General features: G+C 49.0%; 1 protein-coding gene across 1 annotated transcript; it reads right to left on the bottom strand.

Moving 5' to 3' along the window:
* Window positions 1-32993: 32993 nt before the first annotated feature.
* On the bottom strand, window positions 32994-48154 carry PPP2CA (protein phosphatase 2 catalytic subunit alpha). The gene is made up of 7 exons (XM_077266054.1): window positions 47555-48154; window positions 39575-39784; window positions 39242-39415; window positions 36823-36912; window positions 36359-36520; window positions 36123-36241; window positions 32994-33909 (listed from the first exon to the last, which is right to left on the bottom strand). Exons 1-7 carry the CDS (start codon window positions 47654-47656, stop codon window positions 33837-33839), a joined length of 930 nt encoding a protein of 309 aa, XP_077122169.1. The 5' UTR covers window positions 47657-48154; the 3' UTR covers window positions 32994-33836.
* Between the last annotated feature and the right edge of the window lie 23935 nt (window positions 48155-72089).

Genomic DNA, 72089 nt, shown 5'->3' with positions numbered 1-72089 from the left:
TCACGTGTCGCACAACATAGTCCACGGAATCACGTGTCACACAACATAGTACACAGGATCACGTGTCACACAACATAGACCGCGGGATCACGTGTCACACAACATAGTCTGCAGGATCACGTGTCACAGGACATAGCTGAATCACGTGTCACAAAACATATTCCGCTGGATCACATGTCACAGGGCATAGTCCGCGGGATCACGTGTCACAAAACATAGTCCGCGGGATCACGTGTCACAGGACATAGTCTGCAGGATCACGTGTCACAGGACATAGTCAGCTGAATCACTTGTCACACAACATATTCCGCTGGATCACATGTCACAGGGCATAGTCCGCGGGATCACGTGTCACACAACATAGTCCGCGGGGTCACGTGTCACATGACATAGTCTGCAGGATCACGTGTCACAGGACATAGCTGAATCACGTGTCACACAACATATTCTGCTGGAACACATGTCACACGACATAGTCCGCGGGATCACGTGTCACACAACATAGTCCGCGGGATCACATGTCACAGGACATAGTCCGCGGGATCACGTGTCACACGACATAGTCCGCAAGATCACGTGTCACACAACATAGTCCGCAGGATCACGTGTCACACAACATAGTCCGCGGGATCACGTTTAACACGACATAGTCCTCGGAATCACGTGCCACACAACATAGTCCACGGAATCACGTGTCACACGACATAGTCCGCGGGGTCACATGTCACACAACATAGTTCGCGGTATCACGTGTCACAGGACATTGTCCGCGGAATCACGTCACAGGACATAGTCCTCGGAATCACGTGTCACACAACATAGTCCACGGAATCACGTGTCACATGACATAGTCCGCGGAATCACGTGTCACAAGACATAGTCCACGGGATCACGTGTCACATGACATAGTCCGCGGGGTCACATGTCACACAACATAGTCCGCGGTATCACGTGTCACAGGACATAGTCCGCGGAATCACGTTTCACACGACATAGTCCACGGAATCACGTGTCACACGACATAGTCCACGGGATCACGTGTCACAGGACATAGTCCTCGGAATCACGTTTCACACAACATAGTCCACGGAATCACGTGTCACACGACATAGTCCACGGGTCACGTGTCACACGACATAGTCCACGGAATCACGAGTCACACAACATAGTCCACGGAATCATGTGTCACACGACATAGTCCGCGGTATCACGTGTCACAGGACATAGTCCGCGGAATCACGTCACAGGACATAGTCCTCGGAATCACGTGTCACACAACATAGTCCACGGAATCACGTGTCACACGACATAGTCCGCGGAATCACATGTCACACGACATAGCCCGCGGGATCACGTGTCACACGACATAGTCCGCGGGATCACGTGTAACACAACATAGTCCGTTGGATCACGTGTCACACAACATATTCCGCGGGATCACACATCACAGGACATAGTCCGCGGGATCACGTGTCACACGACATAGTCCGCGGGATCACGTGTAACACAACATAGTCCGTTGGATCACGTGTCACACAACATAGTCCGCGAGATCACATGTCACACAACATAGTCCGCGGGGTCACGTGTCACACGACATAGTCCGCGGGGTCACGTGTCACACGACATAGTCGGCAGGATCACGTGTCACAGGACATAGTCCGCAGAATCACGTGTCACACAACATATTCAGCTGGATCACATGTCACAGGACATAGTCCGTGGGATCACGTGTCTCACAACATAGTCCGCGGGATCACGTGTCTCACAACATAGTCCGCGGGATCACGTGTCACAGGACATAGTCCGTGGGATCATGTGTCACAGGACATAGTCCGCAAGATCACGTGTCACACAACATAGTCCGCGGGATCACGTGTCACACAACATAGTCCGCGGGATCACGTGTCACACAACATAGTCCGCGCAGGTCACGTGTCACAGGACATAGTCGGCGAGATCACGTGTCACACAACATAGTCCACAGAATCACGTGTCACACAACATAGTCCGCGGGGGTCACATGTCACACAACATAGTCCGTGGGATTACACGTCACACGACATAGTCCGCGGGATCACGTGTCACACGACATAGTCCACAGGATCACGTGTCACATAAAATAGTCCGCGGGATCACGTGTCACAGGACATAGTCCTCGGAATCACGTGTCACACAACATAGTCCACGGAATCATGTGTCACACGACATAGTCCGCAGTATCACGTGTCACAGGACATAGTCCACGGAATCACGTGTCACACAACATATTCCGCGGGATCACATGTCACAGGACATAGTCTGCGGGATCACGTGTCACACGACATAGTCCACGGGATCACGTGTCACACAACATTGTCCGTGGGATCACGTGTCACAAGACATAGTCCGCGGGATCACGTGTCACACAACATAGTCCGCGAGATCACGTGTCACACAACATAGTCCACGGAATCACGTGTCACACAACATAGTCCGTGGGGTCACGTGTCACAGGACATAGTCCGCAGAATCACGTGTCACACAACATAGTCTGCGGTATCACATGTCACACAACATAGTCCGCAGGATCACATGTCACACAACATAGTCCGTGGGATTCCATGTCACACAACATAGTCCGCGGGATCACACGTCACAGTCCGCGGGATCACGTGTCACACAACATAGTCCGCGGAATCACTTGTCACAGGACATAGTCCTCGGAATCACGTTTCACACAACATAGTCCACGGAATCACATGTCACACGACATAGTCCGTGGGATCACACGTCACAGGACATAGTCCGCGGGATCACGTGTCACACGACATAGTCCGCGGGATCACGTGTCACACAACATAGTCCACGGAATCACGTGTCACACGACATAGTCCACGGAATCACGTGTCACACAACATATTCCGCGGGATCACGTGTCACAGGACATAGTCCGCGGGATCACGTGTCACTTCTAATAGTCCGCGAGATCACGTGTCACACCTAATCAGGGCCTGCTCCAGGTTTTTGAGGGCGCCGGGCGAAAGAGTCTCAGTGCTCCCTTCCCCCTTTAACACATACCTCGATTCATGATGCACAGATACAGCAGAGAAATATAGGTGTAGTACAAAGCCAAAGAATCACATGTCACACAACATAGTCCACGGAATCACGTGTCACACGACATAGTCCGCGGGGTCACATGTCGCACAACATAGTCCGCGGTATCACGTGTCACAGGACATAGTCCGCAGAATCACTTGTCACAGGACATAGTCCTTGGAATCACGTTTCACACAACATAGTCCACGGAATCACATGTCACACGACATAGTCCGCGGAATCACGTGTCACACAACATAGTCCGCAGTATCACGTGTCACAGGACATAGTCCACGGAATCACGTGTCACACGACAGTCCGCGGGATCACACGTCACAGGACATAGTCCGCGGGATCACGTGTCACACGACATAGTCCACGGGATCACGTGTCACGCAACATAGTCCGCGGGATCACGTGTCACGCAACATAGTCCGCGGGATCACATGTCACAGGACATAGTCCACGGAATCACGTGTCACACAACATATTCCGCGGGATCACGTGTCACAGGACATAGTCCGCGGGATCACGTGTCACATGACGTAGTCTGCGGGATCACGTGTCACACTACATAGTCTGCGGGATCACGTTTCACTTCTAATAGTCCGCGAGATCACGTGTCACACCTAATCAGGGCCTGCTCCAGGTTTTTGAGGGCACCGGGCGAAAGAGTCTCAGTGCCCCCTTCCCCCTTTAACACATACCTCGATTCATGATGCACAGATACAGCAGAGAAATATAGGTGTAGTACAAAGCCAAAGATTTCACTTCTTACATGAGTGATAGCTGTTGTAAATTCTACAATACTATACAGCAACGGGGCTTTATATAATTCAACCCCTTATATGCCAATTTGTGTGACCTACTCCCTCTTCTTCAGTTACCTGTAGGCATTTTATTGTTAGCTAAACTTGCTGCAAAGAAAAAACTTCATACATTGAATATGACAATTTTTTAATGGAAAACTTTTTAAAGTAAACAGCACAGCCCATGTATATAGCGCAGTCACGTAACATAACACAGCCCACGTAGTATATAGCACACCAAGTAGTATATAATACAGCCCACGTAGTATATAGCATAGCCACGTAGTATATAGCACAGCCATGTAGTATATAGCACAGCCACGTAGCATATAGAATAGCCACGTAGTATATAGAACAGCCACGTAGTATATAGCACAGCCACGTAGTATATAATACAGCCCACGTAGTATTGTAGTATATAGCATAGCCACCTAGTATATAGCACAGCCATGTAACATATAACACAGCCCATGTAGTATATAGCACAACCACGTAGTATATAACACAGCCCACGTAGTATATAGCATAGCCACATAGTATATAGCACAGCCATGTAGTATATAGCACAGCCACATAGCATATAGCATAGCCACACAGTATATAGCATAGCCACGTAGTATATAGAACAGCCACGCAGGGCCGTATTTAGAGTTCCTGCTGCCCTAGGCACTTTTAGTGCTGCCTCCCCCTTTGGTGAGTATGACACTATCGACAGTGACTTTGGCAAGAATCGCTGATGTGAAAGTCGCCTTTTGCAGCAGATCCGGCAGTTTTTCCGCATCTGCCGCGTAACGGATCACTTATAGCAACACTGCGTTCGGCCTCATTCATTCCCTATGGGATTTACAGCACTTGCTGTGATCTGGCAAATGCAGTACCATATCCCTCAACTTTTGATGAAGGGAAGAGGTATAAGGTTTGCGCCGCGACAAATTTTAGGCCACGCCTCTGACCACACCCATTTCACAACTAGTCACCCATATCCACGTCCCAAACACAGCTATTTAACACTGCTGATCACACTGTTTTATATACAATAATTATAAACAAAAATGAATATGGCCACACAGTGCTCCATACTCTATAATGGCCACACATGATACTCAATACTGTATAATGGCCACACATGATGCTCCATACTGTATAATGGCCGCACACAGTTCTCAATACTGTATAATGATCCCACATGATGCTCCATACTGTATAATGGCCACATGTGATGCTCCATACTGTATAATGGCCACACATGATGCTCCATACTGTATAGGTAACACAGAAAAACTCCGGCACACACAAAAAAAATTTTTTAAACTGAATAAAGTTTATTTCACTCTCATTTATATCATTTCTTTGTTTTCTTCTTATTCTTATTTCAAAAATATATTATAATCTGCGTACAGGAAATACAGGATAAGTGTACCAGGTATTGTTTTAATTTCAACGTTTCGGCTCGATATGAGCCTTTATCAAGATATACCTGTTTCTGTAAAATATAACAATAAACAAAATATATTGAAGTAATAAAGTGTGGACCAAAAAAATACTGGGTAACTGGTAAGTAAAAAGAAAACAGTTTTAAAACTAGATGCCAAACACTACTCCCCACATTACCAGATAGCTGCAGGCACCAACGGAAAACCATATGAACAGGTGAGCAAATACGGCACATATCCACGTGACCGCTCACTCAGGACGAGCTGCAGACGCTGAGACCAGGCATCGCTGGAGTAGGGTGAGTATCGTCTTCAAGGAGGGTAGGTGGGAGGCAGGCAGGCGGGCAAGCGGCCGGGCGGCCGAGGGGGGCTGGGGGCGGTCAGTCGGGAGGTGACCCACGACTTTAAAAAAAAAAAAAACAACCTTGCTCAGGTGCCCCCCCCCGCATTGTCCCGCCCTAGGCACGTGCCCTAGAGTGCCTAGTGGCAAATACAGCCCTGTCCCTACTGCTCCCCAACATCACTAACAGATATTGTATTATTTTTTATTTCCTGTCTGATGACTCATTTGAATATCACCAGTGGGATGCTCAAATGAAGATTCATCAGCGGACAGAGGTCTGTGTCACAGCCTCAGCCCCCTCCCTGAAGTGTCAGTGATGCTCATGTCAGGGGCTGCGCTCTCCGCGTTGTCTTAGGAATAGTGATAAGCTGGCAGCAGAGCAGTGTCGCTGTACCCGGCAGTGCAGGTCTAGACCGGCTCAGCCAGAAAGGTGCAGAGTATCTGTGCTTTCTGTGAACCCTCACAACATGCTGATATATTAAATAATCCCAAAGGAGTCCATCTTTTTTTTTTTTTTAATGTGTACCAAATATCAAAAAATAGCATAGACCATGGTTTGCAGTCAATGTGTTGAAAGATGTCACGTGGAAATGTGCTAAGTGAATTACATGTATTGAGCCTGAAAAGGCTGCAAAGAAAGCCATCATAATGACAGCAGTGTAAGAACGACATTGTCACAACTGCTTGAGGGCTCAGGAACATTCATGGCAACACAAGACCTATTAATATATATAAATAAAAACACAAGTTCTAGTGGAAGAAAAATGGCCGTGATGTTTATTTTTGGGTTGCATACAACCAAGTAATACAAAGACTTAGATAAAATAATCATTATAAATATCCATAAATTCCAAACACCAATTTCCAATCCACCCATTAATTACCCAAAAGCCACAGCTCAAAAAGCCGTGGTCCCCCCAAAACAACACAGCCATTTCTCGACCATAGATTGCAGATTTAAGTTAAAAATATCCAAACCGATCTCTGACAAATGAACCATGTCTTTCCTGAACAAACATGGCAGAAAACCTTCCAGCTCCTCATGCCGAAAGGTAAAACTATTAACCATCGGTAAAAATTTATTCATACTTCTATTCACTCTTTTCCGAATTTTATCCACAAAGGAAAATTTATCCTCACTCCACAAGAGTCTAGGAACGATCTCAGGAAAAACAAAACCTACAGAAGGAAATGATTGCTTGAGACCGCAAATATCAGATCTCATCTATCTATATAATTTTCTAAGGGGTACTTCCATCGTAATGGAAATCCCGGGTCCCTGATTGGTCAAGGCCAGCCGGCTGCCACCAATCAGCGACAGGCACAGTCCGGCCGCGAATTAGCCCCTCCCTACTTCCGTCCAGTCAGTGACCCCTCCATACTCCCCTCCAGTCAGCGCCCACATAGCATTTTAGGACTGCGTTACACAGCGGCATAATGCGGTCTAACGCAGTCAGTTAACGCTGCCATTAACTGAGTCAGTGTGCCCAACTTTTTACTATTGATGCTGCCTATGCAGCATCAATCGTAAAAACATATGTTAAAAATAATAATAATAATAATAAAAAAAACCATTATATTCTCAGCTTCAGAGCCAGCCTTTCCCAGTTCTCGCGCCGCTCCGGTCCCAAGAATGCATTGCGGCAATGACTCGAGATCACGTAGTGGTCTCGCAAGATCATGATGTAGTGGTCTCGCGAGACCGCTACATCACGTGTTATTGCCGCAATGCATTACTGGGAACGGAGCGTTGTGACGAGTATCGGTCAAGGCCTGACCTGGATCCGGGGGCCACCGAAAGGTGAGTATATATAACTATTTTTTATTTTAATAGTTTTTTTTAACAGGGATATGGTGCCCACATTGCTATATACTACATGGGCTGTGCTCTATACTACATGGGCTGTGCTATATACTGCGTGGGCTGTCCTATATACTACGTGCGCTGTGATATATATTCCGTGGCTGTGCAATATACTACGTGCGCTGTGCTATATACTCTGTGGCTGTGCAATATACTACGTGGCTGTGTTATATACTACGTGGGCTGTGCTATATACTGCGTGGCTGTGCAATATAGTACGTGGGCTGTGCTATATACTACATACATATTCTAGAATACCCGATGCATTAGAATCGGACCACCATCTAGTAAAGGCTAATAAGTCCAGGGTTTTAATTTTCCCGAGATGATTCCCAGAGACATGAAATATAACTAAATCTGGAAAGGGAAATAGATTAAAGCATTTTTTAAACTCAAAATTGAAGGAGGACCATTTGATGCCGCGTATGCTGTGCCAAAAAATCTGTACATTTGACGTATTAAAAGACAAATTCTCTGAATACGATCTCTGACAAGCCCCCTTCTGAGCCTAAAAAATAAACGAATGTCCAATGATCCATACTATAATTGGACCTGAAAATTAAATAAACAGTTAGTAGTCATATAACTAATGTCGAACATAAAGCTTGAACCTGTTAGAATCCCATCTACCCAATTGTTTTATCCTTGAATCATCAAGGCCAGCCCTAGATGCTTCGGTGGCAGCACCAATTCTGAAAGAATGGGAAGTAATTTTTAAATGTTCTATACCCAGAAAACGCAAACATTTTTTTAAAACACAAACTGAAAAATGGTCACTGGGGTATTGTCCATGTGAATGAATAGTGCACATTGGACAATTGGTCTCTTTGCTTTATGGTGACTACCGGACAAATCAATGGGTCTGCAAAAGAATTGATTTTTAGTCTGGACCCCCCGCCCATCAGAACAGGTTTTGATTTTCTAATGAATAAAAAAATGCAAACCTCCTGTAAATTAACAGCAGACATCATGAGTCCCGAAGGCTCAGATTTTTTAGCAGACACTAGTTCACCAATTGTAAGGGCGCCAAAAAAATGACAGTAAAAATGCAGTATAAAACAATAGACTTTCATATGAATCATTACAAACATTTTTTAAAGATAAACAAAGGTCCTTTAATAAGGGAAGGGATATAGGGCGTCTATCATCAGGTTTAAAGTTGGACTTTTTAAGACCCTTTTGAAAATTGTTTTACTGGAAATAAACCCATTAATTGGGTATTACCCATCAATTTAAGAAAAAATGACACCCCAGCGAGAGATTTTGCCATGGCTGAAAAAGACAAACCCAATTCCTTTAAAGATTCTGCAAACCTTAGGCCAGATAAACCGGATTACTTACCGGTAATACTCTTATAGAGCCACGACAGCACCCACTGAGAGGGGATCCGCCCCTAGGAACAGGAAACCCTATGAAGAGATAAAAGGGGCGGTCCCCCTCGCTCCCACAGTTGGGTTACAGAGAATGAGAGGAACCGCCCACCAGTTTTAGTAGGCAATCCAATATTTATACTTAAGTATGACTAACTAATTGAACCATTCACCCTTATCAGTGCTCTATGCATAACAACCATTAGGGAGGGAAGTAAGTGGGTGCTGTCGTGGCTCTATAAAAGAGTATTACCGGTAAGTAATCTGTTTTTTTCTCCTCGCCACGACAGCACCCACTGAGAGACTTTCAGAGATAATCACTTGGGGGGGGGGAATCACCTTGTTAAGAACTGATCTACCAAAAGTTAAGTCAGTAGAGGAAGACAAGTCCAATCAATAGTGACTGTAAAAGGTAGAAGAAGACCAAGTTGCGGCCTTACATATTAGTTCAATTGGGACATCCGCTCTTTCAGCCCAGGATGATGCTATCGCCTGGGCGGAGTGTGCTTTTACGATCTCGGGTGGATTCTCCCCTTTTGATGAATAAGCCAGGCATATTGCGTCACGAATCCACCGGGATAACGTCCTTTTCGTGACTCCAGATCCTTTCTTATGGACCTGGAAGGAAACAAAGAGCCCTGCTCTTCCTCCAGGGGCTAGTTCTGGCTAAATAAGCTATTATAGCCCTTCTCACATCTGGTGTATGGTATTTCTCTTCTTCCTGATTTGCGGGGTTATTATAGAAGGAAAGTGCAGCGCCCCAGAGTCCTGGTTGTTGCAGTACTGTTGCTCCGCCACTAAGGGGGGCTATGGTACGTCTGATGGCACTGAAGGAGTTCACCTGACCAGGTATCACAGACACCAATACACTTCATAGTCTGGCCTCCAGGGGGAGCTAAAGGTGCTATGTATTAGGCCACTCCTCACAATCTGGTAAAACTGGGGGTTAGATAGGAAGTTAGAAAGAAAGCTGACTGGGTTGGAACCAGGCAACATCCTGTGGCAGAGGGTGTTGCAGGGGAAGATTCAGGGGGGTCCCTGTCAGGGGTGGGATCCTAACAGAGGCCTAGAGAACAGAAAGAACGTTACGGGACCGTGCCTGCACTTCATTGCGGCGGTACCCCAAGAAAGGACAAGAAGCGAGGTTTATTGTGAAGAGTGAGAAACGAGATCAACGCAACAAGGAGAAAACACCAGTAGGAGTCGTGCTGTAAGATCGAGGCAACATCCTACTGAGGCGCGTAGCCGGTGGCCAGAAACGCCGAGGAAGTACTGGCTCCAAGCCTTACTTCAAACCAACGGCAGGACAGTCAGTTATAGGAGGGCTGTCTCACCTAAATCACCTAAGCAGACATAGAGGGCAACAATGGGAGAGGGGCGACACTAGGGTCCCGGAAGAACTCCAGGCCTACCCGTCATACGGGTGCGTCCTAGCCATATCATCTGGGGGACGGAGAAGAACATCAGAATCAGTTGTGAGGGAACATCAGAAACAGACACAACAGTTGTGAGGACTATCCCGTGGTGCTCAGCAGGGAAGGACTACAACACACAAGCGCTAGAAGGAAGGCACAGATTTCCACCTGCAAAGGGAACTCTGGAGGTGCCATCGGACCGGCCGGTCTCAGACAGCCCTGTTAACCGTACTCTGGATTGAGGATCCTGAAGCCTTCAGTAAAGAGGTAAAGAGACTGCAACCCTGTGTCCTCGTTATTCATTGCACCCTGCACCACACATCATCCCTCTCAACTTTTACTGGACGCCCCTCAGCAGGGTCACGGACCGGGTCTAGCCACTGTGACAATCCCAGAACTGAGACAGAGAGGCCCGGTACCGGGTACCCCTCGGCCCTGCGACTGTGGGGGCGCTCCAAAGGAAGGAAGATTTCTTGAGACCTATGGAATTTAGTGCCTACTTTAGGCAAGTAAGAAGGGTCTGTTTTTAGGACAATTCTATCCTGGAATATTGACAGAAAAGGAGGATCTATCAATAATGCCTGAATGTCACCTACTCTTCTTGCTGACACTAGGGCAACCAGAAGAGCTGTCTTAAGGGAGAAGTATTTTATGTGGGCTGAGTGCAGTGGCTCGAATGGGTCCCCTGTTAAGGCTTCGAGGACTAGGTTGAAATCCCATGGTGGTATCTGGGGAATCTGGACTGGTTCTGACCTTTGAAATGCTGAAATGAATCGGGCTATCCACCTGTCTCCTGCAATATTGTGACAATATAAGGCCTCTAGAGCAGATACTTGTACTTTCAAAGTATTGACTGATAAGCCTAATTCACACCCATTTTTTTTTAAACGCTAAGATAGCGGGAATAGGAATTTCTTTGGACAGACCTGCTGGGTGGAAACTAAGGAATTTCCTCCATACCCGTACATATATTGTGTTGTGGTCATTTTCCTGCTCAGTAGAAGGGTATCAATTAATTTTTCTGAAAAGCCTCTTAGTCTTAGTAACTGCCTTTCAAATTCCAGGCTGTCAACCATAGGCCCTTCACATGAGGGTGGTAGAAGGGCCCCTGGGACAGAAGATCCTAATCCTCTGGGAGAATCCACGGATCCGAGACATCCGACATGGCTCTGAGCCAGGAGAACCATTGCCTCTTGGGCCAAAATGGTGCTATGAGAATCACATTTGCTCTGTCCTCGCTTATCTTCCCGATGACTGCCGGAAGGATTATCATTGGAGGAAATGCGTATGCTTGCTGGTATGTCCATGGGACTTGGAGGGCATCGAGAATATTAGAGTTCTACGTCAGAAACAGAGAAGCAAATTTTTCGACTTGTCTGTTGCTCCTTGTCGCGAAAAGGTCTATTTCGGGTGTGCCCCATTTCTCTGTTATCATCCTGAAGATGCGAAGGTTGAGTACCTACTTTCCTTGGTGCAGGGTGTGACGGCTGAGGAAATCTGCTTTGGAATTGTCTACTCCCCTGACATGTAGCGCTGACAATGATAGAAGATGTTTCTCCGCTATTGTTAGGATGTCGTCTGCTATAGACATGAGAGCTCCTGATCTCGTTCCTCCTTGATGATTTATGTACGCGACGAATGACATGTCTGATAATATTCTTGTGTGTGTTCCTTGTAACTGCGGAAGGAATTTACATATGACATGATAGATGGCTTTTAGTTCGCTTTCATTAGAGGAATCATTTGACTCACTAATAGACCATTGCCCTTGAACTAACTGATCTCCTAGATGTGCTCCCCAACCTCTAGGACTGGCATCTGTAAAAATTGTTTTTGAAGGTTTAACTACCCAAGAAACTCCACCTACGAGATGATCTGTCTCTAGCCACCAGGTAAGAGACTCAATTACTTCTATTGGTAGGGATAAACAACTTCCTAAATAACCCTGTAGTCTCTCTTCTTCTTGCAGTATGGTATACTGTAGTTGTCTAGTATGGAACTGAGCCCATGGGACAGCCGGAATGCACAATGTAAAGGAACCAAGAAGGGACATGCCTTCCCTGAGGGAAATTGTAGGGTTATTGATTACTGATTGTACTTTATTCATTATTGTCAATTGTTTAGATTCTGGAAGGAAACACTTCTGACTTACTGAGTCTAGGAGAAGACCTAGGAATGTTTGGTGGGTTGTTGGGGGCAATCTGGATTTTTCCCAGTTGATTTACCATCCCAATTCCTGCAAAGATGAGATTGTATCAACTAGGCATTGCTGACACTGTGAGGGGAACTACCCAGCACTAGAAGGTCATCTAAGTATGGGACTATAAGGGTATCTTTTAACCTCAAGTATGACATCACCTCTGACATTAATTTGGTGAAGACTCTGGGAGCTACTGACAGTCCAAAGGGCATTGCTGTATATTGGAAATGACATACTTGTCCTTTCATCATGACCGCCACACGAAGATACTGTTGCTGTTCGATATATAAATTGGTAGATGATAATATGCATCTTTGAGGTCGAGGACCACCATAAAGCACCTGGGAAACAGAAGTTTTACAGTGGATCAGATAGACTCCATCTTGAAGGTCTGGTTTTCTAAGAAGATATTCAATTTCTTTAGATTTACTATAGTTCTATATGACCCATCTGGTTTTGGAACTTAAAATAAAGGGGAGTAAAATCCCTTCCCCCTTTGATGAAACGGAACTTCTGCTAAAACCCGTTTGGATAAAAGACTTCTTATTTCCAGCTCCAAAAACACCTGTTGAGATTGGGATTTTAGAGAAGTCAACAGGAAGGTGTCCGGAAGGACCCGGGCAAATTTTCAGCCTGAATTTACGAGGCTAGTTGCCCATGAATTGGATGTTATTCCACTCCATTGTAGGCAAAAAAAGGACAACCTACCACCCACAGGTAAATCTGTTCTAACGTGGTTTGTCTTCCATTCTAAATGGATGTTTTCCGAAAAATGCACCTTTTTGTTTGGTCTCTTTATTGGCCCAGCGATCCTGGTTCCTAAAATCCTTTCTTTTATTAAATACGGATTTCCGGATTGCTCTCCTATAAGACGGAAAATAATTATTAGGGAATCCTTTTTCCTCTCACCCGCTTTGGTGAGAATTTTGTCTCGTTTTGTACCAAACAGGTACTCACCCTGGCATGGTAGGCTACAGAGTTTGGATTTAGTCTGAGCATCTCCTTTCCAACCTTTTAGCCAAAGTGCTCAGCGTGCTGCGTTGGTCAGGCCTGCTGATTTAGCTGCTAAACGAATAGAGTCAGCAGAGGAATCCGCCAGCAAGGCTGTAGCGCCTCTATTCAAAGGTATGGAAGAGATTAATTTATCTCTGGAGAGACCGCCTTTTAAACCTTCCACCAGATCATTTAACCAGACTAACATGGATCTTGCCGTATATGTAGCTGATATTGCCGGTTTAAATGCCCCCGTACATGATACCCACGATCTTTTTAGAAGGGAGTCAGCTTTACGATCCAGTGGGTCTTGTAAGGAACCCGAATCCTCTACTGGTAACAAGGATTTTCTGGATGTGGATGCTACCGCTGCATCTACACTTTTGGGGCTTTTGTCCAGGTAGACAGATCCTCATCATTAAAGGGGTAGCGCCTCTTTGATGATGGCAACCCTTTTTGTCCCTGACTTTCCCATTCTTTTTTGACCAAATTTTTAATTGCTGTAATCAGTGGAAAGGTTGGTCTTTTTTTCTCAGATAAACCTGCAAACATAATGTCCTGTGGGGGTTTTGGGGTCTTTGGTATCTGTAATACCCATGGTTTCTCGGACAGACTTAACGAGATTATCCATGTCTTTCCGTTGGAAAACATGTGTCTTGTTCCCCATTTGAGGAAAGGAATTCCTGGGAAATATCTGTATCCCTATCCTCATTATCCGTGGTATGGTCGCATTTTGGCAAATCATATCTTTTCCCGGTTTTTATTTCTGGAATACTATCAGAACCTTAGAAACTTGACTGCTAGCAGTTCCTTCATATTGGAGGACACTTTTTTCAGGTATGGTGGCCAAGCCCCCTGAGCTAACAGGTCGTTCAGGTGTGCGCCCCACCCACTGGGACTCGCATCTGTTGTTACTACTTGCGAGACTGGAGTTACCCATGGGACTCCTTGAGAAAGATTGTCTTGCGATGTCCACCAATCTAGCGACCGAATCGTGTTTGGAGATAAATTGAGCCGACCTTCTAAATTCCCTTTTAGAGAAACTTCTTCTTACAAGATTTGCCATTGAAGATCTCTTGAATGTAGTTGAGCCCATTGGACTGCCGGGATGCAGGCTGTCATGGATCCTAAGAGGGACATTGCTTGGCGGAGGGTTAAGGAGGGGGTGTCTCGCCTTCTGAATACTAGTCTTATGATGTTTTGAATTTTTTCCTCTGGAAGACGACATTCTTGCTTTATAGAGTCCAGAGTAAGCCCCAGGTACTCCTGGATTTGGCACGGTAATAACCTGGACTTTTTTAAGTTCACTAACCAGCCCAGATTTTCCAGAGAATGCCTGATTGTCTGCAGTTGTTTTTCGCAGTGTTGTGGAGAGGAACCGATTATCAAAAAATCGTCGAGGTATGGCACTATTAGGGTATCTTGCTCCTTCAGGTGAGCCATTACCTCTAAAACTAATTTTGTGAAGACCCGTGGGGCTATAGCCAGCCCGAAGGGGAGGGCTAAAAATTGGAAATGGTGTATCACCCCCCCTTATGTAGACTGCTATCCTGAGGAATTTTTGGTGATCCTTGTGGATCGGGACGTGGTAGTAGGCGTCCTTTAGATCCAGGACTGCCATGAAACACAGTGGAAACAACATTTTTATCGAGGTTTTTATTGTTTCCATTTTGAATGACTGGACTTCCAGGAATTTGTTTAGACTCTTCAGATTTATGATAGTCCTGAAAGATCCGTCCAGTTTCTTCCTCAGGAACAGAGGGGAGTAATACCCTTGTCCTCTTTCTTGTAGGGGAACTTCCATGAGAACCCCTTTGCTCACTAGTCCCATGACTTCTTTTTCTAATGCTAGTTGCTCTTCCTCCGAAGACCTTAGCGATGTCGTCATGAACGAGGGACGAGGGGGCTTTTGAAATTTCAGTTTCAGTCTGGATCTTATTATATTCAAAACCCAAGGACTGCTAGTAATTTTCTCCCAGGCTGAGAGCAAGAGGGACAGTCTTCCCCCCACCTGGGGCAAGCATTCATTGGGCGGGTTTTTTGTTGTCGTTAGGGTTTTTGTTGAATATGAAACCCTTGTTTTTGTTCCGCTTGTCTTCCCACCTATCTTGGTTTCTCCCTGGCTTCCTTCGGAAGAACCTCTTGCTCCGAAAGGGCCTCCTGTATGAAGGGAAACCCAGGGAGGGAAATTATTTCTTTTTATCACCCGCTTTCTCTAATATATCATCTAGAGTGGGCCCGAATAGGAACTCTCCTTCACAAGGGATTGTACACAATTTAGACTTTGTCTGGAGATCTCCCGGCCAACATTTCAGCCAAAGGGCCCGTCTTGCGGCATTAGAAAAAACTGCTGACCTAGCGGATAGTTTGATTGAATCGGCCGAAGCATCTGCTAAGAAGGCAGCAGCTCCACGCATAACTGGTAACGTATTTAAAATTGAATCTCGGGATGACCTGTTTTTGAGCTGGCTTTCTAATTGGTCTAACCATATCATCAGGGAGCGAGATGTACATGCGGCAGCAACTGCTGGTTTAAGGCCTCCACCAGCCGCCTCCCATGAACCTCTGAGGAAGGCATCTGCCTTCTTGTCCATCGGGTCTTTTAAGACCCCCATGTCCTCAAACGGTAGTGCTCCTAACGGCCTTAACAAGACTGTCAGTTTCCTCTATAGGGAAGCAACTACGGCCTCCCGAGGAAGATGAAGATGATGATGATGAAGATGATGAGGAGGAAGAATTAGATGAGTCTGAATCCATAACTTCCCCTGAATCACCAGACTCAGGAGACGGAGATCTGTGCTTAGTCTTCCTTCGCTTTTTTCCTCCTTTGAGGGATTTAAAGGTCTCTTCTACCTGGACTTTAATCAGGTTTTTAAGGTCCGCTGCGAACCCGGGGAGGCCTTCTGACACTGTCTGCTGAATACAAACACTGCAAAGTCTTTTTTCCCATGAAGATGGAAGATCTTCTTTACATAAGGCACATATGTTAAGTTTAGTTTTGCTTGCGCTTTTCTTCCCCTATAGTAAGAAAACACAAAGATAGGCCCTCACTATCACTAACTTTCACGAAGATCACTTACCACCTTATGGACCCATAAATACCGGTTGGGGACGATCCATGTTTGTTATCGATTTATCCCTTGAGCCGGACGTTACGCTGGACTCCTTGCTGCGCAGTGATCCAGAACGCCCTTTCCAGGTAGAGTCCTGGTGTTCTTTCTGGGTTCGTCGCTTCTGCTGCTGCTGCTGTGGCGGCGCCTATGGAGATGCCCTGAGCAGGGGAGATGCTTGCTCTGCATCGCTCATGGCTAGTGAGCGCTGGCCGGTCTCAATTGGAAGCGTTTGCCCCAGGTGCCTTGCTAAAATATCGGTGGATGGCGCCATTTTTTTTTCTCGCGCATGCGCAGTTGCAGTATCGCGCACCAAATCCCGTGCCTGCGCAGTTCGCCAGAGGCTGCGCGCGCACAGAGGCGAGGATCGCAGTGCTGGCGCGCGGTACCCTTCCAGCCGCACGTGCGCAAAGCCCCCGCTGCTTGAAATCTCGCTCGATCTCGCGCTTGCGCAGACGGGGGCAAGATGGCGCCGCGCATCACCGCATGTTGCTGGACTCCTCGGAACCCCCGGGAACTACAGCCCGCAGACTGACACTAGGGAGCAAGACATCGGCTCCTATCCATAGAGGGACCCCCCCTTGGATACTGCTGCTGGTGAGTCTTACCTAGAGAGGTATATAAAGAAAAACCTTGCACTCAACTTAAATGCTCTTGGTGAATTTAATGTAGTACAACAAAACGTTTCGGTCCAACAATACCGGACCTTCATCAGTTACGTACTGTGAGGGACATAGAAGAGACAATGGTGTCTCTAGGCACACTGGACATAGTGTCCTGTTATAGGAATGCTGAGCCCGGGAAAATCCCACTGGTATTAGTGAAGGAGAAACGTGCCAGAATGCAGACGCAGAATCCTCTGCTCTGCGTCTGCATTCTGGCACGTTTCTCCTTCACTAATACCAGTGGGATTTTCCCGGGCTCAGCATTCCTATAACAGGACACTATGTCCAGTGTGCCTAGAGACACCATTGTCTCTTCTATGTCCCTCACAGTACGTAACTGATGAAGGTCCGGTATTGTTGGACCGAAACGTTTTGTTGTACTACATTAAATTCACCAAGAGCATTTAAGTTGAGTGCAAGGTTTTTCTTTATATACTACAAGGTGTGGGAACCTACCTTTTGCACCATCAGCAGTTGTGCACACGTGTTTTTCTCTATATTTACCTAGAGAGGTGGCTGAGGCCCCGCCACCTCTCTCCGCGCACCCTAAAGGCCTACTAACCCCAGCAGTGGCGCTTCGGGTCACCACACCAGCCGAGGCAGAGGGGCCCCCGCTGCCTGAATCGAGCTGATTGGCCCCGGAATTCCCACGACGAATCTTTTCTCTGACGGAGGTGAATCTGTAGGTCTCCCATCAAGGACAGGAAACCAACTGATGCAGGAGAGAGGTACCGCCTTTTTATCTGTAGGTTTCCTGTCCTTGGTGGGCGGATCCCCCTCTCCATGGTGCCGTCATGGGCGTCAGAGAAACACACTCACTCCAGTGAAGCTCTCTGATAAGGTACCGGTCGAAGAGGAGGAGCCGGAGGCACAGGCTGTGATGTGGACCGAGCAGATCTCTTTTCCTTAGTGCTCCTTGTGGAAGATCTACTCTGCTTGGAGTGTCCACTGCTGCTTGTATGGCTGTGTGCTGTTACCGCTGTGTCTTCTAAGGAAGGTACCGCTCAGTCCTTGGGAGATGCCATGTTGGACACCGGAGAATCACCGCCGATGTCTTTTATAATGGATGCCATTTCCTCTTCTGTGCTCCCGGATGTACTCGTCACTTCCGGGTCACGGCCATGCTGTGTGCGCCTGCCCAGCACCGCTGCTCCAGCGTAGGCGCCGTCTCTCCTCCAATTCACCCCGGAAGCTTTCTCATCACTTCCGAGGGAAAGGTACACAGGGCTACACGACCGCGCGTGCGCCCGCCGAACACGGCATGGCGGCGCGCTTACCTGCGTGTTTTGCCCTCCGCAGACCATGAGCGTTCCGCCCATCTCCCGTGAGCCAGGCGACTCCCCGGACCTGGCCTCACGGTGTCCTGCCAGCAGAGGAGGGAGCTGAAGACAGGACCCCGGATGCTGCTCTGGAGCCCTTGCCGTCCTCAAGGTAACTGCGCAAGCCGCATCCAGGCCAGGCATCCTCTTCTCTCCACGAGTTCCCTTAGGAACAGGAAACCAACTGTGGGAGCGAGGGGGACCTCCCCTTTCATCTCTCCATAGGGTTTCCTGTGTATGTATGTAAAGCACAAAAATTAACCCATTTTAGCCATGTGGCCGAATAATCGGTCCATGATCTCTCCGACAAAGAATTCTTAATAAAATAAGGTATAAAGCTGAAATTATGTCCCAAATCGATTGAGGGCAGGCAGTTGCTTCTAAATCCGCGCTGGGAACCTGTTGGCGAAAAATTGACCACTCACGCTTACAAAGAGAAATAGCGTCCCCATCCCAATTGCTCTTACCTAGGTTTGCTTTAATCCAAATATTCAATTCTAAGCATAGTAAAACTAACTTTCTCAAAATCTTAGAGGTCCATTTGTTCTTTGAAGACAATGTATTGATGGAAAAATGTACCCCTTGATTCATTGAAAGAATAATAATTCTAGAATTTCGGATGAGGGAACCCCATAAAGTCCCCAAAAAATTGAATAAAGTTCCAAAACCATGCAATTTTTTTGTAACCCGATTTAAAACCCAGCTATCTGCATTGCATTGGTTTTCTCAACAATGGCCAAACAAAATTCCGCAACCATGAGTGGAGTTGATTGAAAAAATAAAAGGAAAAGAATCCGCTGAAACAAACGCAGACTGCCAGCAAGACCTACCATTAAAATCAGACAGAAATGAAAGCCATACTTTAGGATCTTCTTTCAAATCAGCTGAAACCCTGACATGTGAAGAGGGACATGTAACACCTTTAGTTGCATCATAAAGACGTCTGGAAAAAAAAGCGGCCTATTGCGATAATTCGCAAAGCGAAATTCAACAATCCCAATAGGGATTGCAGTTCCCTAATCGTAACCTTTTTCTTGGACAAAAAAATTGGATAGTGCATTTTGTAATTTGAGAATTTTATCACCCAGAAGACTACACTCCATTTTACCAGAATCTAAAGTAATACCCAAAAATTCAATCGACTCCATTGAAGGACTGTTTTATCATGTGCAATTGGCACACCAAAATTTTGACACATTTTAATGAATTTAAAGTTTCAAAACATTTGGGTGACTCAGGGGGACCAACAAAAAGAAAATCATCTAAATAATGCAAAATACCACTATTCGCAGAATTGGATTCCAAAACCCAATGCAAAAAAGATGAAAAACTCTCAAAATAAAAACAAGACAAAAGAAAAACCTATGGGCAAGCATTTATCAAAGAAAAAATTGTTCTCAAAATAAAATTCTAAAGAATTAAAACTGCCACTGTGGACTGGAAGTAGCCGAAATGCAGATTTGACGTCTGATTTTGACAATGCATTCTGGCCAAATTTCCTCAGCATGTCAATCGCTTTATCAAATTGAGCATTGAACAGCAAGGTGGATTTTTGCTGAAGGGAAGGAAAAAAAAACAAAAACCTTTAAATCTTCAGCTTAGTGAGTGTGAGCGAGCTGAGTGTGACCTGAGCGGTAAGTGTGACTTGTGATTCAGTGACTTTGGAATCAGGGAGTTTCCAAGGGAGGAATTGCTGTATTTTATTAATACTTTGTATTTATTTTTATTTAACGTTTCTGTCTGGTGCAATCCCCATTAGGAAATGTGCTCCACTATTGTTAATGCCATCCAGTGCACGTCTTGCCACATGTATGCAGTCCTTGATCAGCCGGTCAAGTGTGCATACTGCTGTGCGAGATGTGAGCACGTTGTGCATTTGGAAACCCAGATTCTGGATCTAAAAGTGCAGCTGACAACACTGAGATCCATAGACAGTATGGAGAGGAGTCTTCTGCTCACTGAGCAGACGCTCAATGGGATAGATGAGGGGGGGATGGTAGGATGGAGCTGCAGGACAGTGAAGTAGCTAGCTGGGTGACATTCAGAAAGCGGGGTAGAGGGAAGAGTGCCAGGGAGGCTAGTCCTGATCTGGCACACCCCAATAAGTTTGCTAAGTTGGCAGATGAGGGGGGTGCCAGTACAGGGGTAGCACTGCTGCAGCCAGGCATGTCCTCTGAAAGCCGGAGGAGTGACTGCTCCAGTAAGGGGGGAAATAGGAGAGCAGGGCAGGCCAGACAGGTGCTGGTAGTGGGGGACTCAATTATTAGGGGAACAGATAGGGCAATCTGTCACAAAGACAGGGATCGTCGGACGGTGTGCTGCCTACCTGGTGCTCGAGTCGGACACATCGCTGATCGGGTGGACAGATTACTGGGAGGGGCTGGTGAGGACCCAGCGGTCATGGTGCCCATTGGCACAAATGACAAAGTTAGAGGTAGGTGGAAGGTCCTTAAAGATGATTTCAGGGAATTAGGCTGCAAGCTGAAAGCAAGGACCTCCAACGTGGTATTTTCTGAAATACTGCCTGTACCACGTGCCACGCCAGAGAGGCAACGGGAGATTAGAGAGGTTAATAAGTGGCTCAAGAATTGGTGTAGGAAGGAGGGGTTTGGGTTCCTGCAGAACTGGGCCGACTTCTCAGTTGGCTACAGGCTCTACGCTAGGGACGGGCTGCACCTCAATGGGGAAGGTGCAGCTGTGCTGGGGGAGAAAATGGCTAGAAGGTTGGAGGAGTGTTTAAACTAGGGATTGTGGGGGAGGGTATTTAATTTATAGGAGTGGAAGATAGGGCAGATAGAGACCTGGGCACAAATAAGGAAGTTGGGGGTGGCGGTGGCATGGGGGGTGGGGTTAGAACAGTTAATAATTTAAGAAAGAACAGAGGTACAGAGAGGAACATCAAGTGCATGTATACTAATGCCAGAAGCCTCGCCAACAAAATGGACGGATTAGAATTAATGTTGTTGGAGCATAATTACGACATGGTGGGGATATCTGAAACATGGCTGGATGAGAGCCATGACTGGGCTGTTAACTTGCAGGGCTATAGCCTTTTCAGAAATGACCGTACAGATAAACAAGGGGGTGGGGTGTGTCTGTATGTAAAATCGTCCTTAAAACTCATCCGGCGTGATAATATAGGTGAATTTAAGGGGGTGGGTGGAGATAAGGGGAGGGGGAAAAAATAATAAATTACTGATAGGGGTTTGTTATAAATCTCCAAAAATAATGGAAGCAATGGAGAATATCCTCGTAAAGCAAATAGATGAAGCTGCGACTCAAGGAGAAGTCATTATTATGGGGGACTTCAACTACCCTGAAATAGATTGGGGAACAGAAACCTGCAGTTCCAGCAAAGGTAATCGGTTTTTGACAACTATGAGAGACAATTGCCTTTCACAACTGGTTCAGGACCCAACAAGAAGGGGGGCACTGCTAGACCTAATATGAACCATCAGGCCAGACCGCATAGCAAATATAAGTGTTGGGGGTCACTTGGGGAATAGTGATCACAAAATAAGTTTTCGTGTATCCTTTAATAAGATGTGTAGTAGAGGGGTGACAAGGACACTAAACTTCAGGAGGGCAAATTTCCAACGGATGAGAGATGATCTTGGTGCAATTAACTGGGACGATGTCCTGAGACATAAAAATACACAAAGAAAATGGGAGACGTTTATTAGCATCCTGGATAGGACCTGTGCACAGTATATACACCGTATGAGAATAAACATACTAGAAATAGGAGGAAACCAATATGGCTAAATAGAGCTGTAAGGGGCGCAATAAGTGACAAAAAGAAAGCATTTAGAGAATTAAAGGAAGTAGGTAGTGATGAGGCATTAAATAAATACAGAAAATTAAATAAATTCTGTAAAAAGCAAATCAAGGCAGCAAAAATTGACACAGAGAGACTCATTGCCAGAGAGAGTAAAATAATCCCAAAATATTCTTTAACTACATAAATAGTAAGAAACTAAAAAATGATAGTGTTGGACCCCTTAAAAATAGTCTGGGGGAAATGGTGGATGAGGATGAGGAAAAAGCCAATATGCTAAATGACTTTTTTTTCATCAGTATTTACACAAGAAAATCCCATGGCAGACAATATGATCAGTGATAACAAAAATTCCCCATTAAGTGTCACCTGCTTAATCCAGCAGGAAGTACGGCGGCGTCTAAAAATCACTAAAGTTGACAAATCTCCGGGTCCGGATGGGATACACCCCCGAGTACTGCAGGAACTAAGTACAGTCATTGATAGACCATTATTTTTAATCTTTAAAGAGTCCATAATAACAGGGTCTGTACCACAGGACTGGTGTATAGCAAATGTGGTGCCAATATTCAAAAAGGGAACAAAAACTGAACTCGGAAATTATAGGCCAGTAAGCTTAACCTCTACTGTGGGTAAAATCCTGGAGGGCATTCTAAGGGATGCTATACTGGAGTATCTGAAGAGGAATAACCTCATGACCCAGTATCAGCACGGGTTTACTAGGGACCGTTCATGTCAGACTAATCTGATCAGCTTCTATGAAGAGGTAAGTTCCGGACTGGACCAAGGGAGCCCAGTAGATGTAGTGTATATGGACTTTTCAAAAGCTTTTGATACAGTGCCACACAAAAGGTTGATACATAAAAAGAGAATAATGGGGATACGGGAAAATATGTGTAAGTGGGTTGAGAGCTGGCTCAGGGATAGGAAACAAAGGGTGGTTATTAATGGAGCACACTCGGACTGGGTTGCGGTTAGCAGTGGGGTACCACAGGGGTCAGTATTGGGCCCTCTTTTTAACATTTATTAATGACCTTGTAGGGGGCATTCAGAGTAGAATTTCAATATTTGCAGATGACACTAAACTCTGCAGGGTAATCAATACAGGGGAGGACAATTTTATATTACAGGATGATTTATGTAAACTAGAAGCTTGGGCTGATAAATGGCAAATGAGCTTTAATGGGGATAAATGTAAGGTCATGCACTTGGGTAGAAGTAATAAGATGTATAACTATGTGCTTAATTCCAAAACTCTGGGCAAAACCGTCAATGAAAAAGACCTGGGTGTATGGGTGGATGACAAACTTATATTCAGTGGCCAGTGTCAGGCAGCCGCTACAAAGGCAAATAAAATAATGGGATGTATTAAAAGAGGCATAGATGCTCAAGAGGAGAACATAATTTTACCTCTATACAAGTCACTAGTTCGACCACACTTAGAATACTGTGCACAGTTCTGGTCTCCGGTGTATAAGAAAGACATAGCTGAACTAGAGCGGGTGCAGAGAAGAGCGACCAAGGTTATTAGAGGACTGGGGGATATGCAATACCAAGATAGGTTATTACACTTGGGGCTGTTTAGTTTGGAAACACCGGATTACGTACCGGTAATGCTCTTTTATAGAGCCACGACAGCACCCACTGAGAGAGGGGATCCGCCCCTAGGAACAGGAAACCCTACGGAGAGATAAAAGGGGCGGTCCCCCTCGCTCCCACAGTTTGGGTTACAGAGATTGCGAGGAACCGCCCAACAGTTTTAGTAGGTAATTCTTATACCATCATTTATCTTAAGGTAATTACGTATATTTACAAGAACCAATCACCCTTAACAGTGCTTATATGCAAATTAATATATATAAGGGAGGGAAGTGAAGGGGTGCTGTCGTGGCTCTATAAAAGAGCATTACCGGTACGTAATCCGGTGTTTTCTCTTCGCCACGACAGCACCCACTGAGAGACTTTCAGAGATAGTTATTTGGGGGGGATTATCGTGTTAAGAACTGATCTACCGAAACACAAGTCAGTGGAGGCAGATAAATCTAGTCTATAGTGACTATAGAAGGTAGTAGGAGAAGACCAGGTTGCGGCTTTACATATGAGTTCTATTGGAACCTCTGCTCGTTCAGCCCAAGATGATGCTATCGCCCGGGTGGAATGTGCCTTTACAGTCTCAGGTGGATTCTCCCCTTTAGACGAATAGGCCAGGTATATCGCTTCCCGAATCCATCGGGATAATGTGCCTTTTGTAACACCAGCTCCTTTCCTTTGACCCTGGAAGGAAACAAAGAGAGCCCTGCTCTTCCTCCAGGGGCTAGTCCTGTCTAGATAAGTTATTACAGCCCTTCTTACATCTAAAGTATGGTACTTTTCTTCTTCCTGATTTGTAGGGTTATTATAGAAGGTAGGAAGAAGAATTTCTTGAGATCTATGGAATTTAGTACACATTTTAGGTAGGTAAGAAGGGTCTGTTTTCAGGACAATTCTATCTGGAAATATTGACATAAAGGGAGGATCTACTGATAGTGCCTGCATGTCACTTACTCTTCTTGCCGATACTAAAGCGACAAGAAGAGCAGTCTTGAGGGAAACGTGTTTAATGTGAGCCGAGTGTAGAGGCTCGAAAGGGTGATCTGTCAAGGCTTCAAGGACTAAATTAACATCCCAAGGAGGTAAGCGGGGAATTTGAACTGGTTCTGATCTTTGGCAGGCTGAAATAAATCTGGCTATCCACCTATCACCCGCAACGTTGTGACTATACAGGGCCCCTAGTGCAGAGACTTGTACCTTTAAGGTACTAACTGAAAGGCCTAAATCACGTCCTTTCTGGAGAAACTCTAAAATAGTAGAGACTGGAATTTCATTCGACAGGGCCGATGGATAGAGGCTTAGGAATTTTCTCCACACTCTTACATAGATAGATGTAGTGGATTTTTTCCTACTTAATAATAAGGTATTGATCACGTTATCAGAGAAGCCTCTTAATTTTAACAGCTGCCTCTCAAATTCCAGGCTGTCAATTGTAGACCCTTCACCTGAGGGTGGTTGAAGGGCCCCTGGAAGAGAAGATCCTGATCCTCTGGGAGAATCCAAGGATCTGAGATGGACATGGCTCTGAGCAGGGAGAACCATGGTCTTTTCGGCCAAAACGGAGCAATAAGGATTATATTCGCTCTGTCCTCCCTTATCTTCCTGATCACTGTTGGAAGAAGTATCAGCGGAGGAAAGGCATATGCTTTCTGAAATGTCCATGGAACCTGGAGAGCATCGAGAATATCGGGATTGTCGGTTCGGAACATTGAAGAAAATCTTTTTAACTGCCTGTTGTCTCTCGTAGCGAAGAGATCTATTTCGGGTATGCCCCATTTCATGGCTATCATTTTGAAAATCCGATGATTTAGAACCCACTCGCCCTGGTGGAGGGTATGACGACTGAGGAAGTCTGCTTTTGAGTTGTCCACTCCTCTGACATGAAGCGCTGATAGGGACGGAAGATGTTCTTCGGCCATAGTTAGGATGTCTTCGGCTATAGACATGAGAGAGCCTGATCTTGTTCCTCCTTGATGATTGATATAAGCTACTGATGTCATGTTGTCTGATAGAATTCTGGTATGTGTTCCGTGTAGCTGCGGAAGGAATTCACATAGGGCATGATAGATAGCTTTTAGCTCTCTTTTATTAGATGAGTCGTCTGACTCCGCAATCGACCATAGTCCTTGGACTAACTGGTCCCCTAAGTGTGCTCCCCAACCACTAGGACTGGCGTCCGTAAATATTGTGTTCGAGGGTTTAATTACCCAGGGAACTCCGGTAACCAGATGATTTGGTTCTAGCCACCAGTTTAGAGATTGGATTACTTCACTAGAAAGGGAGATTTTACCGTCCAAATGACCTTGTAATTTTACCTCTTCATGTAAAATTGCATACTGTAAACGCCTCGAATGGAACTGAGCCCAAGTTACAGCTGGGATACACGATGTGAAGGAGCCAAGAAGGGACATGCCTTCCCGCAAGGAAATTAAAGGTTTATTTATTACCGACTGGACCTTATTTCTAACCGTTATTTGTTTAGTTTCTGGGAGAAAACATCTCTGGCTTATAGAGTCTAATATAATCCCCAGAAATGTTTGCCGAGTTGTTGGGAATAGCCTAGATTTTTCCCAATTTATTAGCCACCCTAATCTCTGTAGAGTTGAAATAATATCACTCAATCGTTGCCGACATTGAGAAGGGGAATTTCCCACTACCAAAAGGTCGTCTAGGTATGGGATTATTAGGGTGTCTTTTAATCTTAGATATGACATTACCTCCGACATTAGTTTAGTGAATACTCTTGGGGCTATTGATAGTCCAAAGGGCATTGCTGTATACTTGAAGTGCCGAATACATCCTTTCAATACAATTGCCACGCGGAGATATTGTTGGTGTTCCATAAAGATTGGTAGATGATAATACGCATCTTTAAGGTCAAGAACCGTCATAAAGCAATGGGGAAACAGGAGTTTTATGGTGGATCGGATAGACTCCATTTTAAAGGTTTGATTTTCTAAGAAGGTGTTTAACTTTCTAAGGTTTATAATGGTTCTGAATGATCCATCCGGTTTTGGTATTAAAAATAAAGGGGAATAAAACCCTTTACCCTCCTGAAGAAATGGAACTTCCACCAAAACCCCCTTGGATAGAAGATTCATTACTTCTTGCTCCAACACCTCCTGTTGCGATTGTGATTTTAATGAAGTCAGTAGAAATGAGTCCGGAGGGACTCGGGAAAATTTTAATTTTAAGCCAGAGGTGACGAGATTATTTGCCCAACTATTTGATGTTATCTGCCGCCATTTATCTGAGAAGGAGGACAATCTACCTCCCACAGGTAGATCCGCTCTAACGGGGTTTGTCCTCAGGTTTGAAAGGGCGCTTCCCAAAGAATGCACCTCTTTGTTTGGTGTCTCTAGTGGCCCAGCGGTCTTGGTTCTTAAAATCTTTCCTCCTATTAAACACGGGCTTCCGGCACGCTCTCCTATAGGACGGAAGGTAATTAACATTAGGGAAGCCCTTCTTTCTCTCTCCCGCTTTGGTTAAGATCTCGTCCAGTTTAGTACCAAACAGGTATTCACCCTGACATGGGAGGCCGCACAATTTGGATTTTGTCTGGGGATCACCCTTCCATCCTTTAAGCCACAGGGCTCTACGTGATGCGTTCGTGAGGCCCGCTGACTTGGCTGCCAAGCGTATGGAGTCAGCAGATGAGTCCGCCAGGAAGGCTGTAGCCCCTCTGATCAGGGGTATAGAGGACATTAATTTGTCTCTAGAGAGACCGATTTTTAGTCCTTCCTCCAAGTCATTCAGCCAGACTAGCATGGACCTGGCGGTGCATGTAGCCGATATTGCCGGCCTAAAGGCTCCCGTACATGACTCCCAGGCTCTTTTTAAAAGAGAGTCGGTTTTACGGTCCAGTGGGTCTTGCAATGAGCCCGAATCCTCCACAGGCAGTGAGGATTTTTTGGATGCCACTGCTGCATCCACCTTCGGGGCTTTTGACCATGATGAGAATTCTTCATCATTGAAGGGATAACGCCTTTTTGAGGTTGGTGGTAAACCCCTTTGCCCCTGGCTTTCCCACTCTTTTTTGATTAGATCTTTTACCGCTGCTATTACAGGAAAGGAGGGCCTTTTTCTTTCTGACAGACCAGCGAACATAATATCTTGCTGCGTTCTAGAGACCTTAGAATCTTCAATGCCCATGGTGTTGCAAACGGATTTTACCAGGTTATCGATGCTATCGGTGGGAAAGCATGTATCTTGATCCTCATCTGAGGAAACGTATTCGCGGGAGATGTCAGAGTCTGCATTTTCTCTATCAGACGACTGGTCAGACAAAGGGGAAACATACCCCTTTCTTCCCTTAGTACGCGGCTCTTTGTCAGAACCACATAGGGCTCGTAATTCCTCCCTGATCATGACTCTAATGTCTTCTGATTTAACCGAGGCTTCTTCCCGTAAGGTAGAGTCAATACACGGTTTACAAAGCCTCTTTTTGTGACTATCCGGAAGGGGCTGGAGACATAACGCACACTGCCTGTGTTTCGTTTTTTCAGTCCTTTTGGCCTAGGGTGTATAGAGGGAGAGGGAACAATAATCAGCCTAATAGGGTAGATATACACTCACCCCAGTGAAGCTGTCTGTGGAGGTACCGGCTGATGAGGAGACTGAGGCACAGGTTGAGGAATAGCTCGATCCGACTTGCTCTTCCTAGAAGATCCGCTCTGTTTAGAGCGGCTGGTGCTGGCATGGCTGCGTGGAGTGGATGCGGTGGCTTCAATAGAAGACATCACAGGGTCCTGCGCAGAATCCATAGTGGACGCCGGAGCGATATCGCCGGCGTCTTTTCACATGGGGGCCGCCATCTTCTTCCGGTTGTACCCGGAAGTGCTAATCACTTCCGGGTCGTGGCCATACTCTATGCGCCTGCGCTGCCACCGGTATCAGCGCAGGCACCGTCCTCCTCCTCCATAACCCCGGAAGCTTACCTGTACTTCCGGGGGAATACACTGGGGCTCCACGCTGTCTATGCGCCCGCCGAGGACGGTGCGACGCTGACCGTACCACAGCGCTTGTCCTGCAGACGATTCCGGATGGCACCTCGTGAGCCAGCAACCGCCCGTCCTGGCCTCACGGCGTCTGCCAGCAGAGGGGGGAAACTGAGCCAGGACCCCCGACGCTGCTTCCAGCTCTGGAGCCCTTGCCGTCCTCAAAGGTAAACTGCGCAAGCGGCATCCAGGCTGGGTATCCTCTTCTCTCCGTGGATTCCCGTAGGAACAGGAAACCAAAACTGTGGGAGCGAGGGGCACCGCCCCTTTTATCTCTCCGTAGGGTTTCCTGTTCCTAGGGGCGGATCCCCTCTCTCAGTGGGTGCTGTCGTGGCAAAGAGAAAAAACGAAGACTAAGGGGTGATCTTATTTTAATGTATAAATATATGAGGGGACAGTACAAAGACCTTTCTGATCATCTTTTTAATCATAGACCTGAGACAGGGACAAGGGGGCATCCTCTACGTCTGGAGGGAAGAAGGTTTAAGCATAATAACAGACGCGGATTCTTTACTGTAAGAGCAGTGAGACTATGGAACTCTCTGCCGTATGATGTTGTAATGAGTGATTCATTACTTAAATTTAAGAGGGGACTGGATGCCTTTCTTGAAAAGTATAATGTTACAGGGTATATACACTAGATTCCTTGATAGGGCGCTAATCCAGGGAACTAGTCTGACTGCCATATGTGGAGTCGGGAAGGAATTTTTTTTTCCCCAATGTGGAGCTTACTCTTTGCCACATGGGTTTTTTTTTGCCTTCCTCTTGATCAACATGTTAGGTTAGGCTATGGGCTGAACAAGATGGACTTAAAGTCTTCCTTCAACTTAATAACTATGTAACTAAATGATGAGTAGTTTACAGAACATACAGATTTGTCTACCTCATCATTTAATGAAGAGCTTTGAGGATAAGATAAATGATGAATGAGACGAAAAGAACCCATTTCTTTTTGGGTACAATACCCAAAGGGGAAATCCAAAAATTTTGAAAGGGGGAGAAGTGAATGGGCCTGTTACCCTTCCTTTGATTGATTGTTGGGCAGATTGCTTTTTGAAGCATCTAGACGTGGAAATGCGCACTCCATAAAACGAGCACTCATGTCGAAAACTGCAGTTGTTGCTCCATTTACAAACTGACTTGTTGAAGGCAAAATAAACACCCTTCTAAAGGGGTGCTGTTGAAGACTGTCTAAACGTAGAGTGTCTCTGAGGAAGCATTAAATTGATCCAAAGGCCTACATCTTTTAAACCCCATTTGACCTCTGGATGAACTGCTAGTTTTTGCCTAAAGGCCTCATCATAGTTAAAGGGAACCTGTCGCCTGAATTTGGCGGGACCAGTTTTCAGTCATATGGGCGGGGTTTTCGGGTGTTTGATTCACCCTTTACTTACCCGCTGGCTGCAATATTGGATTGAAGTTCATTCTCTGTCCTCCGTAGTACACGCCCGCGCAAGGCATCTTGCCTTGCGCAGGCGTGTACTACGGAGGACAGACAATGAACTTCAATCCAATATTGCAGCCAGCATGCAGCCAGTGAGTAAGGAAAGGGTGAATCAAATACCCCAAAACCCCGCCCATATGACTGAAAACTGGTCCCGACAAATTCAGGTGACAGGTTCCCTTTAAGCCAAGCGAGGCCACCGAAATTACAATAAGCTTACAAAATTATATCGATATGTTGGAATAATTTGCTACAAAGGTTAGGGAATTTTTCTCCAAGAACTGCCGAATAAATGGAAAAAGCTTGGATCCAATTGTTAAATGACTTAATAGAGCCATGCTTTAATGAGTCAGATTTTATATCACGCTTTTCCATTTTATTGGGCTGTTCTCTGCGAGGAAGGAGGGAAAACAAGTCAACATATTGATTACTCCATATAAGCTCTTTAGTAGCAGAGCTTAGATGGAAACCTAGAGGGGAGAGTTCACAGGTAAGAGCTTCTTTAAAATGGTTTTGTGGGGTTAAAGAGGTAGTTAACATTGAGTCACCAATTGAATTAACATTAGAAACTGCAAGTGAAGCAGGATTAAAAGCTTCACATAATGCTTCAGCAACCACATCTTTAATGCTTTTAAATTGAACATGGGAAACAAACAGGGGCACATTAATATTCTCACACCTTCTGGATTGAACATCTTCTTGGACTTGATCTGCAGAGCAGCCCCCGCTGGAGCCCTCCGTGTTAGGAGAGCGGCGCTGCATGTCAGCTGGTGCCAGGGCGTCTCCATCTTCATCCTGTGATTGTGTATCCGAGGCCACTGCTGGTATGCGGATGGGACTGGCAAGGCAATGGAGATAGGAGCTGCCGCAGTGCTTTTACGGCTGCATCGCTCCCTTGTCTTCCTGACACCTCCAGATGACGTTGCAGCCTGATGACGCGGATGGAAGTACCGTGCTGCGAGACTTCCTGGAGGTCAGTTGGTGGGACTTCCCAGACGGAACTCATGCCCAACGGCCAGACCTCGGTGGCGACGCTGCTGGAGGAGCGGGTGTCCGGAGGCCTCCGCTCCCTGTACGGCTGCTTGCAGAAGGCGGTGTAGGTGGATTTTGACAGAGGGTCCGGCTGGGTGCATGGCTCAGCGGGGAGGGAGATGGCATCGGAAGATGTGAGCAGAGGTTTTATAGCCAAACCGCTCTTCAGCCACTCCGCTCCATCTTCTTCGCCGGCTCTTGAAAGGAGTTGCTGCAGTTAAGATCTCCATCTCCGGTATCTTTTTCTTCACAGACCACAGAATGGGAAAGTAAACTAAAACAGGACTTTTTATACCTAAAAATAGCCCGCCAATATCAGAATCAACCAATGAAAAACCGTTAAGGCGCCAGCAGCGTTGGTCAGAACCGGTTTTTACCACTCAAGTAAAAATTACAGTTGTCCTGCTGACCTTTAATGGACCCCAAGATGACCACTAAAAATAAAAGATTATTCAAAATAAAATGGCAATTAAAGCTCTGTGATGCCATGAGACCCCCCCTTTTATTTTATTCTTCTGACGGCGGAGGGCTATCATTCTTTCAGCACCTTCATTTGGTAGCTGCCCACTCACTATACCCAAAGTATGGATGCCGGCAAAGACCCTTCAAGAAAATGACTGCAAGAGTTTTCGTGCAGATACCGTGTGCACATAGCTTAACCGGGACCTAAACAGTAGAAGTCCTTGATATCTCCTCAGCGCCTTTCTAAAAAGGTTCATTTTGCCAATGTGACAATTTGTGGTGCCCAAACTACTTCCGATGTCTCCATGTCATGCTTCTCTTGTGTTCATTCCCCACCTGGAGATTTTTGAGGGAAGACAGTGGGCAAATACTCCTGCAGCAAAACCAAGGCAAATTGCCCATACCGCAGGGAGTGTGGGGAATTCTGCATCTCTGGCATAAAAATAAAAAACAACTCTGGTGGTGCTCTTGTTGGTCTGTAGATGGCAGCAGTGGGGCATAGCTTTTTTATTTTAACCAACTCTTCTTAGAGGGCCTGGATGATACCACCGTTCTGGGCAGTACTCGGCAGAATCCAGAGTGGAAGACTTTCTTTCCTATTGAATTCGGCTTGCGGGTCAGTTGCAGATGTTCCCCATTGTAACATTTGATACATTTTCATCCAATACTGTGCTACTGCTTGGGCTAGTTCACACAGCTTTTTGCAGTTTTCCAAGTAGCATTTTGCAGTTCCTGGAAGCTCACCCCATGCTGCTTAATTACTTCCTGGTTTAATCTGCAGGATGTAAATTTTCAGCTCTCACCCAAATACATAGAAACTGCACTTCAACGCAGGCTAGATGTGTATTATGCTGCATTATTCTGGCAAGGGACTGCATTTTAGTGCAAATCCACTGGAAACAAGTGTGAACTGACCCCGATACACTATAGATTTTCTACCTTAGTGGAAAACCAAGGTTTTGAAAGCTCAGCAGTGTAATGCTACGTGTGAACAAACCATGACCTGTCCTGCAGAGAGAAATATAGAAAAATGCCGCATAAATGATAATGCATCACATACTGTATGTGCTGCTGGGAAAAAAAAAAAGTACACTTTAAAAGTTTATTAGGTTCCGGGAGCCCATATACAGTTCCAATACCGTGTCTTTGCTTTTCTTCATGTATAAGTAGAAGGAACAAATTAAGCTTCACATTATTACTTTGTTCACAAGTTTATTATGAAAAAAAAAGAAAAAAAAAAAAAAAACATTGCTGCCTTGGATTGCAATGGTAACAGAAAGATCTGTCAAAACTAACCTAAAACAATGAAGAGTGACAAAATAATGAAGATGGGAAGAAAAACAAGACTGTGGGCATGGGTGGACATATAAAAAAAGTTAAATTAGATTGTTTTCCCTGAAAATAAACATTTCTGAAGTCACAGAAGAGGCAATGAAGGCCTTGGTACTTATTCTTTAAAAGGTCCTTATATCCCTTCACACTGACGGAGGAAGCCCCCAATGGCTGCAGGCCCCCAGAGAGAAAGGGTTTCCCAGACTGTCTATCCTTACCTACAATCATGCCGAGTAAAGCTATTGCTAAATGGAGAGTTAAAATTGGATTCACGAAGTGTTAATGATTACATCATAATTTTGCCGCAGTCTCAGAAAGCAAAAAGGGAACTACAAGTAGTGCTGTGCCAGAAAACTGGGATTGGTTTTCCTTGACAGACAGACATGTCACTTCAGCATGCAATGAACGGGTCTTTTCTAATGTGGTCACGGGCTGTTGAGATGAGAGGCTTTGCTTTTGTATATGGCACATCTTTTGGTCCATTTGAGAACGGTACGTGTGTGACAAATACTCTCTCCTGACTGAAGTTACTGCTCCTCTTCTCGGCTCCCAGGTCAAAATCCTGCTTGTGGCAATACTGTACAAGTGTAAAATTCCATTTAAAGGAAGTAGTCTGGGGTGCGGCGAGTCACGTGTGGTTCTCCTCTACGTGGTGCTGGGTCAAACTGCAAGCTGGAGGGAAAAAATAAAAATATGTCAAGATTACCAGTTTAACCAGAGAAGAACTATATCCAAGGTCTCACACTGTTCTGGCCAGCCATACAAAGTACAAAGCCACGCTTAGCAACAGTGCCGTGGAATCAGTAAGAATCCTCCGACTCTTCAGTTTCCCCCACTCCACAGCACGGCCTCATTACTGAGCATGTACATAAAGTGCAGCACAGATTCATCTCAGCTACGACTCCACAGCACTGATCACTACTGAGCATGTACATAAAGTGCAGCACAGATTCATCTCAGCTACGACTCCACAGCACTGATCACTACTGAGCATGTACATAAAGTGCAGCACAGATTCATCTCAGCTACGACTCCACAGCACTGATCACTACTGAGCATGTACACTCACCGGCCACTTTATTAGGTACACCTGTCCAACTTCTTGTTAACACTTAATTTCTAATCAGCCAATCACATGGCGGCAACTCAGTGCATTTAGGCATGTAGACATGGTCAAGACAATCTCCTGCAGTTCAAACCGAGCATCAGTATGGGGAAGAAAGGTGATTTGAGTGCCTTTGAACGTGGCATGGTTGTTGGTGCCAGAAGGGCTGGTCTGAGTATTTCAGAAACTGCTGATCTACTGGGATTTTCACGCACAACCATCTCTAGGGTTTACAGAGAATGGTCCGAAAAAGAAAAAAAATCCAGTGAGCGGCAGTTCTGTGGGCGGAAATGCCTTGTTGATGCCAGAGGTCAGAGGAGAATGGGCAGACTGGTTCGAGCTGATAGAAAGGCAACAGTGACTCAAATCGCCACCCGTTACAACCAAGGTAGGCCTAAGAGCATCTCTGAACGCACAGTGCGTCGAACTTTGAGGCAGATGGGCTACAGCAGCAGAAGACCACACCGGGTACCACTCCTTTCAGCTAAGAACAGGAAACTGAGGCTACAATTTGTACAAGCTCATCGAAATTGGACAGTAGAAGATTGGAAAAACGTTGCTTGGTCTGATGAGTCTCGATTTCTGCTGCGACATTCGGATGGTAGGGTCAGAATTTGGCGTAAACAACATGAAAGCATGGATCCATCCTGCCTTGTATGGAGCATCTTTGGGATGTGCAGCCGACAAATCTGCGGCAACTGTGTGATGCCATCATGTCAATATGGACCAAAATCTCTGAGGAATGCTTCCAGCACCTTGTTGAATCTATGCCACGAAGAATTGAGGCAGTTCTGAAGGCAAAAGGGGGTCCAACCCGTTACTAGCATGGTGTACCTAATAAAGTGGCCGGTGAGTGTATATAAAGTGCAGCACAGAGTCATCTCAGCTACGACTCCATAGCACTGATCACTACTGAGCACGTACATAAAGTGCAGCACAGATTCATCATTACTACAACACCACAGCACTGCCTCACTACTGAGAAAGTAAGTAAAGTGTAGCACAGATTCATCTCAGCTAAAGTAGAGATTCTTTAATCAGGAACAGAACAGACATTTATAGGACAATTCTTAACTTTCCCAAATTCTAATGAAAACATTTACAGCACAGTCTGCATTGAACTACTGAACCCAATTATTATAGGAGTTGGTCCACTCCACGGCCCTGCTTATTAGCAAGATGCTAGTCACAATGGCCACAAAACACATTCCTCACTAGAGATAAGCAAAATAGATCAACAGGCTTCTAGACAGGCAGCCACATCTATGGTCCATGACCACAAGACCAGAGCTCTTTGAACTGTCTTCCTCTAGGAACTCCTCATTACTTGGCCACTGACATCTTGGGTAATCACCTCGTGGCTGCTTTGTACTGAAAGGTGGTGCTGGGGATACCACAGGTAGGACACGTGTCGCAGTGCTCTGGATTACGCACATGGCCAGAGTTTTGTAGATCAATTTTCTTAACTATCACTTATCCACAAGTTAGGAGTTTAATGTATCACTGCTCAGGGTTTAACCAATCGGAACAGGGATCTTTTGTCCCGTTTGGATAAAAAAGGAATGGTCAGCATGCACACTAGTACCTGACATTTATGACAGATCGTCAAATACATACCGTAGTGGCAGTGTGCACGTGTCTCAAAGTCACCCTCTCCCTAAAATACATGCTTGCATCCTGACACGTTAAAGACTTTCAACTTGACAAAGCAAAGTCTGCTCCATATTATACCACATATAAAAAGGCATGCTAGGATGCTTTCTGTAGTTGTCGTACTTACAATGAATATTTCAGAGTGTCATCAAGTTCCATTATTGCAGCCTGGTTACCACAGCGGTAACAATAATTTGGAGCACTAAAAATAGTCACTACATTCCGGTCATGGCACCAGTTGTATCCCTGAAATCAGAGGACAAATGTTTACAGCATGTTATGCCCACATGTAAAATAACTGGGAATAAGGTAAAGGGCACAAACTAATCTAGGATTTTCGGATAAGGCATTAAGCCATTTTACCTCCATCACCAACTGATGGGCTCTAGATACCAAGGTAAGGCCATTGGCATGGTTGAACGTTTCAGAGATGTCTTGTCCAAATGTGTATCCAGCACCTCTAGGAGAAATACCCCAGCCACCACGGTCATCTGGATCGGACCATAGCAAGTCACACATTGGGCCCTGAAAGAGCAAAAGGGGAAAAAGTCAAACTACAATGCAGTAGTCTCATACAAGTGAGCAGACCGACACTGCAGATCTACAGACACTGACACTTAGAAGTGTCAATGTGCATCCCCTCGAGGAGGGCGTCCAATGGTAAGTAGCTGTGAATCACTGAAAGTGATAAAATAAGGATAGTGACATTTAAGGGGTTAAGGTACTTAGCTGTTGAACCCCGTCTGACTTGACTACAGTACATAGATGCCATAAGGCACTTAACTAACACTGAGGGAACATTAAGGAATAGTCTTTTAAACACTTACCTCATGTGGGACTTCCTGCAGACGATCAAGTGCGCGGATGTGATCCAGTGTGTCTATTGAAGGCGACAATCCACCGTGTAAACAGAAGATCTGTGGATGAAGGACAGTTATAGCACATGATTTCTGGTCACCTCAGTTTAGGAATGATACTTTATAGTACTTCACTCATTATGTGGCCAGCTATCAGCAGGGTTCAAGAGGCAACAGCTCGGGCGAGCGAGCCGGTGCTCAAGCTGCACCAAGCAGTAGCTGAGGATTATTAGCCAGCCTCTAATAAACGGTGACAAACAGGAAGGCACAACAGGAGCACTCCTACTGCACCGTCCTGGATAACCAACATTTACAAGAGATGAAGACACCCGAAATACACAAGACATTGAAATATTTTACATACCAAAGGGATGTGCGGATGCCAGGAAAAAGTGCACCTGACACATACCAAAACAAAGTGTCATCCCTTACACCGCACCCTTCCAAAGTCCTAAGTACGGCTATAATGGCACGCAACAGCAATCTTTATAAAAGTCTCCGTGAACTACACAGGACTATTGTATTGGCTACAAGCCAGACCAGCATAAAGGGGTTGTCTGAGAATTGTATACTGAAGACCTATCCCTTAGCCATTATGGGGTGTGGGGGTCTGAGCCTCAGCAGCAGATATACAGTGTACGGAGCCAGAACAGCACAACTACACTAGTGGCCACTCTCGGTACTGCAGCTCACATCACATTCACTTCAATAGGACCTTAGCTACAGAATAGAGTGGCTACTACAGTGTACAGAGCCTTACTGTTCTGGCTCCCTAAATAGTGGACATCCTGATCATAAAGTGGGCTGCAATAATGATAGGTCAGCAATATCCAAGTCCTGTCAACCCCTTGACTCAATCTAGATTACAACTACTGACTGCTGAACACTAGTATGCCAACATGAAGAAGCCCACAGACCAATGCAGAGATTAATGCCAGCATCAGTAGCAGTTCAGAAGGGGCAGATTGTCCAACAACCCTCAAATGCAGCACAGGAAGGGACATTTGCTGGACTACTAGAGCAGACCCTTCAGATGCATGTCCAAATCGCTAATGATCCATGTTCCTAGGCATCAGAACATTTTTCATGATCTCTAGGCAGACAGCTTGCCTTCTCACGGCCCCAACCGTGTCATGCTTCATTGGCTCTAAAATGGATGATTGATCCACTGTAAAGGCCCCGTCTCACACAGCGACGCTGCAGCGATACAGACAACGATGCTGATCGCTGCAGCGTCGCTGTGTGGTCGCTGGGGAGCTGTCACACAGACAGCTCTCTCCAGCGACCAACGATCAGGGGAACGACTTCGGCATCGTTGAAACTGTCTTCAACGATGCCGAAGTCCCCCTGCAGCACCCAGGTAACCAGGGTAAACATCGGGTTACTAAGCGCAGGGCCGCGCTTAGTAACCCGATGTTTACCCTGGTTACCAAAAAAAACAAACAGTACATACTCACCATCTGATGTCCGTCAGGTCCCTTGCCGTCTCCTTCCTGCTCTGACTGAGCCGCCGTACAGTGAGCAGAGCGCAGCGGTGACGTCACTGCTGTGCTCTCACTTTACGGCGGCTCAGTCAGAGCAGGAAGCAGACGCCAAGGGACCTGACGGGCAACAGATGGTGAGTATGTACTGTTTGTTTTTTTTACATTTACGCTGGTAACCAGGGTAAACATCGGGTTACTAAGCGCGGCCCTGCGCTTAGTAACCCGATGTTTACCCTGGTTACCAGTGAAGACATTGCTGGATCGGTGTCACACACACCGATTCAGCGATGTCAGCGGGACCTCAACGACCAAAAAAAGGTCCAGGCCGTTCCGACACGACCAGCGATCTCGCAGCAGGGGCCTGATCGCTGGTACGTGTCACACATAGCGAGATCGCTACTGAGGTCGCTGTTGCGTCACAAAACTAGTGACTCAGCAGCGATCTCGCTAGCGATCTCGCTATGTGAGACGGGGCCTTTAGTCTCCCTCAGTGACATCACGAATCTGTGGGATTTATAGCAGGGCAGTATACTGGTCCAATTAGTAAGCAACTAATAGGGAAAAACTATACCTAGAAGAAATTTCAGCTGGCAATTTTTATTAGGACCTGACCACAAAAAGGGACTGTCTGGTCTCCATAAGCCCAGAACACCAGAGGCTTGCAGCAAAAGCAGCACAGTACCTAATATATGGGGGACTGACCGGGATAGCCAGAACACCATATAGCACACATGAAGTGGCTGCCTGCGGTGGTGAGCAATGCATCTTGAACAAGGGTAGTAAGCACAAACCCTCAAACAGGGACATCATGTTTACACTTGGACATGAAACCTATAGAAAACTTTCAGTGGCTGTAAGAAGCGTACCCACACCTAGCTATGCGAGGTAGCCCCTCAGAATCTTACCTGGCCATCTACTAAGGCAGTTAGCGGAAGGTAATCAAACAGATCAGTGAAGTATTTCCAGACGTTTGCATTTCCATATTTTCTTAAACATTCGTCGTAAAACCCATATACTTGTGTGATCTGCCTGCTTTCGTGATTTCCTCTTAGAATAGTGATACGTTCACGATACCGAACCTGGGAAAAAACATTGCAAATGTTTACAAAAGTAACATGTGATCTTCCCCAAGTCCCTGCAAGTCCAGCAAGTTGCCAGACCATGTAGAAAACATGGGGGTCACGATTCTTAACCATTGCCGGGTGCGATGACCAGCACAAAGCACAATCTACTCATACCTTTAGTGCAACAAGTAGCGTTACAGTCTCCACCGAGTAGTAGCCTCTATCCACATAGTCTCCCATGAATAAATAGTTTGTATCTGGCGATTTGCCGCCAATTCTGAACAACTCCATGAGGTCGTGAAACTGTCCGTGAACATCTCCGCATACAGTTACCGGGCATCGTACTTCTTGGACGTTTGATTCTTTCGTCAAAATTTCTTTTGCCTGCAAAAAAACATAGCCCGATTAATGGAGCAGAAATTATGGATAATAAATCAGTTCTGACATGGGAGGGTCTAGTGACCAGTGACAGACCGCCATTACAAGGTAGTCGTTCCTTATACATGTACAGACTGTCTAATGGCCCTATACACAGGTTATCGGGATCGGCTGACCGCCCATGTGGATGTAACTTTCCAACTCTCCTCTGACCAAAGTGTCCAGAGGAGTATATGCTCCTTGGAGTTTCAGTGGCAGACCTGAGATTCCACTAATCTCTACACTCAAGACACAGGAGAGCAGTCAGCCAAAAGCTTTTAAGGCTATGTGCACACGATGCGGATTTAGTGCGGATCCGCAGCGGTTTTTTGCACGCAGAAACGCTGCAGATCCGCAGAGTGATTTACTGTACAGTACAATGTAAATCAATAGGAAAAAAAAATGCTGTGTTAATGGTGCGGAAAATTCCGCATGGAAAACGCTGCAGATTTAAAGAAGTAGCATATCACTTATTTTGTGCAGATCTGCAGCGTTTCTGCACCCTTCCATTATAAAAATCCACAGGGGTAAAAAAAACGCATGAAATCAGCAGAAAATCTGCAGCAAAAACGCACAAAATCCACAAAAAAAAGTGTAAAATCCGCAGCTGCGTTTTCTGCCAGGAGATGCGGATTTTGTGCAGAAAATTCTGCACCTCAATCCGCAATGTGTGCACATAGCCTTAAGGTACCGTCACACTAAACGATATCGCTAGCGATCCGTGACGTTGCAGCGTCCTCGCTAGCGATATCGTTTAGTTTGACACGCAGCAGCGATCAGGATCCTGCTGTGATGTCGCTGGTCGCTGAATAAAGTCCAGAACTTTATTTGGTCGTCCGATCGCCGTGTATCGTTGTGTTTGACACCAAAAGCAACGATACCAGCGATGTTTTACACTGGTAACCAGGGTAAACATCGGGTTACTAAGCGCAGGGCCGCGCTTAGTAACCCGATGTTTACCCTGGTTACCAGCGTAAAAGTAAAAAAAACAAACAGTACATGCTCACCTGCGCGTCTCCCAGCGTCTGCTTCCTGCTCTGACTGAGATCCGGCCCTAAAGTGAAAGTGAAAGCACAGCGGTGACGTCACCGCTCTGCTGTAGGGCCGGAGCTCAGTCAGGGTACCTTTAGGGTACCGTCACACTAATGGTACCGTCACACTAAGCGACGCTGCAGCGATAGCGACAGCAATGCCGATCGCTGCAGCGTCGCTGTGTGGTCGCTGGAGAGCTGTCACACAGACCGCTCTCCAGCGACCAGCGATGCCGAGGTCCCCGGGTAACCAGGGTAAACATCGGGTTGCTAAGCGCAGGGCCGCGCTTAGTAACCCGATGTTTACCCTGGTTACCAGCGTAAAAGTTAAAAAAACAAACAGTACATGCTCACCTGCGCGTCCCCCAGCCTCTGCATCCTGACGCTGACTGAGCTCCGGCCCTAACAGCAGAGCGGTGACGTCACCGCTGTTGCTTTCACTTTCAGTTTAGGGCCGGCGCTTTAGTGTCAGGAAGCAGAGGCTGGGGGACGCGCAGGTGAGTATGTACTGTTTGTTTTTTTAACTTTTACGCTGGTAACCAGGGTAAACATCGGGTTACTAAGCGCGGCCCTGCGCTTAGTAACCCGATGTTTACCCTGGTTACCAGTGTAAAATATCGCTGGTATCGTCGCTTTTGCTGTCAAACACGGCGATACACGGCGACCTAGCGACCAAATAATGTGCAGACCTTCTAGCAGCGACCAGCAATTTCACAGCGGGATCCAGATCGCTGCTGCGTGTCAAATACAGCGATATCGCCATCCAGGTCGCTGCAACGTCACGGATTGCTGGCGATATCGCCTAGTGTGACGGTACCTTTAGCGACGCTGCAGCGATAGCGACAGCAATGCCGATCGCTGCAGCGTCGCTGTGTGGTCGCTGGAGAGCTGTCACACAGACCGCTCTCCAGCGACCAACGATGCCGAGGTCCCCGGGTAACCAGGGTAAACATCGGGTTGCTAAGCGCAGGGCCGCGCTTAGTAACCCGATGTTTACCCTGGTTACCAGCGTAAAATATAAGTACATACTTACATGCGTCCCCCGGCGTCCGCTTCCTGTAATGACTGAGCGCCGGCAGTAGCAGGGCACAGCGGTGACGTCACCGCTGTGCTGTGCTTTCACTTTCAATTTGCGGCGCTCAGTCAGTGTGGGAAGCGGACGCCGGGGGAAGCATGTGAGTATGTACTGTTTGTTTTTTTTTACATTTTACGCTGGTAACCAGGGTAAACATCGGGTTACTAAGCGCGGCCCTGCGCTTAGTAACCCGATGTTTACCCTGGTTACCAGTGTAAAATATCGCTGGTATGGTTGCTTTTGCCGTCAAACACGGCGATACACGGCGACCTAGCGACCAAATAATGTGCAGACCTTCTAGCAGCGACCAGCAATTTCACAGCGGGATTCTGATCGCTGCTGCGTGTCAAATACAGCGATATCGCTCCCTAGGACGCTGCAACGTCACAGATCGCTGGCGACGTTGCTTAGTGTGACGGTACCTTTAATGTGTACGAGGCCTTTAGCTGGAGAATAGTCCCAGCCTTTGTCCCAGTCCCAGCTTGCAGCCAACAAAAAAAACAAAACACATGAACAGCATCTAACGTCCCGCCCAATAGATCACTGCTCCTAAGTGATCGCGGTCACCTTTTCCTCTTCAGTCCCCCCAGCCCCTTGGGGACAGCCTCTGGCCAAATACTAAGGAATTTACACATCTGTATGAAGCCAATTAGGAAACATGTTTCTCTAAAGGAACAGAAGACATGATGTCCCCCCTATGGTGGGGCTGCATGGAAAGGAAACTGACGAGAGATTGATGGATGTCCACAAGTCACAACAAGTCTGGGGGAGACCGCCACTGGACAGGATACCCCCACCCCCCAATTTATGACACTAGGTTAGATTTACACAATGGAGCTGTACCGCATGGCGTCACCACAAACTGGTGGAGGCCGAAACTTAGGCTTCATGGTAGCTATGGGAACACCAAGGGACATCTGCTTAGGTAACGAGTTCCCGGTATCAGACAGGACACGAAAAGGGGATATCTGCCCTAGACACATGGGGACAACCAAAGCCAGCAAAGGTACTAGGGCTTCCGCTTTCAAAGTCATTCTGCAATCGGTGCAACTGCTGTTACACAGCTTAAAAGGTTAATTTCATCTCCTGAAATCCATGGCATAACTGCAGGATATAAAATGTGAGTGGTACAGGACCCATCCTCAGAGTGGCGCTATCTCATGGATTAGAGCGCTAGACACAAGTGGCTTTGTGCCATCTGAGAGTTCAGACCATTTCTGAGAAAGCACAAGCTGCTAGTGGGACATCTGACATGTCACAGGCCATGCATGACAGTACTGAGGTTACATAGACTCCGTGATGGGACATTAGGGTGCAACCCACACCGTCCCATACAGATCCTCCACCCCGAGACACCGTCCATACAGCAGTAAGGTCACAACAACTCCGACTTACGCATCCTAATCCCCATCTACACAGAATATGCCAATAGATCTGTGCAAGTGTGGAGACCCCACAAAGCCCTGCACAAACCCAGAGATGCCAGAACACATGTTGTCCCAGCACAAGCGCCAGCCATACCCACAGAGCGCCAGCCATACCCACAGAGCGCCAGCCATACCCACAGAGCGCCAGCCATACCCACAGAGCGCCAGCCATACCCACAGAGCGCCAGCCATACCCACAGAGCGCCTGTCCTCAGCAATGTGCAATATGTGCCCATATAGTGGAATACGTCACTGCCACCCTGCATAATGTGGGACCCCAATATAGTAGTATCTGCAAATCCCACTGGTGTAAGACAACACACCTGACCCACAGCCTGATCAACGATGAACATGAAGATTGGGTACACGAGGTTAGGACAGGCTATCAATATACCGGACAAAACAGGCAGATCAGAAATAAATGAAGTATCACGTGGGATTGGCACTGGGTACCCATCATCTCCCAGCTGTGCCACACCATTGCAGTTAGCTGGTGCACATGGGCAGGGTAAGAGGCCCACACCTGACGAATGCCTGTGCACAGAAGGAATAGCATAATGCATGACTGTCTAGAAGGATCATCATAACTACTAGGAAAGCTACGATGGAGATACACCATCTACCGGAGTGATGGGCACACTATATCCCCGTACACGATCCGCCGCACCACACAGCACCATGCGCACCATAGTGCAGAGGAAGCCGTGAGCTGCCGCGTCACATCGTACAGAGGGCATGAGCCACCACACCGCACAGCACCAGGCGAGTCACATCGTACAGAGGAGGCCGTGAGCCGCCCCACCACAAAGAACACATGACAAAATGCTTTACACATCTACTCACCCGGCCTCCCCTCCCCAGCACACACTGTACCCCCGGCCTCCCCTCACGAGCACACACTGTACACCCGGCCTCCCCTCCCGAGCACACACTGTACACCCGGCCTCCCCTCCCCAGCACACACTGTACACCCGGCCTCCCCTCCCCAGCACACACTGTACACCCGGCCTCCCCTCCCCAGCACACACTGTACACCCGGCCTCCCCTCCCCAGCACACACTGTACACCCGGCCTCCCCTCCCCAGCACACACTGTACACCCGGCCTCCCCTCCCCAGCACACACTGTACACCCGGCCTCCCCTCCCCAGCACACACTGTACACCCGGCCTCCCCTCCCCAGCACACACTGTACACCCGGCCTCCCCTCCCCAGCACACACTGTACACCCGGCCTCCCCTCCCCAGCACACACTGTACACCCGGCCTCCCCTCCCCAGCACACACTGTACACCCGGCCTCCCCTCCCCAGCACACACTGTACACCCGGCCTCCCCTCCCCAGCACACACTGTACACCCGGCCTCCCCTCCCCAGCACACACTGTACACCCGGCCTCCCCTCCCCAGCACACACTGTACACCCGGCCTCCCCTCCCCAGCACACACTGTACACCCGGCCTCCCCTCCCCAGCACACACTGTACACCCGGCCTCCCCTCCCAGCACACACTGTACACCCGGCCTCCCCTCCCAGCACACACTGTACAGTGTACACCCGGCCTCCCCTCCCAGCACACACTGTACAGTGTACACCCGGCCTCCCCTCCCAGCACACACTGTACAGTGTACACCCGGCCTCCCCTCCCAGCACACACTGTACAGTGTACACCCGGCCTCCCCTCCCAGCACACACTGTACCCCCGGCCTCCCCTCCCAGCACACACTGTACAGTGTACACCCGGCCTCCCCTCCCAGCACACACTGTACAGTGTACACCCGGCCTCCCCTCACAGCACACACTGTACCCCCGGCCTCCCCTCCCAGCACACACTGTACACCCGGCCTCCCCTCCCAGCACACACTGTACAGTGTACACCCGGCCTCCCCTCCCAGCACACACTGTACAGTGTACACCCGGCCTCCCCTCACAGCACACACTGTACACCCGGCTTCCCCTCCCAGCACACACTGTACAGTGTACACCCGGCCTCCCCTCCCAGCACACACTGTACAGTGTACACCCGGCCTCCCCTCACAGCACACACTGTACCCCCGGCCTCCCCTCCCAGCACACACTGTACAGTGTACACCCGGCCTCCCCTCCCAGCACACACTGTACAGTGTACACCCGGCCTCCCCTCCCAGCACACACTGTACAGTGTACACCCGGCCTCCCCTCCCAGCACACACTGTACAGTGTACACCCGGCCTCCCCTCACAGCACACACTGTACCCCCGGCCTCCCCTCCCAGCACACACTGTACAGTGTACACCCGGCCTCCCCTCCCAGCACACACTGTACAGTGTACACCCGGCCTCCCCTCACAGCACACACTGTACACCCGGCCTCCCCTCCCAGCACACACTGTACAGTGTACACCCGGCCTCCCCTCCCAGCACACACTGTACCCCCGGCCTCCCCTCCCAGCACACACTGTACCCCCGGCCTCCCCTCCCAGCACACACTGTACCCCCGGCCTCCCCTCCCAGCACACACTGTACACCCGGCCTCCCCTCCCAGCACACACTACACCCGGCCTCCCCTACCAGCACACACTGTACAGTGTACACCCGGCCTCCCCTCCCAGCACACACTGTACACCCGGCCTCCCCTCCCAGCACACACTGTACACCCGGCCTCCCCTCCCAGCACACACTGTACAGTGTACACCCGGCCTCCCCTCCCAGCACACACTGTACAGTGTACACCCGGCCTCCCCTCCCAGCACACACTGTACAGTGTACACCCGGCCTCCCCTCCCAGCACACACTGTACCCCCGGCCTCCCCTCCCAGCACACACTGTACACCCCGGCCTCCCCTCCCAGCACACACTGTACACCCCGGCCTCCCCTCCCAGCACACACTGTACAGTGTACACCCGGCCTCCCCTCCCAGCACACACTGTACAGTGTACACCCGGCCTCCCCTCACAGCACACACTGTACACCCGGCCTCCCCTCCCAGCACACACTGTACAGTGTACACCCGGCCTCCCCTCCCCAGCACACACTGTACACCCGGCCTCCCCTCCCCAGCACACACTGTACACCCGGCCTCCCCTCCCCAGCACACACTGTACCCCCTGCCTCCCCTCCCAGCACACACTGTACAGTGTACACCCGGCCTCCCCTCCCCAGCACACACTGTACCCCCGGCCTCCCCTCCCAGCACACACTGTACACCCGGCCTCCCCTCCCAGCACACACTGTACACCCGGCCTCCCCTCCCAGCACACACTGTACACCCGGCCTCCCCTCCCAGCACACACTGTACACCCGGCCTCCCCTCCCCAGCACACACTGTACCCCCGGCCTCCCCTCCCAGCACACACTGTACACCCGGCCTCCCCTCCCAGCACACACTGTACAGTGTACACCCGGCCTCCCCTCCCCAGCACACACTGTACACCCGGCCTCCCCTCCCCAGCACACACTGTACACCCGGCCTCCCCTCCCCAGCACACACTGTACCCCCTGCCTCCCCTCCCCAGCACACACTGTACAGTGTACACCCGGCCTCCCCTCCCCAGCACACACTGTACCCCCGGCCTCCCCTCCCAGCACACACTGTACACCCGGCCTCCCCTCCCCAGCACACACTGTACACCCGGCCTCCCCTCCCCAGCACACACTGTACACCCGGCCTCCCCTCCCCAGCACACACTGTACCCCCGGCCTCCCCTCCCAGCACACACTGTACACCCGGCCTCCCCTCCCAGCACACACTGTACACCCGGCCTCCCCTCCCAGCACACACTGTACACCCGGCCTCCCCTCACAGCACACACTGTACACCCGGCCTCCCCTCCCAGCACACACTGTACACCCGGCCTCCCCTCCCAGCACACACTGTACACCCGGCCTCCCCTCCCCAGCACACACTGTACACCCGGCCTCCCCTCACGAGCACACTATCCAGTCCTCTCCTCACGGCGGTGTACGCATTCCTGCGGAGGGGGCGGGAGGAGCAGTCGCCGCCATCTTAGGAGCGGACGCCATGAGATGCGCTCCAGTCCGCAGGACAGCACCGGGCAGTGTGCCGCCATCAGCCCGCCGGTGATAGGTGCCCGGCCCGCGCCGGCCACACCTGCAGTATTCTCCGGCGGCGCCTGCCCCGTCCCCCCGCTCTCCCCGAGGCCTGGCCATGCCGGGACCTGAAGACCCCGGGACAAGCAGTCCCATGTCAGTGCCGCCGCCGGTCCTCACCTTCTCACACAGCGTCTTCACCTGGCTCTCCGACAGCTGCTTACATTCATTCAGCTGCTCGATCCATTGATCCAGCTCCTTGGTGAACGCCTTCTCGTCCATGCTGAGGGGAAGCCGGGCTGTGGCCGCTGGGCCGGGGGAAGGACCACAGAGGCTGCTGTCAGAGGCGGTCTAATCTAACCGGAGCCAAAAAACGCGATGTCACAGCCGTGTGACGGCCCCGCAAGGGAGAACAATCCGGGGATCGGAGCGGCCCGACACCAATCAGATCCCAGAGTCCGCAGAGAATGCAGCTTCTCCTCGGAGCGCCGGCTCGTCACCTCCCAGCCTGTCCTGCTCCGCGTAATGGCCGCCGTGACGTCATGCACCCCTCCTTTATCGCTATCACCTCCTCCCGGAGCTTGGGCTCAGCTCCCGCTCCAAACGCAATTTCCGGTGCTCGAAGCCCCGCCCACCCGCTTTCATTTATTGCGGGCCAGCACGTTCTGAGGGTGTGTGCGGTGACGTCAGCGCGTACAGTGGGGGCGGGGTGTCTGCTGTCTTTTCCTGCAGTGCTGTGTGTAGTGTGCGGCCATTACTGCCCCTACTAGGTGACAGGACACAGTATGAATGTGCACAGTGCTGTGTGTAGTGTGCGGCCATTACTGCTCCTACTAGGTGACAGGACACAGCATGAATGTGCACAGTGCTGTGTGTAGTGTGCGGCCATTACTGCTCCTACTAGGTGACAGGACGCAGTATGAATGTGCACAGTGCTGTGTGTGGTGTGCGGTCATTACTGCTCCTACTAGGTGACAGGACGTAGTATGAATGTGCACAGTGCTGTGTGTAGTGTGCGGCCATTACTGCCCCTACTAGGTGACAGGACACAGCATGAATGTGCACAGTGCTGTGTGTAGTGTGCGGCCATTACTGCTCCTACTAGGTGACAGGACGCAGTATGAATGTGCACAGTGCTGTGTGTAGTGTGCGGCCATTACTGCTCCTACTAGGTGACAGGACACAGTATGAATGTGCACAGTGCTGTGTGTAGTGTGCGGTCATTACTGCTCCTACTAGGTGACAGGACACAGCATGAATGTGCACAGTGCTGTGTGTAGTGTGCGGCCATTACTGCCCCTACTAGGTGACAGGACACAGCATGAATGTGCACAGTGCTGTGTGTAGTGTGCGGCCATTACTGCCCCTACTAGGTGACAGGACGCAGTATGAATGTGCACAGTGCTGTGTGTAGTGTGCGGCCATTACTGCCCCTACTAGGTGACAGGACACAGTATGAATGTGCACAGTGCTGTGTGTAGTGTGGGGTCATTACTGCCCCTACTAGGTGACAGGACACAGTATGAATGTGCACAGCGCTGTGTGTATTGTGCGGCCATTACTGCCCCTACTAGGTGACAGGACACAGCATGAATGTGCACAGTGCTGTGTGTAGTGTGCGGCCATTACTGCTCCTACTAGGTGACAGGACGCAGTATGAATGTGCACAGTGCTGTGTGTAGTGTGCGGCCATTACTGCCCCTACTAGGTGACAGGACACAGCATGAATGTGCACAGTGCTGTGTGTAGTGTGCGGCCATTACTGCTCCTACTAGGTGACAGGACACAGTATGAATGTGCACAGTGCTGTGTGTAGTGTGGGGTCATTACTGCCCCTACTAGGTGACAGGACACAGTATGAATGTGCACAGCGCTGTGTGTATTGTGCGGCCATTACTGCCCCTACTAGGTGACAGGACACAGCATGAATGTGCACAGTGCTGTGTGTAGTGTGCGGCCATTACTGCTCCTACTAGGTGACAGGACGCAGTATGAATGTGCACAGTGCTGTGTGTAGTGTGCGGCCATTACTGCCCCTACTAGGTGACAGGACACAGCATGAATGTGCACAGTGCTGTGTGTAGTGTGCGGCCATTACTGCTCCTACTAGGTGACAGGACGCAGTATGAATGTGCACAGTGCTGTGTGTAGTGTGCGGCCATTACTGCCCCTACTAGGTGACAGGACACAGCATGAATGTGCACAGTGCTGTGTGTAGTGTGCGGCCATTACTGCTCCTACTAGGTGACAGGACACAGTATGAATGTGCACAGTGCTGTGTGTAGTGTGCGGTCATTACTGCTACTAGGTGACAGCACACAGTATGAATGTGCACAGTGCTGTGTGTAGTGTGCGGTCATTACTGCTACTAGGTGACAGGACACAGCATGAATGTGCACAGTGCTGTGTGTAGTGTGCGGCCATTACTGCTCCTACTAGGTGACAGGACACAGTATGAATGTGCACAGTGCTGTGTGTAGTGTGCGGTCATTACTGCTCCTACTAGGTGACAGGACACAGCATGAATGTGCACAGTGCTGTGTGTAGTGTGCGGTCATTACTGCCCCTACTAGGTGACAGGACACAGCATGAATGTGCACAGCGCTGTGTGTAGTGTGCGGCCATTACTGCCCCTACTAGGTGACAGGACACAGCATGAATGTGCACAGTGCTGTGTGTAGTGTGCGGCCATTACTGCTCCTACTAGGTGACAGGACACAGCATGAATGTGCACAGTGCTGTGTGTAGTGTGCGGCCATTACTGCCCCTACTAGGTGACAGGACGCAGTATGAATGTGCACAGTGCTGTGTGTAGTGTGCGGTCATTACTGCTCCTACTAGGTGACAGGACACAGCATGAATGTGCACAGCGCTGTGTGTAGTGTGCGGCCATTACTGCTCCTACTAGGTGACAGGACGCAGCATGAATGTGCACAGTGCTGTGTGTAGTGTGCGGTCATTACTGCCCCTACTAGGTGACAGGACGTAGTATGAATGTGCACAGTGCTGTGTGTAGTGTGGGGTCATTACTGCCCCTACTAGGTGACAGGACGTAGTATGAATGTGCACAGTGCTGTGTGTAGTGTGGGGTCATTACTGCCCCTACTAGGTGACAGGACGTAGTATGAATGTGCACAGTGCTGTGTGTAGTGTGGGGTCATTACTGCCCCTACTAGGTGACAGGACGTAGTATGAATGTGCACAGTGCTGTGTGTAGTGTGGGGTCATTACTGCCCCTACTAGGTGACAGGACGTAGTATGAATGTGCACAGTGCTGTGTGTAGTGTGGGGTCATTACTGCCCCTACTAGGTGACAGGACGTAGTATGAATGTGCACAGTGCTGTGTCTAGTGTGGGGTCATTACTGCCCCTACTAGGTGACAGGACGTAGTATGAATGTGCACAGTGCTGTGTGTAGTGTGCGGTCATTACTGCCCCTACTAGGTGACAGGACGTAGTATGAATGTGCACAGTGCTGTGTGTAGTGTGCGGTCATTACTGCTCCTACTAGGTTACAGGACGCAGTATGAATGTGCACAGTGCTGTGTGTAGTGTGCGGTCATTACTGCTCCTACTAGGTGACAGGACACAGCATGAATGTGCACAGTGCTGTGTGTAGTGTGCGGCCATTACTGCTCCTACTAGGTGACAGGACACAGCATGAATGTGCACAGTGCTGTGTGTGGTGTGCGGCCATTACTGCCCCTACTAGGTGAGAGGACACAGTATGAATGTGCACAGTGCTGTGTGTAGTGTGCGGCCATTACTGCCCCTACTAGGTGACAGGACGCAGTATGAATGTGCACAGTGCTGTGTGTAGTGTGCGGTCAGTACTGCTCCTACTAGGTGACAGGACACAGTATGAATGTGCACAGTGCTGTGTGTGGTGTGCGGCCATTACTGCTCCTACTAGGTGACAGGACACAGTATGAATGTGCACAGTGCTGTGTGTAGTGTGCGGCCATTACTGCCCCTACTAGGTGACAGGACGCAGTATGAATGTGCACAGTGCTGTGTGTGGTGTGCGGTCAGTACTGCTCCTACTAGGTGACAGGACACAGTATGAATGTGCACAGTGCTGTGTGTGGTGTGCGGTCATTACTGCCCCTACTAGGTGACAGTACACAGCATGAATGTGCACAGTGCTGTGTGTGGTGTGCGGCCATTACTGCTCCTACTAGGTGACAGGACACAGCATGAATGTGCACAGTGCTGTGTGTGGTGTGCGGCCATTACTGCCCCTACTAGGTGACAGGACACAGTATGAATGTGCACAGTGCTGTGTGTAGTGTGCGGTCATTACTGCTCCTACTAGGTGACAGGACACAGCATGAATGTGCACAGTGCTGTGTGTAGTGTGCGGCCATTACTGCCCCTACTAGGTGACAGGACACAGCATGAATGTGCACAGTGCTGTGTGTAGTGTGCGGCCATTACTGCCCCTACTAGGTGACAGGACACACTATGAATGTGCACAGTGCTGTGTGTAGTGTGCGGCCATTACTGCCCCTACTAGGTGACAGGACACAGTATGAATGTGCACAGTGCTGTGTGTAGTGTGCGGCCATTACTGCCCCTACTAGGTGACAGGACACAGTATGAATGTGCACAGTGCTGTGTGTAGTGTGCGGCCATTACTGCCCCTACTAGGTGACAGGACACAGCATGAATGTGCACAGTGCTGTGTGTAGTGTGCGGCCATTACTGCTCCTACTAGGTGACAGGACACAGTATGAATGTGCACAGTGCTGTGTGTAGTGTGCGGCCATTACTGCTCCTACTAGGTGACAGGACACAGCATGAATGTGCACAGTGCTGTGTGTAGTGTGCGGCCATTACTGCTCCTACTAGGTGACAGGACACAGCATGAATGTGCACAGTGCTGTGTGTAGTGTGCGGCCATTACTGCTCCTACTAGGTGACAGGACGCAGTATGAATGTGCACAGTGCTGTGTGTAGTGTGCGGTCATTACTGCCCCTACTAGGTGACAGTACACAGCATGAATGTGCACAGTGCTGTGTGTGGTGTGCGGCCATTACTGCTCCTACTAGGTGACAGGACACAGCATGAATGTGCACAGTGCTGTGTGTGGTGTGCGGCCATTACTGCCCCTACTAGGTGACAGGACACAGTATGAATGTGCACAGTGCTGTGTGTAGTGTGCGGTCATTACTGCTCCTACTAGGTGACAGGACACAGCATGAATGTGCACAGTGCTGTGTGTAGTGTGCGGTCATTACTGCTCCTACTAGGTGACAGGACACAGCATGAATGTGCACAGTGCTGTGTGTAGTGTGCGGCCATTACTGCCCCTACTAGGTGACAGGACGTAGTATGAATGTGCACAGTGCTGTGTGTAGTGTGCGGTCATTACTGCTCCTACTAGGTGACAGGACACAGTATGAATGTGCACAGTGCTGTGTGTAGTGTGCGGTCATTACTGCTCCTACTAGGTGACAGGACACAGCATGAATGTGCACAGTGCTGTGTGTAGTGTGCGGCCATTACTGCCCCTACTAGGTGACAGGACACAGCATGAATGTGCACAGTGCTGTGTGTAGTGTGCGGCCATTACTGCCCCTACTAGGTGACAGGACGCAGTATGAATGTGCACAGTGCTGTGTGTAGTGTGCGGCCATTACTGCCCCTACTAGGTGACAGGACACAGTATGAATGTGCACAGTGCTGTGTGTAGTGTGGGGTCATTACTGCCCCTACTAGGTGACAGGACACAGTATGAATGTGCACAGCGCTGTGTGTATTGTGCGGCCATTACTGCCCCTACTAGGTGACAGGACACAGCATGAATGTGCACAGTGCTGTGTGTAGTGTGCGGCCATTACTGCTCCTACTAGGTGACAGGACGCAGTATGAATGTGCACAGTGCTGTGTGTAGTGTGCGGCCATTACTGCCCCTACTAGGTGACAGGACACAGCATGAATGTGCACAGTGCTGTGTGTAGTGTGCGGCCATTACTGCTCCTACTAGGTGACAGGACACAGTATGAATGTGCACAGTGCTGTGTGTAGTGTGGGGTCATTACTGCCCCTACTAGGTGACAGGACACAGTATGAATGTGCACAGCGCTGTGTGTATTGTGCGGCCATTACTGCCCCTACTAGGTGACAGGACACAGCATGAATGTGCACAGTGCTGTGTGTAGTGTGCGGCCATTACTGCTCCTACTAGGTGACAGGACGCAGTATGAATGTGCACAGTGCTGTGTGTAGTGTGCGGCCATTACTGCCCCTACTAGGTGACAGGACACAGCATGAATGTGCACAGTGCTGTGTGTAGTGTGCGGCCATTACTGCTCCTACTAGGTGACAGGACGCAGTATGAATGTGCACAGTGCTGTGTGTAGTGTGCGGCCATTACTGCCCCTACTAGGTGACAGGACACAGCATGAATGTGCACAGTGCTGTGTGTAGTGTGCGGCCATTACTGCTCCTACTAGGTGACAGGACACAGTATGAATGTGCACAGTGCTGTGTGTAGTGTGCGGTCATTACTGCTACTAGGTGACAGCACACAGTATGAATGTGCACAGTGCTGTGTGTAGTGTGCGGTCATTACTGCTACTAGGTGACAGGACACAGCATGAATGTGCACAGTGCTGTGTGTAGTGTGCGGCCATTACTGCTCCTACTAGGTGACAGGACACAGTATGAATGTGCACAGTGCTGTGTGTAGTGTGCGGTCATTACTGCTCCTACTAGGTGACAGGACACAGCATGAATGTGCACAGTGCTGTGTGTAGTGTGCGGTCATTACTGCCCCTACTAGGTGACAGGACACAGCATGAATGTGCACAGCGCTGTGTGTAGTGTGCGGCCATTACTGCCCCTACTAGGTGACAGGACACAGCATGAATGTGCACAGTGCTGTGTGTAGTGTGCGGCCATTACTGCTCCTACTAGGTGACAGGACACAGCATGAATGTGCACAGTGCTGTGTGTAGTGTGCGGCCATTACTGCCCCTACTAGGTGACAGGACGCAGTATGAATGTGCACAGTGCTGTGTGTAGTGTGCGGTCATTACTGCTCCTACTAGGTGACAGGACACAGCATGAATGTGCACAGCGCTGTGTGTAGTGTGCGGCCATTACTGCTCCTACTAGGTGACAGGACGCAGCATGAATGTGCACAGTGCTGTGTGTAGTGTGCGGTCATTACTGCCCCTACTAGGTGACAGGACGTAGTATGAATGTGCACAGTGCTGTGTGTAGTGTGGGGTCATTACTGCCCCTACTAGGTGACAGGACGTAGTATGAATGTGCACAGTGCTGTGTGTAGTGTGGGGTCATTACTGCCCCTACTAGGTGACAGGACGTAGTATGAATGTGCACAGTGCTGTGTGTAGTGTGGGGTCATTACTGCCCCTACTAGGTGACAGGACGTAGTATGAATGTGCACAGTGCTGTGTGTAGTGTGCGGTCATTACTGCTCCTACTAGGTGACAGGACACAGTATGAATGTGCACAGTGCTGTGTGTAGTGTGCGGTCATTACTGCTACTAGGTGACAGGACACAGTATGAATGTGCACAGTGCTGTGTGTAGTGTGCGGTCATTACTGCTACTAGGTGACAGGACACAGCATGAATGTGCACAGTGCTGTGTGTAGTGTGCGGTCATTACTGCTCCTACTAGGTGACAGGACACAGCATGAATGTGCACAGTGCTGTGTGTAGTGTGCGGTCATTACTGCCCCTACTAGGTGACAGGACACAGCATGAATGTGCACAGCGCTGTGTGTAGTGTGCGGCCATTACTGCCCCTACTAGGTGACAGGACACAGCATGAATGTGCACAGTGCTGTGTGTAGTGTGCGGCCATTACTGCTCCTACTAGGTGACAGGACACAGCATGAATGTGCACAGTGCTGTGTGTAGTGTGCGGCCATTACTGCCCCTACTAGGTGACAGGACGCAGTATGAATGTGCACAGTGCTGTGTGTAGTGTGCGGTCATTACTGCTCCTACTAGGTGACAGGACACAGCATGAATGTGCACAGCGCTGTGTGTAGTGTGCGGCCATTACTGCTCCTACTAGGTGACAGGACGCAGCATGAATGTGCACAGTGCTGTGTGTAGTGTGCGGTCATTACTGCCCCTACTAGGTGACAGGACGTAGTATGAATGTGCACAGTGCTGTGTGTAGTGTGGGGTCATTACTGCCCCTACTAGGTGACAGGACGTAGTATGAATGTGCACAGTGCTGTGTGTAGTGTGGGGTCATTACTGCCCCTACTAGGTGACAGGACGTAGTATGAATGTGCACAGTGCTGTGTGTAGTGTGGGGTCATTACTGCCCCTACTAGGTGACAGGACGTAGTATGAATGTGCACAGTGCTGTGTCTAGTGTGGGGTCATTACTGCCCCTACTAGGTGACAGGACGTAGTATGAATGTGCACAGTGCTGTGTGTAGTGTGCGGTCATTACTGCCCCTACTAGGTGACAGGACGTAGTATGAATGTGCACAGTGCTGTGTGTAGTGTGCGGTCATTACTGCTCCTACTAGGTTACAGGACGCAGTATGAATGTGCACAGTGCTGTGTGTAGTGTGCGGTCATTACTGCTCCTACTAGGTGACAGGACACAGCATGAATGTGCACAGTGCTGTGTGTAGTGTGCGGCCATTACTGCTCCTACTAGGTGACAGGACACAGCATGAATGTGCACAGTGCTGTGTGTGGTGTGCGGCCATTACTGCCCCTACTAGGTGAGAGGACACAGTATGAATGTGCACAGTGCTGTGTGTAGTGTGCGGCCATTACTGCCCCTACTAGGTGACAGGACGCAGTATGAATGTGCACAGTGCTGTGTGTAGTGTGCGGTCAGTACTGCTCCTACTAGGTGACAGGACACAGTATGAATGTGCACAGTGCTGTGTGTGGTGTGCGGCCATTACTGCTCCTACTAGGTGACAGGACACAGTATGAATGTGCACAGTGCTGTGTGTAGTGTGCGGCCATTACTGCCCCTACTAGGTGACAGGACGCAGTATGAATGTGCACAGTGCTGTGTGTGGTGTGCGGTCAGTACTGCTCCTACTAGGTGACAGGACACAGTATGAATGTGCACAGTGCTGTGTGTGGTGTGCGGTCATTACTGCCCCTACTAGGTGACAGTACACAGCATGAATGTGCACAGTGCTGTGTGTGGTGTGCGGCCATTACTGCTCCTACTAGGTGACAGGACACAGCATGAATGTGCACAGTGCTGTGTGTGGTGTGCGGCCATTACTGCCCCTACTAGGTGACAGGACACAGTATGAATGTGCACAGTGCTGTGTGTAGTGTGCGGTCATTACTGCTCCTACTAGGTGACAGGACACAGCATGAATGTGCACAGTGCTGTGTGTAGTGTGCGGCCATTACTGCCCCTACTAGGTGACAGGACACAGCATGAATGTGCACAGTGCTGTGTGTAGTGTGCGGCCATTACTGCCCCTACTAGGTGACAGGACACACTATGAATGTGCACAGTGCTGTGTGTAGTGTGCGGCCATTACTGCCCCTACTAGGTGACAGGACACAGTATGAATGTGCACAGTGCTGTGTGTAGTGTGCGGCCATTACTGCCCCTACTAGGTGACAGGACACAGTATGAATGTGCACAGTGCTGTGTGTAGTGTGCGGCCATTACTGCCCCTACTAGGTGACAGGACACAGCATGAATGTGCACAGTGCTGTGTGTAGTGTGCGGCCATTACTGCTCCTACTAGGTGACAGGACACAGTATGAATGTGCACAGTGCTGTGTGTAGTGTGCGGCCATTACTGCTCCTACTAGGTGACAGGACACAGCATGAATGTGCACAGTGCTGTGTGTAGTGTGCGGCCATTACTGCTCCTACTAGGTGACAGGACACAGCATGAATGTGCACAGTGCTGTGTGTAGTGTGCGGCCATTACTGCTCCTACTAGGTGACAGGACGCAGTATGAATGTGCACAGTGCTGTGTGTAGTGTGCGGTCATTACTGCCCCTACTAGGTGACAGTACACAGCATGAATGTGCACAGTGCTGTGTGTGGTGTGCGGCCATTACTGCTCCTACTAGGTGACAGGACACAGCATGAATGTGCACAGTGCTGTGTGTGGTGTGCGGCCATTACTGCCCCTACTAGGTGACAGGACACAGTATGAATGTGCACAGTGCTGTGTGTAGTGTGCGGTCATTACTGCTCCTACTAGGTGACAGGACACAGCATGAATGTGCACAGTGCTGTGTGTAGTGTGCGGCCATTACTGCCCCTACTAGGTGACAGGACACAGCATGAATGTGCACAGTGCTGTGTGTAGTGTGCGGCCATTACTGCCCCTACTAGGTGACAGGACGCAGTATGAATGTGCACAGTGCTGTGTGTAGTGTGCGGTCATTACTGCTCCTACTAGGTGACAGGACACAGCATGAATGTGCACAGCGCTGTGTGTAGTGTGCGGCCATTACTGCCCCTACTAGGTGACAGGACACAGTATGAATGTGCACAGTGCTGTGTGTAGTGTGGGGTCATTACTGCCCCTACTAGGTGACAGGACACAGTATGAATGTGCACAGCGCTGTGTGTATTGTGCGGCCATTACTGCCCCTACTAGGTGACAGGACACAGCATGAATGTGCACAGTGCTGTGTGTAGTGTGCGGCCATTACTGCTCCTACTAGGTGACAGGACGCAGTATGAATGTGCACAGTGCTGTGTGTAGTGTGCGGCCATTACTGCCCCTACTAGGTGACAGGACACAGCATGAATGTGCACAGTGCTGTGTGTAGTGTGCGGCCATTACTGCTCCTACTAGGTGACAGGACGCAGTATGAATGTGCACAGTGCTGTGTGTAGTGTGCGGCCATTACTGCCCCTACTAGGTGACAGGACACAGCATGAATGTGCACAGTGCTGTGTGTAGTGTGCGGCCATTACTGCTCCTACTAGGTGACAGGACACAGTATGAATGTGCACAGTGCTGTGTGTAGTGTGCGGTCATTACTGCTACTAGGTGACAGGACACAGTATGAATGTGCACAGTGCTGTGTGTAGTGTGCGGTCATTACTGCTACTAGGTGACAGGACACAGCATGAATGTGCACAGTGCTGTGTGTAGTGTGCGGCCATTACTGCTCCTACTAGGTGACAGGACACAGTATGAATGTGCACAGTGCTGTGTGTAGTGTGCGGTCATTACTGCTCCTACTAGGTGACAGGACACAGCATGAATGTGCACAGTGCTGTGTGTAGTGTGCGGTCATTACTGCCCCTACTAGGTGACAGGACACAGCATGAATGTGCACAGCGCTGTGTGTAGTGTGCGGCCATTACTGCCCCTACTAGGTGACAGGACACAGCATGAATGTGCACAGTGCTGTGTGTAGTGTGCGGCCATTACTGCTCCTACTAGGTGACAGGACACAGCATGAATGTGCACAGTGCTGTGTGTAGTGTGCGGCCATTACTGCCCCTACTAGGTGACAGGACGCAGTATGAATGTGCACAGTGCTGTGTGTAGTGTGCGGTCATTACTGCTCCTACTAGGTGACAGGACACAGCATGAATGTGCACAGCGCTGTGTGTAGTGTGCGGCCATTACTGCTCCTACTAGGTGACAGGACGCAGCATGAATGTGCACAGTGCTGTGTGTAGTGTGCGGTCATTACTGCCCCTACTAGGTGACAGGACGTAGTATGAATGTGCACAGTGCTGTGTGTAGTGTGGGGTCATTACTGCCCCTACTAGGTGACAGGACGTAGTATGAATGTGCACAGTGCTGTGTGTAGTGTGGGGTCATTACTGCCCCTACTAGGTGACAGGACGTAGTATGAATGTGCACAGTGCTGTGTGTAGTGTGGGGTCATTACTGCCCCTACTAGGTGACAGGACGTAGTATGAATGTGCACAGTGCTGTGTGTAGTGTGGGGTCATTACTGCCCCTACTAGGTGACAGGACGTAGTATGAATGTGCACAGTGCTGTGTCTAGTGTGGGGTCATTACTGCCCCTACTAGGTGACAGGACGTAGTATGAATGTGCACAGTGCTGTGTGTAGTGTGCGGTCATTACTGCCCCTACTAGGTGACAGGACGTAGTATGAATGTGCACAGTGCTGTGTGTAGTGTGCGGTCATTACTGCCCCTACTAGGTGACAGGACGCAGTATGAATGTGCACAGTGCTGTGTGTAGTGTGCGGTCATTACTGCTCCTACTAGGTTACAGGACGCAGTATGAATGTGCACAGTGCTGTGTGTAGTGTGCGGTCATTACTGCTCCTACTAGGTGACAGGACACAGCATGAATGTGCACAGTGCTGTGTGTAGTGTGCGGCCATTACTGCTCCTACTAGGTGACAGGACACAGCATGAATGTGCACAGTGCTGTGTGTGGTGTGCGGCCATTACTGCCCCTACTAGGTGAGAGGACACAGTATGAATGTGCACAGTGCTGTGTGTAGTGTGCGGCCATTACTGCCCCTACTAGGTGACAGGACGCAGTATGAATGTGCACAGTGCTGTGTGTAGTGTGCGGTCAGTACTGCTCCTACTAGGTGACAGGACACAGTATGAATGTGCACAGTGCTGTGTGTGGTGTGCGGCCATTACTGCTCCTACTAGGTGACAGGACACAGTATGAATGTGCACAGTGCTGTGTGTAGTGTGCGGCCATTACTGCCCCTACTAGGTGACAGGACGCAGTATGAATGTGCACAGTGCTGTGTGTGGTGTGCGGTCAGTACTGCTCCTACTAGGTGACAGGACACAGTATGAATGTGCACAGTGCTGTGTGTGGTGTGCGGTCATTACTGCCCCTACTAGGTGACAGTACACAGCATGAATGTGCACAGTGCTGTGTGTGGTGTGCGGCCATTACTGCTCCTACTAGGTGACAGGACACAGCATGAATGTGCACAGTGCTGTGTGTGGTGTGCGGCCATTACTGCCCCTACTAGGTGACAGGACACAGTATGAATGTGCACAGTGCTGTGTGTAGTGTGCGGTCATTACTGCTCCTACTAGGTGACAGGACACAGCATGAATGTGCACAGTGCTGTGTGTAGTGTGCGGCCATTACTGCCCCTACTAGGTGACAGGACACAGCATGAATGTGCACAGTGCTGTGTGTAGTGTGCGGCCATTACTGCCCCTACTAGGTGACAGGACGCAGTATGAATGTGCACAGTGCTGTGTGTAGTGTGCGGTCATTACTGCTCCTACTAGGTGACAGGACACAGCATGAATGTGCACAGCGCTGTGTGTAGTGTGCGGCCATTACTGCCCCTACTAGGTGACAGGACACAGTATGAATGTGCACAGTGCTGTGTGTAGTGTGGGGTCATTACTGCCCCTACTAGGTGACAGGACACAGTATGAATGTGCACAGCGCTGTGTGTATTGTGCGGCCATTACTGCCCCTACTAGGTGACAGGACACAGCATGAATGTGCACAGTGCTGTGTGTAGTGTGCGGCCATTACTGCTCCTACTAGGTGACAGGACGCAGTATGAATGTGCACAGTGCTGTGTGTAGTGTGCGGCCATTACTGCCCCTACTAGGTGACAGGACACAGCATGAATGTGCACAGTGCTGTGTGTAGTGTGCGGCCATTACTGCTCCTACTAGGTGACAGGACGCAGTATGAATGTGCACAGTGCTGTGTGTAGTGTGCGGCCATTACTGCCCCTACTAGGTGACAGGACACAGCATGAATGTGCACAGTGCTGTGTGTAGTGTGCGGCCATTACTGCTCCTACTAGGTGACAGGACACAGTATGAATGTGCACAGTGCTGTGTGTAGTGTGCGGTCATTACTGCTACTAGGTGACAGGACACAGTATGAATGTGCACAGTGCTGTGTGTAGTGTGCGGTCATTACTGCTACTAGGTGACAGGACACAGCATGAATGTGCACAGTGCTGTGTGTAGTGTGCGGCCATTACTGCTCCTACTAGGTGACAGGACACAGTATGAATGTGCACAGTGCTGTGTGTAGTGTGCGGTCATTACTGCTCCTACTAGGTGACAGGACACAGCATGAATGTGCACAGTGCTGTGTGTAGTGTGCGGTCATTACTGCCCCTACTAGGTGACAGGACACAGCATGAATGTGCACAGCGCTGTGTGTAGTGTGCGGCCATTACTGCCCCTACTAGGTGACAGGACACAGCATGAATGTGCACAGTGCTGTGTGTAGTGTGCGGCCATTACTGCTCCTACTAGGTGACAGGACACAGCATGAATGTGCACAGTGCTGTGTGTAGTGTGCGGCCATTACTGCCCCTACTAGGTGACAGGACGCAGTATGAATGTGCACAGTGCTGTGTGTAGTGTGCGGTCATTACTGCTCCTACTAGGTGACAGGACACAGCATGAATGTGCACAGCGCTGTGTGTAGTGTGCGGCCATTACTGCTCCTACTAGGTGACAGGACACAGCATGAATGTGCACAGTGCTGTGTGTAGTGTGCGGTCATTACTGCCCCTACTAGGTGACAGGACGTAGTATGAATGTGCACAGTGCTGTGTGTAGTGTGGGGTCATTACTGCCCCTACTAGGTGACAGGACGTAGTATGAATGTGCACAGTGCTGTGTGTAGTGTGGGGTCATTACTGCCCCTACTAGGTGACAGGACGTAGTATGAATGTGCACAGTGCTGTGTGTAGTGTGGGGTCATTACTGCCCCTACTAGGTGACAGGACGTAGTATGAATGTGCACAGTGCTGTGTGTAGTGTGGGGTCATTACTGCCCCTACTAGGTGACAGGACGTAGTATGAATGTGCACAGTGCTGTGTCTAGTGTGGGGTCATTACTGCCCCTACTAGGTGACAGGACGTAGTATGAATGTGCACAGTGCTGTGTGTAGTGTGCGGTCATTACTGCCCCTACTAGGTGACAGGACGTAGTATGAATGTGCACAGTGCTGTGTGTAGTGTGCGGTCATTACTGCTCCTACTAGGTTACAGGACGCAGTATGAATGTGCACAGTGCTGTGTGTAGTGTGCGGTCATTACTGCTCCTACTAGGTGACAGGACACAGCATGAATGTGCACAGTGCTGTGTGTAGTGTGCGGCCATTACTGCTCCTACTAGGTGACAGGACACAGCATGAATGTGCACAGTGCTGTGTGTGGTGTGCGGCCATTACTGCCCCTACTAGGTGAGAGGACACAGTATGAATGTGCACAGTGCTGTGTGTAGTGTGCGGCCATTACTGCCCCTACTAGGTGACAGGACGCAGTATGAATGTGCACAGTGCTGTGTGTAGTGTGCGGTCAGTACTGCTCCTACTAGGTGACAGGACACAGTATGAATGTGCACAGTGCTGTGTGTGGTGTGCGGCCATTACTGCTCCTACTAGGTGACAGGACACAGTATGAATGTGCACAGTGCTGTGTGTAGTGTGCGGCCATTACTGCCCCTACTAGGTGACAGGACGCAGTATGAATGTGCACAGTGCTGTGTGTGGTGTGCGGTCAGTACTGCTCCTACTAGGTGACAGGACACAGTATGAATGTGCACAGTGCTGTGTGTGGTGTGCGGCCATTACTGCCCCTACTAGGTGACAGGACACAGTATGAATGTGCACAGTGCTGTGTGTAGTGTGCGGTCATTACTGCCCCTACTAGGTGACAGGACACAGCATGAGTGTGCACAGCGCTGTGTGTATTGTGCTGCCATTACTGCCCCTACTAGGTGACAGGACACAGCATGAATGTGCACAGTGCTGTGTGTAGTGTGCGGTCATTACTGCCCCTACTAGGTGACAGGACACAGCATGAATGTGCACAGTGCTGTGTGTGGTGTGCGGCCATTACTGCTCCTACTAGGTGACAGGACACAGTATGAATGTGCACAGTGCTGTGTGTAGTGTGCGGTCATTACTGCCCCTACTAGGTGACAGGACACAGCATGAATGTGCACAGTGCTGTGTGTGTGGTGTGCGGCCATTACTGCCCCTACTAGGTGACAGGACACAGCATGAATGTGCACAGTGCTGTGTGTAGTGTGCGGTCATTACTGCCCCTACTAGGTGACAGGACACAGTATGAATGTGCACAGTGCTGTGTGTAGTGTGCGACCATTACTGCCCCTACTAGGTGACAGGACACAGTATGAATGTGCACAGTGCTGTGTGTAGTGTGCGACCATTACTGCCCCTACTAGGTGACAGTACACAGTATGAATGTGCACAGTGCTGTGTGTAGTGTGCGGTCATTACTGCCCCTACTAGGTGACAGGACGCAGTATGAATGTGCACAGTGCTGTGTGTAGTGTGCGGTCATTACTGCCCCTACTAGGTGACAGGACGCAGTATGAATGTGCACAGTGCTGTGTGTAGTGTGGGGTCATTACTGCCCCTACTAGGTGACAGGACACAGTATGAATATGCACAGTGCTGTGTGTAGTGTGCGGCCATTACTGCTCCTACTAGGTGACAGGACACAGTATGAATGTGCACAGTGCTGTGTGTAGTGTGCGACCATTACTGCTCCTACTAGGTGACAGGACACAGCATGAATGTGCACAGTGCTGTGTGTAGTGTGGGGTCATTACTGCCCCTACTAGGTGACAGGACACAGTATGAATGTGCACAGTGCTGTGTGTAGTGTGGGGTCATTACTGCCCCTACTAGGTGACAGGACATAGTATGAATATGCACAGCGCTGTGTGTAGTGTGCGACCATTACTGCTCCTACTAGGTGACAGGACACAGTATGAATGTGCACAGTGCTGTGTGTAGTGTGCGGCCATTACTGCTCCTACTAGGTGACAGGACACAGTATGAATGTGCACAGTGCTGTGTGTAGTGTGCGACCATTACTGCTACTACTAGGTGACAGGACACAGCATGAATGTGCACAGTGCTGTGTGTAGTGTGCGGCCATTACTGCTCCTACTAGGTGACAGGACGCAGTATGAATGTGCACAGTGCTGTGTGTAGTGTGCGGCCATTACTGCCCCTACTAGGTGACAGGACACAGCATGAATGTGCACAGTGCTGTGTGTAGTGTGCGGTCATTACTGCCCCTACTAGGTGACAGGACGCATTATGAATGTGCACAGTGCTGTGTGTAGTGTGCGGCCATTACTGCTCCTACTAGGTGAGAGGACGCAGCATGAATGTGCACAGTGCTGTGTGTAGTGTGCGGTCATTACTGCCCCTACTAGGTGACAGGACGCATTATGAATGTGCACAGTGCTGTGTGTAGTGTGTGGTCATTACTGCTCCTACTAGGTGAGAGGACGCAGCATGAATGTGCACAGTGCTGTGTGTAGTGTGCGGTCATTACTGCTCCTACTAGGTGACAGGACGCAGTATGAATGTGCACAGTGCTGTGTGTAGTGTGGGGTCATTACTGCCCCTACTAGGTGACAGGACGCAGTATGAATGTGCACAGTGCTGTGTGTAGTGTGGGGTCATTACTGCCCCTACTAGGTGACAGGACACAGTATGAATGTGCACAGTGCTGTGTGTAGTGTGCGGTCATTATTACTGCTCCTACTAGGTGACAGGACACAGCATGAATATGCACAGTGCTGTGTGTGGTGTGCGGCCATTACTGCTCCTACTAGGTGACAGGACGCAGTATGAATGTGCACAGTGCTGTGTGTAGTGTGCGGTCATTATTACTGCTCCTACTAGGTGACAGGACACAGCATGAATGTGCACAGTGCTGTGTGTAGTGTGCGGCCATTACTGCTCCTACTAGGTGACAGGACACAGTATGAATGTGCACAGTGCTGTGTGTAGTGTGCGGTCATTACTGCCCCTACTAGGTGACAGGACACAGTATGAATGTGCACAGTGCTGTGTGTAGTGTGCGGTCATTACTGCCCCTACTAGGTGACAGGACACAGCATGAATATGCACAGTGCTGTGTGTGGTGTGCGGCCATTACTGCTCCTACTAGGTGACAGGACGCAGTATGAATGTGCACAGTGCTGTGTGTAGTGTGCGGTCATTATTACTGCTCCTACTAGGTGACAGGACACAGCATGAATGTGCACAGTGCTGTGTGTAGTGTGCGGCCATTACTGCTCCTACTAGGTGACAGGACGCAGTATGAATGTGCACAGTGCTGTGTGTAGTGTGCGGCCATTACTGCCCCTACTAGGTGACAGGACACAGCATGAATGTGCACAGTGCTGTGTGTAGTGTGCGGCCATTACTGCTCCTACTAGGTGAGAGGACGCAGCATGAATGTGCACAGTGCTGTGTGTAGTGTGCGGTCATTACTGCCCCTACTAGGTGACAGGACACAGTATGAATGTGCACAGTGCTGTGTGTAGTGTGCGGTCATTACTGCCCCTACTAGGTGACAGGACACAGCATGAATATGCACAGTGCTGTGTGTGGTGTGCGGCCATTACTGCTCCTACTAGGTGACAGGACGCAGTATGAATGTGCACAGTGCTGTGTGTAGTGTGCGGTCATTATTACTGCTCCTACTAGGTGACAGGACACAGCATGAATGTGCACAGTGCTGTGTGTAGTGTGCGGCCATTACTGCTCCTACTAGGTGACAGGACACAGTATGAATGTGCACAGTGCTGTGTGTAGTGTGCGGTCATTATTACTGCTCCTACTAGGTGACAGGACACAGCATGAATGTGCACAGTGCTGTGTGTAGTGTGCGGCCATTACTGCCCCTACTAGGTGACAGGACACAGCATGAATGTGCACAGTGCTGTGTGTAGTGTGCGGCCATTACTGCTCCTACTAGGTGACAGGACGCAGTATGAATGTGCACAGTGCTGTGTGTAGTGTGCGGCCATTACTGCCCCTACTAGGTGACAGGACACAGCATGAATGTGCACAGTGCTGTGTGTGGTGTGCGGCCATTACTGCTCCTACTAGGTGACAGGACACAGTATGAATGTGCACAGTGCTGTGTGTAGTGTGCGGCCATTACTGCTCCTACTAGGTGACAGGACGCAGTATGAATGTGCACAGTGCTGTGTGTGGTGTGCGGCCATTACTGCCCCTACTAGGTGACAGGACGCAGTATGAATGTGCACAGTGCTGTGTGTAGTGTGCGGCCATTACTGCTCCTACTAGGTGACAGGACGCAGTATGAATGTGCACAGTGCTGTGTGTAGTGTGCGGTCATTACTGCTCCTACTAGGTGACAGGACACAGCATGAATGTGCACAGTGCTGTGTGTAGTGTGCGCTCATTACTGCCCCTACTAGGTGACAGGACGCAGTATGAATGTGCACAGTGCTGTGTGTAGTGTGCGGCCATTACTGCTCCTACTAGGTGAGAGGACGCAGCATGAATGTGCACAGTGCTGTGTATGGTGTGCGGTCATTACTGCTCCTACTAGGTGACAGGACACAGCATGAATGCACAGTGCTGTGTGTAGTGTGCGGTCATTACTGCCCCTACTAGGTGACAGGACGCAGTATGAATGTGCACAGTGCTGTGTGTAGTGTGCGGCCATTACTGCTCCTACTAGGTGACAGGACGCAGTATGAATGTGCACAGTGCTGTGTGTAGTGTGCGGTCATTACTGCCCCTACTAGGTGACAGGACACAGCATGAATGTGCACAGTGCTGTGTGTAGTGTGCGCTCATTACTGCCCCTACTAGGTGACAGGACGCAGTATGAATGTGCACAGTGCTGTGTGTAGTGTGCGGCCATTACTGCTCCTACTAGGTGAGAGGACGCAGCATGAATGTGCACAGTGCTGTGTATGGTGTGCGGTCATTACTGCTCCTACTAGGTGACAGGACACAGCATGAATGCACAGTGCTGTGTGTAGTGTGCGGTCATTACTGCCCCTACTAGGTGACAGGACGCAGTATGAATGTGCACAGTGCTGTGTGTAGTGTGCGGCCATTACTGCTCCTACTAGGTGAGAGGACGCAGCATGAATGTGCACAGTGCTGTGTGTAGTGTGCGGTCATTACTGCTCCTACTAGGTGAGAGGACGCAGCATGAATGTGCACAGTGCTGTGTGTAGTGTGCGGTCATTACTGCTCCTACTAGGTGAGAGGACGCAGCATGAATGTGCACAGTGCTGTGTGTAGTGTGCGGTCATTACTGCTCCTACTAGGTGAGAGGACGCAGCATGAATGTGCACAGTGCTGTGTGTAGTGTGCGGTCATTACTGCCCCTACTAGGTGACAGGACACAGTATGAATATGCACAGTGCTGTGTGTAATGTGTGGTCATTACTGCCCCTACTAGGTGACAGGACACAGCATGAATATGCACAGTGCTGTGTGTGGTGTGCGGCCATTACTGCTCCTACTAGGTGACAGGACGCAGTATGAATGTGCACAGTGCTGTGTGTAGTGTGCGGCCATTACTGCCCCTACTAGGTGACAGGACACAGCATGAATGTGCACAGTGCTGTGTGTAGTGTGCGGCCATTACTGCTCCTACTAGGTGACAGTACACAGTATGAATGTGCACAGTGCTGTGTGTGGTGTGCGGCCATTACTGCTCCTACTAGGTGACAGGACACAGTATGAATATGCACAGTGCTGTGTGTAGTGTGCGGCCATTACTGCCCCTACTAGGTGACAGGACGCAGTATGAATGTGCACAGTGCTGTGTGTAGTGTGCGGCCATTACTGCCCCTACTAGGTGACAGGACGCAGTATGAATGTGCACAGTGCTGTGTGTAGTGTGCGGCCATTACTGCTCCTACTAGGTGACAGGACGCAGTATGAATGTGCACAGTGCTGTGTGTAGTGTGCGGTCATTACTGCTCCTACTAGGTGAGAGGACACAGCATGAATGTGCACAGTGCTGTGTGTAGTGTGCGGTCATTACTGCCCCTACTAGGTGACAGGACACAGCATGAATGTGCACAGTGCTGTGTGTAGTGTGCGCTCATTACTGCCCCTACTAGGTGACAGGACGCAGTATGAATGTGCACAGTGCTGTGTGTAGTGTGCGGCCATTACTGCTCCTACTAGGTGAGAGGACACAGCATGAATGTGCACAGTGCTGTGTGTAGTGTGCGCTCATTACTGCCCCTACTAGGTGACAGGACAAAGCATGAATGTGCACAGTGCTGTGTGTAGTGTGCGCTCATTACTGCCCCTACTAGGTGACAGGACGCAGTATGAATATGCACAGTGCTGTGTGTAATGTGTGGTCATTACTGCCCCTACTAGGTGACAGGACGCAGCATGAATGTGCACAGTGCTGTGTGTGGTGTGCGGCCATTACTGCTCCTACTAGGTGACAGGACACAGCATGAATGTGCACAGTGCTGTGTGTAGTGTGCGGTCATTACTGCCCCTACTAGGTGACAGGACACAGCATGAATGTGCACAGTGCTGTGTGTAGTGTGCGGTCATTACTGCCCCTACTAGGTGACAGGACACAGTATGAATGTGCACAGTGCTGTGTGTAGTGTGCGGTCATTACTGCCCCTACTAGGTGACAGGACGCAGTATGAATGTGCACAGTGCTGTGTGTAGTGTGCGCTCATTACTGCTCCTACTAGGTGACAGGACACAGCATGAATGTGCACAGTGCTGTGTGTGGTGTGCGGTCATTACTGCTCCTACTAGGTGACATGACACAGCATGAATGTGCACAGTGCTGTGTGTAGTGTGCGGTCATTACTGCCCCTACTAGGTGACAGGACGCAGTATGAATGTGCACAGTGCTGTGTGTAGTGTGCGGCCATTACTGCTCCTACTAGGTGAGAGGACGCAGCATGAATGTGCACACTGCTGTGTGTGGTGTGCGGTCATTACTGCTCCTACTAGGTGACAGGACACAGCATGAATGTGCACAGTGCTGTGTGTAGTGTGCGGTCATTACTGCCCCTACTAGGTGACAGGACGCAGTATGAATGTGCACAGTGCTGTGTGTAGTGTGCGGCCATTACTGCTCCTACTAGGTGAGAGGACGCAGCATGAATGTGCACAGTGCTGTGTGTAGTGTGCGGTCATTACTGCTCCTACTAGGTTACAGGACGCAGTATGAATGTGCACAGTGCTGTGTGTAGTGTGCGGTCATTACTGCTCCTACTAGGTGACAGGACACAGCATGAATGTGCACAGTGCTGTGTGTGGTGTGCGGTCATTACTGCTCCTACTAGGTGACAGGACACAGCATGAATGTGCACAGTGCTGTGTGTGGTGTTCGGCCATTACTGCTCCTACTAGGTGACAGGACACAGCATGAATGTGCACAGTGCTGTGTGTAGTGTGCGGCCATTACCGCCCCTACTATGTGACAGGACACAGCATGAATGTGCACAGTGCTGTGTGTAGTGTGCGGACATTACTGCTCCTACTAGGTGACAGGACACAGCATGAATGTGCACAGTGCTGTCTGTAGTGTGGGGTCATTACTGCCCCAACTAGGTGACAGGACGCAGTATGAATGTGCACAGTGCTGTGTGTGGTGTGCGGTCATTACTGCCCCTACTAGGTGACAGGACGCAGTATGAATGTGCACAGTGCTGTGTGTAGTGTGCGGTCATTACTGCACCTACTAGGTGATAGGACACAGCATGAATGTGCACAGTGCTGTCTGTAGTGTGGGGTCATTACTGCCCCAACTAGGTGACAGGACACAGTATGAATGTGCACAGTGCTGTGTGTGGTGTGCGGCCATTACTGCTCCTACTAGGTGACAGGACGCAGCATGAATGTACACAGTGCTGTGTGTAGTGTGCGGTCATTACTGCTTACTAGCTGACAGCACACAGTATGAATCTGCACAGTGCTATGCGGTTACTTCTGATGTGCGCACCCAAAGCAGCACAGCACACCTGCAGCATGAAGTTATTCTGGGGTAAATCAAATGGCCATTAGTGCCTTTATAATTCTTCCTCCGTTCAGTGAGATATACTGTATCTGGGGGTCATGGCTGTGTCACGTGTCCGATATGTGCAGTGCCCACTTTGAGAATAGGGCCCTGTCACACACTGCCAGGAATGATCGGTGGTAATGACAGCCTCTCCATTTCTGTGGTTGCTTGCACATTGCTGACCATGCATAGGACTGGCATTTATTTATTTTACTTACATAGTGCTATCAGATTTCACAGCGTTTTGCAAACATCACTGACCTCACTGGGGCTTAAAATCTAGATTCCATATCAGTATGTCTGGGATGTAGGAGGAAACCCCCACCAAGCACGAGGGAAACATACTCCTAGGTGGAGATAGTACCCAAGACCCCAGTGTTGCAAAGCAACATTGATAACCACTGAGCCACTGTGCTTTTACAGAAGCAGTCCTCCTCTCATCAAAGTTTTTATCCTATGCAATCATCATATTATAAAGCACTGTGTATTCACAATTGTTAATTTTGCCCTTCTACCCAGATAATTATTCTCTTTTTCATTATGTCTGACATCACGTGATTAAAAACTGACTAGCTGACTCCTTCTAAGCTCTATGTAGAAAGAGGAGGTCAATTTTCCCTGTGTAACTCATCAGTCACTGCAAATGTCCTTGGCAAGGTGGGGAGCAGAGCATCTGGGTCATGAGCTGAAGAGCGGAATGCTAAATGCTGGGACAAGAGACTTCCTGTTTGTACATAGAGCAGAGAAAAGAGAAGAATTTACTGGGTAGAAAGGGAAAATCAGCAATTGTAAGTACACATAACTATATAATGTGATGATTGTAAAATATTAAGATAATAAAATATTTGGGAGGAGGAGTGTTTCTTTAACCCTTCATGATCTTGCAATTTTCCGTTTCCCAGGAGGTCCCTCCTGACAGCACCATGGATTTTGTCCTTCTCATCCTTACAGGGACAGGAAACATATGGAGAGGTTAAAAGGCCCTTCCCTCTGCCACAGAGACCAGTAAACAGACGAGGCTCCTGGGTGGATCCGCTTCCTTCTTGTGGGATGCTGGCCGTAGATGTGCAGCCTCTTCTGGGTACACGCAGAATGAGGGATGGACACACATCCGGTGACATCAGAGTCACACCAGCATCTGACTTTCGGCGGCGTGCGTTCCACGGTGGAACGCAGAAGACAGCAGACAGGTAATATAAAAAGATTACCTACAGCTCTGGCAAAAATTAAGAGACCACTGCACAGTTTTATAAAAATCAGCTTCTCTACATGTCTGACATCCATTCCATACCAGTGTCAGTTGAATTCCAACCAGTGTACACCTCATTCTACTTAATGTGCTTCTGATTAGGTGATCACCTGAACCAAAAGTTATTTAACGAAGGAAAGTATAAAAAATACTGCTGTGGTGTTCACAATCTTCTTACAAGAGGATAAGCTGGATGGCAAAACAAGTGCTAGTAATATACCATATGTAATAGGAATGAAAAAGTAACTTGTAACCATGCCAAAGGAGTTGAAAAGAAAAGTCTTGAGTGAGGAAAAGAAGGGCTCAATTCTGACTTTACTAGCAGAGGGACACAGTGAGCGTCATGTTGCCTCCATGCTTAAAATTTCTAAGACGGCAGTCCATTACAACAAGGTCAAGCAGCAGACATTGGGGACAACAAAGCTACAGACCGGCAGAAGGTGAAAACAACTCTCCACTGACCGGGATGACCGTTATCTTATTCGAATGTCACTCAGCAACCTCACAATGACATCACGTGACCTACAAAGGAGTGGCAAATGGCAGCTGGGGTGAAGTACACGGCATGAACAGTTCATAACAGGCTCCTAGAGGCAGGACTCAAGTCATGTAAAGATAGAAAAAAAGCCTTTCATCCAGGGCTGTGGAGTCGGAGTTAGTTTTGGTTGGAGTCGGAGTCGGTAGAAATGTA

Source organism: Ranitomeya variabilis, chromosome 5 (genome assembly GCF_051348905.1).
Source record: "Ranitomeya variabilis isolate aRanVar5 chromosome 5, aRanVar5.hap1, whole genome shotgun sequence".
Classification (NCBI taxonomy): domain Eukaryota; kingdom Metazoa; phylum Chordata; class Amphibia; order Anura; family Dendrobatidae; genus Ranitomeya; species Ranitomeya variabilis.
This window is presented reverse-complemented; position numbering and strand designations above follow the sequence as displayed.

Coding starts and splice junctions, on each gene's coding strand:
- PPP2CA (XM_077266054.1), bottom strand. CDS start 47,656: ATGGACGAGAAGGCGTTCACCAAGGAGCTGGATCAATGGATCGAGCAG. Junction 39,785..47,554: donor TGAAGACGCTGTGTGAGAAG/GTGAGGACCGGC, acceptor GTTTTTTTGCAG/GCAAAAGAAATTTTGACGAA. Junction 39,416..39,574: donor CGCTACTTGTTGCACTAAAG/GTATGAGTAGAT, acceptor GTTTTTTCCCAG/GTTCGGTATCGTGAACGTAT.